At 38.0% G+C, this 55,000-nt stretch overlaps 2 protein-coding genes across 4 annotated transcripts; both read left to right on the forward strand.

The window, feature by feature from the left end:
* The first annotated feature begins 14,272 nt into the window (after positions 1-14,272).
* Serpinb2 (serpin family B member 2) lies at positions 14,273-30,683 on the forward strand. The gene is made up of 8 exons (XM_050119777.1): positions 14,273-14,386; positions 18,105-18,281; positions 20,978-21,097; positions 25,910-26,038; positions 26,848-26,965; positions 27,235-27,377; positions 28,006-28,170; positions 29,638-30,683. The coding sequence occupies exons 2-8, from the start codon at positions 18,114-18,116 to the stop codon at positions 30,040-30,042; spliced, it is 1,248 nt and encodes a 415-aa protein (XP_049975734.1). The 5' UTR covers positions 14,273-14,386; positions 18,105-18,113; the 3' UTR covers positions 30,043-30,683.
* A 3,390-nt stretch (positions 30,684-34,073) lies between these two features.
* On the forward strand, positions 34,074-52,858 carry Serpinb10 (serpin family B member 10). Of its 3 annotated transcripts, none has more exons than XM_050119782.1 (8): positions 34,074-34,159; positions 37,616-37,790; positions 41,770-41,835; positions 42,260-42,397; positions 44,287-44,404; positions 46,804-46,946; positions 49,251-49,406; positions 52,307-52,858. In XM_050119782.1, exons 2-8 carry the CDS (start codon positions 37,623-37,625, stop codon positions 52,709-52,711), a joined length of 1,194 nt encoding a protein of 397 aa, XP_049975739.1. In that variant the 5' UTR covers positions 34,074-34,159; positions 37,616-37,622; the 3' UTR covers positions 52,712-52,858. The 3 variants fall into 3 exon arrangements, with proteins under 3 accessions (XP_049975739.1, XP_049975741.1, XP_049975740.1); XM_050119783.1 differs by having other exon boundaries at positions 34,140-34,159; positions 37,616-37,695; XM_050119784.1 differs by lacking the exon at positions 37,616-37,790 and having other exon boundaries at positions 34,122-34,159.
* The last annotated feature ends 2,142 nt before the right edge of the window (positions 52,859-55,000 follow it).

The raw sequence follows: 55,000 nt of genomic DNA on the forward strand, positions 1-55,000 counted from the left end.
GCTCTGGGTTGGAAGCCTTAGTGTAGGAGCAGAAAACTATTCCTGAGCAAAGGACCTTGCAGAGAATGCAGGCTTGGGGGGGGGGGTCGTGTATAAGAAAGACAGCCCTGCAGAAGGAGCTGGGGGAGGGGGGTTTGTGCTCTCTTCCGGTACTATAGCCCCTGGATAGCACACACTCACCCGTCCAGATGGTACTCCTCAGCACTTAAACAGGGCCGCCTGGTAGCCCAATGATCCAGGGACAGAAGGAAGGATGGGGCAGGGAGTGCAGGATCCAGGAGAGCACAGGAGCCCCTGGAGCCCAGGCTGAGGGTGCCGGGCTCGCTTACTGAGGACCTTGAGGCTCACTGCTCTGTACCCCCAACTTTTTAATTGAATTATATGTTTTTTGATATATAGTTCCTTGGGTCCTTTATATATTTTCAATTATTAGTCCTCTATTGGATGTGTAGTTGGAAAAAAAAATCTCTTACCATTCTGTAGGCTGCTGCTTTGTCTGAATGATGGTTCTTGCTGTCTCATAGAAGCTTTTCAGTTTCATGAGGTCTCATTTATTAATTGTTGATCTTAGTGCCTGTGCTTTTGGTTTCTGCTCATGAAGTTTACTACATGCAAATAGATTCAAGGCTTTTCTTCACTTTCTTTTCTATCAGACTCAGTGTATCTGTTTTTATAATCAGGTCTTTAATACATTTTGACTTGATTTTTTTACATGCTGTTACATATGGAACTGTTGGCATTCTTTTATATGCCAACATCCAGTTTGTTCAGCAACATTTGTTGAAAATGTTCTCTTTTTTCAGTTTATTTATCAAAAATCAGGTGTCCATAGGTGTATAAATTTATTTCTGAGTTTTCAATTTGATTCAATTGATCAATGTGTCTGTTTTTAGGCAAATGTCATGCTTTTATTATTACTATTACTACTAAAACTCTGCAGTACAATTTGAAATCTTGAAATACGGAATGGTGACACATCCAGCGGTTCTTTTATTGTTCAGGATTGTTTTAACTATCTTAGATTTTTCTGTTTCCATAGGAAGTTGAAAATTGTCTCTTTAAAGTCTGTGAAGGCTTTCAGCAACAGCAGGCAAGTGTATCCACTACTTTAGTGATTAGATAAAAGAGTGGGGAGACAGAGACAGAAAGATGCACAAATAGTGTAGGGTAGTAGGCATGGATTGGGGGTGGTTGGGCACAGGGGAATGAATTAAGAAAATAATGTTTTAAAGAGAATTTATAAAAATGAAGAAAACATTATATAACAGACAAGACATGAGCACCACGAATTAAGGAGAAAGATAAGCACATAAAATGTTGAATTAGAAAAAAGAAATCACAACAGATACTATTTTAGAATATAAAAGGAAAGAGTGATTTCCTGAGAAAATAAAAGATTTCATAATTGGCTCAGGTTGAAGTAGATAGTATAAATAGTCCATTAGTTAAGGAGGAAAAAATTAAAATCTGTATATTTATGTCTTTAAATAAAATTAAGACATATTGAAAAAGTCCTCATAAGAACAAAATCATGTGCGTTTAATATGATCATCCTCCCCAACCAACCAGCCAAACAAACAATAAGACAACTGGGAAACCACATAGTTTAAAATTTAGAGCTGCCTCTTCTACTAAAATGATGAAACAAGTGAGCAAGTGAGCCAGAGCATTTCTGTTGTAACTCTTCAGCATGTTATGCAATTCTTGAGTACATACTGTTTGTCACTGAAGAAAGAGTTGCTGCCTGCCCATTAGAGTGGAGGTCGAGGGAGACTCATTACCTTGTCATTCTGAAACTGGGTTATTTTCAAATCTAAGCAATGTTCTTCTCTTATTGGATATGAAGCATGTCACAGAATACATAACTTAACAAAATTACTCTAGGATCACAATAAACTGACACACAACAAGGTTATTTCATAATCTTGTCTAAACAAAGGTTACTGTCTTCTTGTAACACAGCCCAAAGCAATTTTCTCACTGGAAAACTACTAATTTCTAGTTTTTAGAACTATTTGCAAATTTATCTTCATTTTACTCATCTTCCCTGTATATAATGGTTTTTAAAATTTGTTTATTTTTATTTTATGTGCATTGATGTTTTGCCTACATGTGTGTCTGTGTGTGGGTGTTGGGTTCTCTAGAACAGGGTTTACATACAGGTGTAAGCTGTCATGTAGATCCTGGGAATTGAACCAGGGTCCTGTGGAAGAGCAGAAAGTGCTTTTAACTGCTGAGCCATCTCTCTAGCTCTGAGAATATTTGTTTAATTACCTTGAACTTTTTTATAGTTCCCAATCTAGAACATCAGTAACTATGACTATAGATAAGATGCCAGGAAGGCCTGGTCTGTGGAAGGAAAGACGTGTGTTGAGCCAATTTACCATTTTTTTTTAAGGATTTCATAATCTTTAACTTCCATTGCATATAACTGGGAAGTCATTTATTTTTTTTAGGGGGGGGTCATTGAGAATATAACAGCTTCTTAGGCAATCACAGAACTCAAAACAACCACTTCCAAACTGGATAAAAACATAGAAGTTATCAGTGAGAAGATCACTAACCTTTGGGTTTAACTTAATCCTTCACCACTTATTAACAATAAGCCAAATCCTTTGACTTTTTTCTCAGCTATAAAACAATCATTTAACTTTCTTGTGTGTTCACCTTTATGTGTATGTTGCACACATATATGTGCAGTGTGTGTGCATAAGTCATATAGCAAATTCATCTGACATTAAGGCCTCCCATTTTAGAGGGAAGCTCACTAAGACACAGGGATGGGAATGTGAAACAGTCCATCATTTAGGGACATAAACTCAAGATATAGACAATCGACAGGTGCAAGAATTCCCTGAAACTGAGCAGATTCAGTAGTACCTGTATCCCCAAACATACATATGCAGGATGGACTGCTAAGAGACACTGTCAAACAAGCTTAGCTGCCTAGAAGAAACAGAGACTATCTGTGTTGTGTGGAAGAAATGAAGACCTACTAAACTACCAGCAAGGAACACTCCCCAACCTATTAAGCTGTCTGAAAAGTCTGTAGTATGCTATAGGTTCCCAGCATTCATGAGCTGTCACCCAAGTTGGACTGGGCTTCAGAATTACAGCTGTTTTTGAATCATTTTTGCTCTGATAAATAAGCCCAGTACAGCACACCGGTTCTCAAGTTAGACTTTGGTCCTTACTTTGATCTGTCACTAACTCTCTATCTGAAGTGAGAAGTTATTTGTTCATATTGTCCCAGGAACAGTGTCACACAGCAGATTCCTATGTAGGTCAAGGTAGATGACGACCACAGGTGTCATCCTCAGAGTGCTGTCCACCTTTGCTTTTAGACAAGAGCTCTCCTTCTGACCTGGAGCTCGATTAGGCAAGACTGACTGGCAAGCAAGTCCCAAAGATTTGTTTCTTTCTATGTCTTCAGCTTTGAGATTACAAGCACATACCACAATTTTTTTTTCTTTAGTATCGATGCAGGTGATCAAACTAGGTCCTCTTGCCTATGTGGTAAGTACTTTTTCAAATGAACTATCTTCTCAGCTCATACATCATTGTTCTTAAATAATTGTTGAAAGTAATAAATTAGAAAGAATATATCGAAGCTTTGTAAGTTGTATGAACCCTGTGACAGTTAATCTTGGCTAGAAATTTGACTCATAGCAGAAAGGAAACATGATCTGAGGCAAAAGGTGTCTCCCTTTTCCTTGTGGTCGGTTGGCCACGAGTTGGCGAGGCCCAAGCGGGCAGAGGAGGCATTTAGGGCTTTGTAAGGCCTGTGAGTACAATGGAAATAGCCTTCCTGGAGTTAGCTTCAGTGTTACAGCTCAATGTTATTCGAGAGTAAGGGGAATATATAGGAAGGGTACAGTGGCTGGGGCATCTCCTAATTAATGTTTGGCAGCATGGTCCTAGCATACAGCTATAGCACAATACCTAATCATCATATGGACAGCAGTGGGGGAGCATTTGTGGGGAACTGAATCCAAAGTCACACTTAAGTCAGATATCCAAGCTCAGGGACAGCTTCTAAATAAGGTCAGGCTGAGCCTTGGTGTAAATCAGTGAGCAGCATTCTCTTATGAATCTTGTCTCTGTTCCTGGCCTGGCTTCCCTCAATGAGGAAGCAGAAGCTAAAGAAACTTTCTTCTTCCCAAAGTGATTTTTTTTTTACAACACAAACAAAACATAAAAAATTGACGTCAAAACCAATATAATGTTATTGTTTCACTATACAAAGGAAAATTCAAAGAAATGTCCTATATAAGATCTATTATTATTAGATTATAGTGTAACACCTTTGAAATGCAGAACATGTATATATGTTTCCACATTGATAAAATTAGAAGAAAGAGCATCTTGCCTCAAGATTATAATGACATATTAAAAAACCATGCAACATAATTTCAATGTGAGTCACAGATACAGGGAAAGGGGTCATAACTCTTCAGAAAAAAAATGTGATTGCCAAAGTTTTGCTTGCTTGTTTTTGTTTTTAACTAATGTTGAAGTCTTTTTTTTTTTTCATTTGAAATGGGTTTGTACACTCAGATTCAGGCACACCCCAATTTGTTGTAGAGTAAGAGCAGTTAAACACTCCCAGCTCTAAGAGATAGTCTCAGGGATTTATGTACTTGAACACAGGAAAGAATGACTATATCTTCAGCAAATGAGAGAGCTTTGCCTTCATCTCTGCAACTCTGCTTCATGGTTATGAGATCTGAGACTGATAGACTTTATAGTCAGTTCTACTGAGCCAAAGGCCTCCAAACATGAAGACGTCTCAAGTCACCACACTCAGTGTCTTGCCTTGACTGAAAAAAAAAATCCATTTACACCAAAGCAACTGTTTATGCGTGTGAACTCTGAAATCACCAACCAACCGAATACCATTGCAACTGCAGTAAAAGCAAAACTCAGTGAGAAAAATAATATACTTTTATATTATTTTCCTTAACTCAGACTTTAAGTCAATAAGCACCTTGATATCTAGACTATAACAACAGGAAAAAATAGGTCACAACAAGTTCTGACCTGGCAGAAATCTGGGATGTTCTGATCTTTGCATAATTGCATTAGCTAACCATGTGAATGCCAAGAACATAAACCATTTCAGTAATTTTTTTCTCTAAAGCTTATGTTTATAAAACTCCTGTGTAATCTATTGCCCAGAATATGATGTTTTTCAGAATCTTCATGGATTTTTTTTTCTGTATTTTTTATTTTCTGTGTGTATGGTCAAATGTTCAAAACCATAGAAAGGCTAACGGGGCAGTCTTCCTCTGGGATTCCGTTCTCTCCATATCACTGTCTGATATTTTAATACATTTATATAATAAATTTGATGCTTTCCTCCTCATCTCCTTCTCTCACTTTTTCTCCTTCATACATTTTCTTCTCAACAAGCCCCTTCGTACCTCCCTGCCTTTCTTCTGTGTTTTGTAATTAATAATTTAATTAACTAAAAGTTCTTGTCTGAGAGTGGGAAGGGCATCTTATCAGTGAAAAGAAGAAAACCCCACCCACCCACCACCAGTAGTGCCGCGGGGAAGAGTGAGGCCTCCTAGTTACTTACTCATTCATGATTAAATGTTAGGGGCCCAATGTTAAACAAGTCTTGTTCAGATAAACCCAGCTGCAATGAGGCAAATGAGTACAATACTTCCCTTATATCTAAAGACATCTTTTGTCCTGCACTTCTCCCCATCCCCTGGATCTTATGCTCTTTCTGCTACATCTTCTTTGAAGTATCCGAAGCCTTACAAGAGGTGAAAGGTGATTTATTTGGCCCATTTAGGGCAGAGAACTCCACCATGACTTATTCCTAGGAATTTGGCCAGTTATAGACTTCTCCATTAACCACTGTCCACTGCAGTAAGAAGTTTCTCAAATGTATAATGCTCAGTATAGCATTAATTTATATATTTAAGCATGAGTATTTAGAAGGTAGCTTACAGTATGGCCATTTAGAAAAAAAAAAAAACAAAGAAATGGAAAAAAAACAAAACAAACAGAAAACCCTAGCGGATTTCATTCAAATACTATAATCTAGTCACAGGCTCTTGATCAGATTTACAGAACCAGACATGAGTTCCCCCCTGTTGATGTGGCCTCAAATCCAATAAGAAAGTGGTTAGCTATCTCCATACTGGTAATGATACTATTCATATTAGAGGGTACTTATGTGGGTGGACTTTTTCATCTGCCAGTTTCCAAATAACACAATAGTTAGCTCAGGCTTATTACTAACTAGCTCTTACAACTTAAATTAACCCATTTCTATTAATCTTGTATTGCCACATGGCTTGAGGCTTACCTGTCCTTCAGCATGTTTTACCCCCTCTGCATCTCCTGGAGACTCCTCTTGACTCTGCCCTCCTTCCCAGTCTCCTCTGTGTCTGGCTGTTCTGCCTTTGTTTTTTGCCTACCTAATGCCCAGTTAATTTTTTTTATTAAACCAATCCAAGTGGCAAATATTAACAGCATACAAAAGGGTTATTCCACAACATACCCCATTCCTGCTATGCCTTTATTTTATCTTACAAAATTCAGAACTGTGTAATACTATTGATGAGTTTTCCCCCTCATCAGCATCACACTGAGAAAGCTAGACAGTGCAGATGGAGCTTCCAGCTCAGATGTAGCTTGATATCTTCTAGCCCTGTGACCGAAGTGTGGACTCCTCCTCTTTTATTTTCTATGGTTTATTATCGTTATTCTTGCTCGGTACTTTATCACTGCTTAGAACTCTTGTGACCCTGAGTCTAGGAGACTCTCATATAACTGTGTAGCAGAGGATATATTTCTCTGATGCTACCCACAGTCTTGGTGCACACTATGACCAGTGAATATCATGGCTTCTGTTCCTTTGTTGATGAACTCCTATGAGAAGCTGACCTAAAGTTACCAGGGTTTCTGGATTTAGGTTCTCTTGGGAGCTACTTCCTAGGATGCAATCTGGACTAGGGTTTTTTTCTATTTGCATAAAAGAAGGGAAACAAATGGTCCATACTTCAGGTTTTCAGTAGAGGTATGGAAGATCCTTGTGAGCCACAGAAGTTTGCTTTTATTTTAGTTCAAAAACATTAAATTAACATGCTCCACAACACATAGTGTATTAAGTCTATTTGTATAAAATTGAAATGCAGAACTTTTCTCAGAAGTTTTATAGAGAAATAGATTCTTTTAGGCAAAACTTAGATACAATTTAGGTATATTAATAGGAGTCAAGTGATCGTGATCATTAATGCTGCATATGCCAGATACTATGGTAAATACACTATAACATTTAATTTAATGTGATTAGATGTTCTAATCACATTAAATTAGTTAGTCTCTAGATGACCTCCAACTCATACAACTCCGGCTAGACTTTATCATATTTTTATTGACACATGTAAAGAAATTCAGAAGAGCCATGGTGAGTCAGATTTATGCTGTAAATAGATCAAACTTATTGATTAAGGGTTCTTACAGTAAATATGAGTACAAGACTGGGTAAGTAATTTTAAAAAGAGAGAAAGGAAATGTGTATGCATGTGTGTGATAAAGAGAGAGAGAAAGAACAGACTCAAAAATTATTTGATATTAAAAATAGTAGTACTCAAAATTAAATGATAGATAAAATGAATTGATTTGTGCTTTGAGGCATATGCCTGTTATATCAATGCTCAGGAGGAAGAGGGAGGAGAACCAGAAGTCCAAGTTCATTCTTGGCTACATAAAATAACTCAAGGCTAGCTTTGAGTGCATGAGAGACCCTATTTCAAAACACATGAAAAGAATGGGCGAGAGGGAGGGAGGGAGGGACAGGTTTCAAACAAGTAAAGGGTGTTGCTTTGAACTTATCTTGGTGATTGCTAGGCAAAGCGAAGTAAATGAGAAGAAATAGGTCTGGGACAAAGGGACTTATGTTTTATATTGGGCAGCTATCTTAGTTAGGACCTCCATTGCTGTGAAGAAACACTATGACAATGGCAACTTTTAAAAAGGAATTTATAATTTGGGTGGCTTACAGTTCAAAGGTTCAGTCCATTATCATCATGGTGAAACATGTTAATATGAAGGCATACATGGTGCTAGAGAAGGAACTGAGAGTCCTCTATCTTGATATCTTGATAGGCAATGAGAAGTAAACTGTCTCACTGGGTGTAGCTTGAGCACAGGCGACCTCAAAGCTTCCCACCACAGTGACACACTTTTTCCAACAAGGTCACACCAACTCCAACAATGCCATTCTCTTAGAAACCATTTTCTTTCAAACCACCACAGCAAGTGAACCTGAGAAAGCTATCAAAAAATGCCAAAAAAAAAAAAAAGAAAGATGGTCAAGTGGAGATATCAATGAGGAATCTAAAGTTTCAGTTCTTGAAATGAGTAGAAAAGTAAAGACTGAAGAAACTTCTGGAGATGTCAGGGTCCCTATCTTTTCTTCTCCTACCCATCAAACATCTTCCTGGTTGTGATCTAAGCTCTTTATGACCAATGAACAGGAATAATTTCTCTTCTCTTCGCCTCGCTTTTACCCAATTCTAAATAAGAATGTTAAGATTGGAAGTGAAAGGATTCTAGCCAGCCTGAGCATGGCGAACATGATTCTGGCAGGTCTTTCCCTTCTTGCTTCTCTCTGCCTTGCTAAAAACTGTTAAGCTGCACTTCTAAAGCTGGCCACCAAGATCCATTCTTTATATGGCCACTTCCTTCTCCTGAGTCAGGTCCAGTTATCAAAGTATTGAAGTCCAGCAATCAAAAGCCTCCTTTGACTCACCAAATTAACACGCACAATTAAAATTAAACATTTCATCCTAACACAGGGCCCTCCCCTTTTAATTTTTATAAACTGTCATTTGCCTGTGGGACACATCTGTCTCCTTTCTATCCAGAGGCCTACTCTTTTGTCCCAGCTCCCCACTACCTTGTTCCCTTCCTGGTCTCCCTTGTCCTCTATATACTGTCTAGTCTTTTATTTACTGATCCTTGTCTCTTTGAGGCGAGTACATTTCCTTTATGCTAAGAACTTGGTCTTGGGGTGTCCTGATCCAATACAAGTCCCTGTAAGAAGGAGATAAAAATTCCAGCCTCGAGGCAATACACATGATTGTTTTGAAACTCATTTAAAATCAAGGGATTTGATCCTGTTATTTTACAGGGGATGAAATCCAAAAACCTTGTGTACATCATCTTTATACTTTAGTACAAATTCACACTATTGACCAGTCTGATATTTTTTCTAATCTTAAAAAAAGATACATAAAACCTATAACAGAATAAAAACAAAGTAATTGATGTCAAGTCATGCAAACACTGATTACTTGCTATATTCTAAATGTATTTTATAAAATTTACCATTAAAATGTATTCCTTTCTTTTTGCATACAACAATGACTGTGGTAGAGTGGAATTATGCAAGAGGAACAGAAACTAAATTAGGATTTAAATATAAATATAAATATAAATAACATTTGCTCATAAATTATCCATGAGGGTAAGGTAGGTTGGATGATGAATGCAGTTAAGTCTATATGAGTCTAATATTATATCATTCACCCCTCTAAAGAAACATTTGATTGTAAGCATCCAGTTTCATCGATTGTGCGATGCATGAGTCACAGAGGTTCTAAGGCTGTTCTGAAAGTGTCCTTGCATGCTTTTGACATGACAAGTCTTTGGGCCTCTATTGGTTTTTCTCATGTAACATCTATTGTGTGATGCATGAGTCACAGAGGTTCTAAGGCTGTTCTGAAAGGTGTCCTTGCATGCTTTTGACATGACAAGTCTTTGGGCCTCTATTGGTTTGCTCCTGTGGCTGAATCATAGAATACTGGATCTTTCTTTCAACAGCTTCTCAGCCAAGGAATCTGTGTTTTGGTTTTTACTTGGTAACAAGATAAATACTCTGCCAGAGGTGCTACACTCCTTGACAAAGCTTGTTTCTTATGAAAATATTCTCACACTCAGGCTGGCCCTGGGATTATCTTAAAATCTGTGAGGTTTTCTGCTGTTGTTCTAGATTTAGACAACTTCCTTTCTCTGGTCAGGCCACTGTCACTCCCCCTCAAAGCCAACTCAGTCCGTTGCTTATCTTCTTCACACACCCCGAAACTCCTTTCCTGCCTGCTCTCCTTTCACTGGCCTGCTACACAGGGACTTAGAGATCTGACACATTTCTTCCTGAGTCATTGATGTGCGTGGTTTATTGTTAATAGTAAGTATACTGAAAGTGATCAGTAAAATAAGAACATCATATAGAATTTTGCATAGTTTTTTCTAAATGACAACTGTTGCAGCATTTTAATGGTAGTTCTGTTAATGTGAAGATAATGAATGTTTCTAATTGGTATATTTCCTCACCATCAGAAGATAATTTTGGTAACTATTGAAGTATTGGTGATGGTCTATTTAAAATGGAGAACAAATGCATTGCTGTTTCCCATGCTTGCCATAACTAAGCCATTGAACAGACAACTAGAGAACACCTCCTAGGAGACGTGTATCTGTCTTAACCATTAAATCTCATGGCTGAGGAACTCAAGGTCATTTCCAAATCCATCAGGGAAGACAGACACTAGATAGTTTGTTCCATCCACGGGGACTAGGCAGCATTAAAACATTAGAACTCGGCCCCCATATTATTTTTTTTAACATACAATTGTTTGGATATTGCTCATAGAGGAGAAGGCGATCAGAATAGGCTTTTTGATAATGTAGTTCTGATTTTAAGCAGTGCCTGTGGGACGGGAGACAGAGTTCAACAGTAGAGCATTTTCATGGCATGAATGAGGCTCTAAATTATCTTCCCATTGCTACAGAAAACAAAGAAACAAAAAGCTCTCAACAACTGAAAAAAGAAGCAATAACAAACAAGTAAAAAAATTACCAAGAGTACAATTCCCCAAATAAAAGTAATGTCTATGTATGAAGGAGTACATAGAAATAATTTTTGAGTATAAAAAGTGATAGATTTCTAGAGTAGGATATTCACTTATATTTTGACATATTTCATTCAAGTTGTATTTCTACACGTTTTATTTATATAGTTGAGTCCTATTATGTATGACTATATTTTTCTCTACTTTTGATTATTGTGTATACATTTTCCTAGACCACCGTTCTACCATGCTCAGCTTTCATAAGAACGATCTGTCCTAGAATATAGCATGTGTGAGTATAGGTTAGAGCAACTTATCTCATTCCTTTAGCAGTGGAAAGGGACTCTGCGATGGGTGGACTTTTGCTACCAGGACACACTAGCCAGCTCCACAGTTGTGTTTTTGAAGATCTCCTATCCTTTGAATTTCCTTCACATCTTCAACTTTCCCATTGTGATTTTTTTTTTACCAGTCTGTCTGTCCTCTGGAATTCAGAATGGGCTGTCTTTAGTCAGGGCCCACTTCTGCCTGAGTCCAAGGCTCCTCTGTAAGATCTTTTCCCTTTATAGTTTCTCTTTCTGCCTCACAATAGCAATGCTTCTTCCGGAAGATTATAGGAAACTCAGCAATGCTTTGTACCTATTTCTGTAATTTTAACATCTTTCCCTTTCTACCCGTATGGTGTGTGTGTGTGTGTTGTTTTCTTTACCTTCATGTCAACTTTTTTCTCAAGACATATATTACCCATCCCATTTTATCTTCCCTAGGGCAGTATTGGTAGTAGTTCATTTAATTTCTATTTCTATTTTTTTTTTGTATTTTTCTAATTGTGTGTTATGTGATAATTTGCTTTATTATACAAAGTTTGTGAGATTTGGTATAATAAACATGAGATGGTAACTTGTAAGCCTAGCCAACAGTCACACTGTTATGCTGGCTCATGCTCATACAATAAAGTCCTTGCTATACAGCAAATACTGAGAAAGCATCGTCTCATCTGTTTTTCCATCAAAGATTGTTATTCTCACACACACACACACACACACATATATGCACATATGTGTGTACATGCATATATACACATATATGTATGTATGTAACAATGCTTAACATATGTGCATTTTTTCATCTCATGAAAATAAGAACAGAAACTGGAGGTTTAGTGGTTTGGGCACTGGCTTGGAGGATCTCTGATACTAGTGGTATGGTTTGACAGCTATAAAGAAAAATCAGCCTCGCTCTCTGGATACAACATTGCTGCAGCTTCTCCTGTCATCACACAGTCACACAACTAAAGTAGCTGACATGGCCTGGGTTGGCTGTGAGCAGTACGGGCATTTCTCTTGCATCTTCCCTTCTCATCAAGAACATTCTCCTCATAAAATTTTCCCAGGACTCATAGATCAGAACTGAGTTTATCCCTTGAGAACAAGGAGTATCTGTGTAACGCACAAATGAAATGAAGAGAAATGTTGCAGAAGAGGATTGCCTTGGTCCTTCCCCGCTGGGTAGTGGTACTAGGAAAGTAATGCTTAGAAAAGGCGAGAAATAGGTCCAAGATTATACAGCCTGAAAGTGGAGAAAGGAGAACTTGAGCTAGATCTTTCTAAATCTTTCAAAATCCCCATCCTTAATCCTCACCACACTATAAGGCCTCTCTAGAGAAGTTTACTATTTTATTCACTTCACCAAAAAATGATTTAGTAAGAAGCCACTTTTTGGTTCGTATTGTTCTTGCTGATGTGATAATCACAATTCCCCCTAAGGGATGGGATCCTAAGTCTGAGGAAGCAGCTGCATGGAACCGATTATTATACTGTAGACTCAACTCTAATGGTGCATTTCTGACTAGAAGGAGCTCATTGAGCCTTACAGGAGTCCAAATGGGATTCAGGAAGTGACAGGGTAAAAAAGCCACAGACAGGGCCAACAGGGAGTAGAGTGATGGAAGGTGAGAGTGAGGCAAAGTGTGGACAAAGTCTAGGCACACTGATCCATGCAGAGAACAACGCTGACGTGTGGATAAAGGATGGCTGAAAAACTGCTTAACTTGGGGGCGCCATCTCGGGGACCAAGACTAAAAGGGGAAAGAGCCCATCAAGCAGTAATGTCAACTGAGTGCTTACAGGGAGAAAAAACAGAATACAGGGGTGACACATATCAATCCAAAGTGTTCCTTTGATTTAATGGAGTAATTTAAGGAGTTTAAAGTTCATCTGTGATGGAAGGCATGTTTTTTTTTTTTTTGTTTTTGCTTTTTTTTTTTTTTAACTAATGCTGAAGTCTTCTTTTTTAATTTGAAATGGGGTTTGTACACTCGGATTCAGGCAAACACCAATTTTTTTTTCTCCCAGAGGTCTTCTATCATTTAAAAAGTGATGCTGTCCTTGACTTCCAGGCAGATACAGAAGAACCTGCCATTTGTAGTTCTCCAACAATCAGGGTTTAAGATACTCTGTTCTTCTGCAACCAGAGGCTGGTCGGGTCAGGGTGAAGTCTCACTACCTGGACACAGGTGTACAGAGGAACTCAGGGCGACTCCATCTCTGGTCTCACTCTCCCTGACTGTGAGATCATCATTTCAAAGCCAGAGAAAGTCATGGAGTCCTCGAAGCTTGCTGAGGAGAAGCAGGGAGCATTTCTGTGTCCTGTGTCTGCTCTCTTTTACAGAAATGCACAGTGAAGATCTGAGAAGTGATTTGGAAGATGTTTCCAGCTTTTTCTGATAAATTCTAATAATATGAACATTTTTTGATTCATGATTACAATTAGTTATGTGAATTTTATCTTTTTTCTCCAACAATTTTGGTTATAATTTTTAGTTATCATGATGTGTGAATTTCTGTCAATTATAAGTCAACATAAGCAGTAGGTTGTTATGGTTTATAATAGCATAAAATCCATGATGTAACTGAGGCCATATACAAAGTTCTTTGGGTGTGTCCTGAGACAGTAGGTTAGAGTTGAACACAGAATTATTAAGGTTATTATTCCTAAGAAAATCAGAGTTTAAAATAGAGAATTATTGACTGATAAAAACAATGTTTCTCTTATTCTGTGTAGAGGGTCCTTCGCGTCTTCCTCAACTCAACAGGAAGAAATGATCACATCTTTTACTGCGAAGACCCCCGCAGATGGTGCCTGTCCAAAGGTGGATTGAGTATCATGGAATTTAATTACTATCATTGAGTACCTGTGAGAAACAATAAAGACCCAAGAGTGAATGGTGCAGATTGCTGCTAATAGGTTTAAATTGGAAATTGCTAAATTCTTGAATTTCTAAATGATGTCATACTTCTCAAGTTCTTTCTTAAACTGAAAATCAGCATTCCTTTCCTACTGATGTCTTTATGAGTAAAATGTTGAATCATACAAAGAACACAAATTAAAAAGTTAAAAAAAAAAAACTGTGGGAGGAGCATGGCCATATAAAACCAGTCATTACCTTGTCCTTGCTATTCTGGCTTTCCAAGGAGCTTTTCCTGGCTGCCAGCTGCTCACAGGATTAGAAGGTAATAAAGTGCTTCAGGAAGCCCCTGGTCATCTCTAATGAATCCAGGCTTCCCTTTTCTCTTCCTTCATAGTAACTTTTTAATATATTGACTTGTGTAGAGGGTGAGTAAAAGATGTAACCATGTTTTCTTTTTCACTTGTTTAACTAAAGATATTTTGGGTTAAGACTTGAATTAAACTTATGACTGCTTAACTTTGAATCTCAGAAGACAGCAAATGGCTATGAATCAAAATTGAAATATATCTTTATTGTAATTTCAATTTTAATATTATTGAACAGGTTACAATATGTATGTTTTATATTAACTATTATTTTGATATAGAATTAGACATAAATAGCTACAAATATTAAAATGTTTATATTTAAGCAATTGAAATTAATTATTACATTGGATATAAATAAGTGACATTCAATTGTCATCTAAATTTAATAGTCAGAAACTATAAAAATTAAGCAGTGATTTGGGCCAGGAAGATCCAGTATCAGAACATCATTATTTAACTTAGTTCAGTAATGAACCAATTCTGTGAAAGATAAATATCAAATAAATTAGTTGATTGGTTGACCAAGCTAGCAATTTAGTCTCTAGTAAGCAGATAATTATTCATTATGAAAACTATCAACTAAAATACTACCCCCTCGTTTCTGAAAAGCTTGTTCTATTTTTGATGGGCTGTTTCCTTGCCACTGTTGTTTTATCTTAATTTTCACTGATTTTTGAAATCAATTAAAACATTTTCATTATTATGATCATACAAAGAAATGTTTGAAATGGCATAGCAAAATCTAATTTGTCAGCTCGGGCTATTGTGGAGAGGGAGTGTGGCAGGTGGTGAGCCTATGGCACCTCCCAGATTTATCACTTCTGCCAAGTTTCACTAGTGCTTTTGCCAACTTGTATTTCAGGAACTGACAGATGAGGAGAGAGCCCAACCCAGCACATCATTCCCATTCATTCTTACTAATGTTAGTAATAGTCTCATATTTGGAAGCATATGATTAGTCCTGAAATACCTACATCTTCACATTTTCATTACTCCAGCAGTAAAGGAGTTAGGGTATGTGATCATTTCCATTAAAAAGGAGATAGGGTATGTGATCATTTCCATGAAACAAAATGTGCAGATTTAATAGGTGACTGAAATAAAGACATCAACTATTATTTTTATGCAAATATAGTTAAGAAGACATCATTAGAAACTATAACTCCAGGACAAGGGATGTTGCTCAGATGGTGGATTGCTGTCCTAGCAAACATGAACCCCTGGGTTCAATTACTGGCATTTTATAAATCAGGCTTGGTTGCTCACACGTGTAATCTAAGCACATGGGTGCAGACAAAGGAGGACTAGAAACTCTACAGAATCCTTGACTACCTGTTGAGTTCAAGGCTGGCCTCTCTAATACAAAATAATTCAGGTTGTTTAGTTCATTTTTTTTTCTTTTTTGGTAGAACTGGTGTTCTGAACACAGGTCGCTGCATACCTGGTACTGAGTTATGTCCTCAGACAGAGATGAGTTTTAAAGAAGTAAACATATCTGGAACAATTTTACTCTGCTTAGTACCATCTTGTTCTCTGTCAAATCACCCAGCGTCCTACTTTAATATTAACTGTCTTGGCTGATAACGGCCTTGATCATTGCATCCTGTTAATGCCTAAGTGACCGACTGGCTTAGACTGTGGCACAGGCCGAGAAGCAGGAGAGATCATGATATGCTCCCCTGGCTGGATCACTTATTTGAATTTTTATTCAGGGGCAGAGAAACATTTTATTCATAATTTTAAAATATTTATTAAGGAAACCTATGCATGGAGTCTAATTAATTGTAGTATTAAGTCACTGAAGAAGAAGTTATTTTCTGAACTATCTATTTTAATCAGAAATCTGCGATGAAATGAGACGGAAAGCAATACTGTTTTCTTTTCAACTAATAAGCTTTCTAGGAGCAATATGAACTTGCTACTTCTTTTTCTGGTTCCCCATTGTAATATTCTCAGTATAGAAAGAACTTCCTTAACTGAGAGTTAGAGTGAAGCGGTGCCATCAACCTGTGAGATCTGAAGATCAGGGAACTTTCTTTGGCAGATCCCAGCCTGCATATCACAGTAACTGTGGGACCACACAGAAGTTGCTTAACCTCCAAGAGCTTTAGGAAGGCCTCTGTGACCCTCCAAGGGTCAGTGAAAGGCTTAACCTGGTGACCTAAATTCAATCCCTGGAACCCATTGAGAGGTGGAAGGAGAAAACTTCCATAAAGTTGCCGTCTGACCTCCACAGACATGTCCTGTGACATGGGCGCCCGTGCTCACACTCATGTGCCCACTGCCCCACACTAGTAAGTTAAATACAGAGGCAAGAACTGGAAAAGAATTCTAAAAATACATTTTAATTTACTATTTTGTCTTTTGTACAAAATGCAATTGCCTTATGTTACAAATGACAAATTTTAGTGCAAATTCTTCTCTCTCCTACAATACGTCTGTAAACAGTCAAGACAGTTTGCTTCATCCAGGGGTCTCTCCACTACTCCCCAGTTCTGGAAAATCTTTGTTCCAGAAGGTTTACAAAGAGATGAGTGCTGTCATTGTTTGGTGTATTTGTATATTTTGGTAATTATAGGTTATTTTAGACTATGATGAAAGAAAAATAGAGAAGTAGGAAGATGGTGGTTGGCAGCCCTTCCCACACACCACCCTTGGGTGTGTCCAAGGATCCAGCTGCACAGAGATCCTTAAGTTGTGGAAGGCAGCCTGACCTTTTTTAGATAACTATAAATTAAACATATTGTGTGGGTCCTACATTCTTGAATTGCCCCTGAATTCCTATGGGCATGTAGATTTGTATGACGGAAGAAGAGGGTACTAAAGTGAACTCCCCAGTCCATAGGAAATCCTTTTAGACCAAGGCTGAGGCATATGAGGAGAGAATATGCTGGGAATGGTAGTATCTGGACACAGATAGCAACCCTAAAGTATGTTATACACCTCAAAATGGAGAGGTTGAAAGATTGTCTCACCTGAACCCAGCAAGTCTGTGTACATGTGGCACCCATTTGGGTAAGCGTATTATATTCTGCATATGAACATAGGTGTATGTGGTGTGGGTGTATGTAGTGTGAATATGGACGAAACACGGAGGTCACTGTCCTGCCTTCAATTTCCCCTCCCACTCTCTGTTACTGAGTGGCATGGTCAGCTGGCTTTTGTGCAGTAGCACACTTTCTGTGCACAGAGGTAGCTTTCCTTCTCCTCACAGGATTTCAGGAGGATTAAATGATTACACAAGAAAGGTGTTTAGTAGTTAGTGTCTACAGTCTGGGTGTCTAACATGTAGAGAATAGAACTCAGATGAGTATTACGGTTGTTACTATCCTTATTATAATCTGGATTTCACAAAGTGTCATTCCTCATATCTGTCATCATATCCCAGGATTGGCTACATAGTTTACAGAGGCTGGGGAAAATTGAAATCGCAGGGTTTCGTGTTTAAAATGACTCAAATTTCAGAATGGAGTCAAAGAATGTTGCACCTGCACACTGTGAGGAGCACATGGCTTGTGACTCTAAGCAATTTTCGCCGTCCTCATTTTGTCTCATGGAGGGAAGACAGGAAGGGAACTGTAGGCAGGACACTGCCTATATTCCTCTGCCAACTTCACTCCCAGTGCCGAACAGTCATTCAGAGCTCTTTCTCTCTCTTCACCTTCGTTCTAGACCGAAACAATGGAAGAGCTTTCCATGGCAAACACCGTGTTTGCCCTCAATATCCTCAAGCATATAGAACAAACGAACTCTGCCCAGAATATCTTTTTCTCTCCGTGGAGCATCTCGTCCACCTTGGCTATGGTTTTCCTTGGTGCCAGGGGCAACACTGAACACCAGATGGCCAAAGTAAGTTGCTTTAAACCTCACCTCAGAATCCAGTGTTTTCTGAATTGAACTGTAGGCTTGCTCTCGCTTGTGCTAAGGTCATTTTGACTCTAAGAAAGCAGGGATGGTGGCATGACTGTCATCACCAGCCATCGCAACACAGATTCTGTAAGTGTAAATCTAGAAAATGTCCAAATCAGGAAACTCCTCTAATGCAGATAGCAGAAGGATGTTAGCGTTTCTATAAGGATGAAAATAGCAACTGGCAAATCTTCCATTTAAACCAGATCATGCTCATAGTTTGCACAGCAGGGGTTTTGAGCGCATCATTTCACATGGCTTTAAGTCAAATATCACTATGCAGATAAGAACACTGGCAACCTGTTCCCAAAAGCACCTGTGACCTTTAGTTTCCAGCTGAAGCTCCCTATTAACAATACCACTGTGGGTAGTGTTTGTTTCTCCTTTCTTATAAAAAATGTCTCCTGATGGTTTTAAGCCAGGGTCACAAAGAAAAAAAAAAAAAGCACCATGGCTTTGGTTAGCATTCTCACAGAAATATATATATATATATTTAATAGACTTCTTCACATTATTTACTGTGAAACTATGTTTACAAGTGTGGCTGGATATTGTAGATACCAAGTCCTCAAAGTCAATGAGAACAGCATGTAAAACATCTTATTTATGTGTCAAGGTTTTTTCTTCTTTCCTTGATGAATGGACAGAGATTCACACAGGAGATCTTTCTCCAGACTTTAGAACTACTTAAATTATAATCTGCAGTATACCTAAAGATTCATACAATGTATTATAATTTCTCATGATCATGTTACTTGCTAGGTCAAAGACCTGAATGTGGAAATCATATAATTAAAATTTCATTGTATCCACATGCATGCAAATATTAAGAATGTGTGTTCTGAGTACAAGCACTCATTGTGTTTGCAGTCACACCAAAATGCCAGGGGCTCCTACCCACGTTCCCATGAGAACTGTTTCTGAGCATAAATACATTCTTCTTGAGAACATGTTGACCCACTTCAGGTGAGCCTCTTTTCAAGTACAGAGTTTCACAGAGACAACATGAACCAACAGGTCAAGAAGTAGATTCCTGTCTAAACTGGAGTCAGTGTAAACAGCATGTCTTACAACAAGACTCAATTGTTCAACCCTGATGATAGCAGAGTTGTGTCACACTTCTTCCTCCTTTGTCTTGAGAAAGCATAGTAAACCACGGTTTGCAAAACCTTAGAAAGAGTTTGTGTTTTTAACTTTTAAGTGTTAAGGCCAGGAGCAGCACAGCTCGAGTGTGAGTCTCAGATGAAATGCTCTGAGTTAAAGTGATTTTGATACTGAAGGAAAAATTCTCCTCGTGGTCACTCTAGGCAGAGAGATTTCCTAACTCAAGAAAGTTCTTTCAGTCTGTGGGACCATGCAGTTTTCTTACAACTCTGCTGCATGGAGAGATTTTAAAATTCAAGTGCTAACTTGATTGGTTTCTAAGTAAAAAGGGTATTTCCTTAGATTAGGGAAGAAGGGCAGGCTATGCAGCACCAGCTCCATGCTTCCTGCCTCACTCCCAGATTAAACAATGGAAGACTTGCAGAGAAAGGTACCCAAATACCCATCCTTTTCTGGTCTAGAATGTATTCAACTAGCTAGATATAACTGCCCACCTCATTACAAGACACCAATTACCAGCCTGTTTACAATTTTGTTTCCTCTTTACCATGGGCCAAAAGGAGAAGTGTTTCAGGGTCAGAGGTTTTCAAAGACTTTAGACATGGCTGGCTGTGGGAATCTGAGTCTGGAAGACTAGGCTGGGCTGGTGGAACTTTGTGGAGAAGGGACTTGAGATAGCCTTACAGAGACCAGTCTTTCCTTACCGCCTCTATTAGCTGTATGAAACCACTTACAGTGAGAGAGATGCATTGTATCAAATGCTGCGAATTGCCCCGACACAGTGAGAGAGATGCAGTATATCAAATGCTGTGAATTGTCCCCAACACAGGTATTAGTTTCTATGTGTACATAGTATGTGTGAATATCTTATCTAGGTGATACTTCTTAATATTTGGTGATTGATGTTCATGTTAAAGCCCACAACGGCTTCTAACTTTCCTAACCTTAAAAAATGTATTTAGTAGGAAAGTCCACTTCAGAGAAGAGGAGATGAGTTAATTCTATTAATTTCTTTAAAATTTTTAAAAAATACAGTATTAAAATATTGGTGTTTGTAAAAACAATTTGTAGACTGGATGAAATTTAGATAATTCAGGGTAGATTTTATAAATCATCTCATAATAACATTGTTTTTTAAATTTTCAGTAAAGGAGTTAGTATCAAGTACTTCATGGATTTTTGAGACCCAGAAAGAATGCCTATGCTTATTTTCCACATACAAATACAGAGTCCGCAGTGCCATCTAGAGTAGTGCTTCTTAGCCTTCCTAATGCTTTGACCTTTAGTGTGTTGTGCTGACTCCCAACCATAAATTATTTTCTTTGCTTCTTCATAATTGTAATTTTGCTAGTTATGAATCATAATGTAAATATCTATTTTCTGATAGTCTTAGGTGAGCCTTGAAAAGGTTTATTCTCCCCCCAAATGGTTTCACGACACAGAAATGCTGATCTAGAGATTCCTGAGTCATTGGTTCAAAGTGAAGTAATTTTGCATGGCCACGTCATCACTCCTCCTGATTCTGACTGCAGGTGCTGCAATTTAACAAAGTTAATGGCAATGACATCACTATGGGAACCCCAGCGAACGTCAGAGGCTTTGATTGCACACAGCAAATACAGAAGGGAAATTATCCTGATGCTATTTTACAGGTACTGGACTTGGTTTTGCTATATTCTTTTATATTCTGTCTCTAGCAGCTTATTGTCTCAGAGTCACAGTGTTGAACTGAGAAGAAAAATAGCAGAGTTCTACTATCTAGGAAGAACACCCAGACTAAGTACTGTGATGAATATCCCAAGGGCATCTGTAGTGATAAGAGCGGCAGGGCTGAGTCCCCGGCACCCGGCCGCCTGCATGGCTAGCTTATGCCCGAAATAATTACACGGAAACTTTTAAACACTGGCAGACCCGTTATCTGTAGCCCCTTACTGGCTAGCTCTTACATATTAATCTAACCCATTTCTAATAATCTGTGTAGCCCATGAGGTGGCTTACCAGAGAAGATCTTAACCTGTGTCTGTCTGGAGTGGGAGAATCATGGCGACTCCCTGACTCAGCTTCTTTCTCCCAGCATTCTCTTCTGTTTACTCCACCCACCTATGTTCTAACCAATAAAATGGGCCAAGGCAGTTTCTTTATTATAATTAACCAATGTCCTTCCTCCATTACTTCCCCTTTTTCTGTTTAAACAAAAAAAAGAAGGCTTTAACTTAACATAGCAAAATTACATATAACAAAACAGTTATCAAGCAAGAATTACATTTACAATATTTATATCTATTTTATCTTTTATCATAACAAAGGAAAACAACTATAACTATCTATCTATTCTTCAACTGCATCAAAGACTCCAGAAGTATATAATATTACCTAAGTAAACAAGAAATCTAAAACTCTAGAAATGACAGAGACATCTCGCTGTCTGGACAGTCACCCAAAGTTCCTCTGTACCGTTGGGGCATCCATCTTTGGCCTTCAGGCCCTAGTACCCACCAGACATTTCCGTGAAGCAAGAAATTTCAGAGACAGTTCAGTCACTTTCTTTTGTATCCTGCAGAATGTCTCACAGACTCTTTCATGAATCAGGAACCCCGAAAGACCATCTCACCTTTAGGCAAGTTCAGCAGTCCTCTCTCTGAGGGTTCTCTGTGTTCAGTTTATGCAACAGTCCAGGCAAGAGCAGTTTCTTGCCCAAATGGCTATCCAACTCCATAAGGAACCTCTTTGATGCCCATCTTCCTCTCGAAGTAGCTGGTGCTGCCAGGAGCAGACATGTCTCATTGTCATGAAAAGTCCTAAGTTATTAAAATACTTTAAATGCCATATTCTGCAGCCTTTGAGAGATATGAAGAATGTCTATCTGAAATATATCTCTATATATCTAGAAAATCTAACTAACATGACTACAAACTTGACTATTATTTATGATTATCCATCAACAACCTATATTTCCTAATTATACATTACATTTTAAAAATGAACTACACAATCACAATACCTTAATCAAGATCAGAAATACATATACATATAACAAAATTGACCTTAAAATCCATACCAATGTAAATTATTCATACCTATATCATTTCCCCCTTTAAATGTAAAAGAACATTTATAAACAATATTTGGGAACATGGGCGTAGTTTTTTCTCTCCAAACTGCTTCCTGCTGAATGGGGGTGTTGTTAATTAGGTCTTTCATTGTATAACCTGTGTGCCAGGCTCATCTCAGTTGGCAGTTGAGTGAAGTAATTTTTTGAGGGTGTTCACAGTAACCTTTCAGGAGGGCGTGGTCTATCATACCAAATTGGAATAGAAGAAATCCATAGGGTCTCATCCTCTGCAAAAACAAAAGAAGGACTTTTCTAAAGCACCATAACCTTAGATCCAAATTTTGAAATCGTAATACCCTTATATCCATTTTGGTTTAGCTTGGCAGCCCATGTAATGAAACGTCTCTCTGTACTTAGCTCCTTCACAGTCAAAAATTTTAAAGAAAACACAATGTACATAATCTAAACTCTCTGTGAATTTTCCATTTTTCGTGGCTTATTTTTCTTTATTTCTTTTAATCTCATAACTATCTGTACTCTGCTTCTTTAAAGACTTTACCCTTTTTAAAAGACATTAACTTTATTCTTTATATTCTTTTTCTTCTCTCTCCCAAGCCTACGTACATTCATCCAACAGTATCCGAATCTGTTTTATTGTGAATCTGTAATTTTTTTTTTTTACTATCCAGGAGAATTTTTTAAAATGTTAAGCACTTCTTAAAAACTTAAGTTGCACCATGTACAGGTAATACGGTACTACCTGTGTCCTGCCCAGTCTAAACCTTAACTGTGCTGTTATTTAACAAGGTCAGAGCCAGGGCAGCATCCATGCTTATTAATGTTTCAGCAATGGTTGCTCCTCAATCCTATTACATTATTCTGACATAAGTATATATAATATGTATAGTACTGTTTATGTATCATATTATTTATATTTATAATAAACTATTTATTCTGAAAGTGCTCTATGTTATGTTACAAGAATGTTTGGATGCACAAGTCCATAGATGTTTATGGGAATTTCACGAGGAAAAGAGGGTGATCATAATAGGGGTTGGTGAAGCATAAACTTGGTTGCTGCAGGGGAATCTAATGAATATACTATCTGCTTATAATATACCACCTACCTATAAATAACTTGTCATCTGTCTAGCTATCTATCACTTATTATCTACCTATTATGCATATGCATCTATCTACTCTATACCTATTATCTATCTTTCATCAACCTACTAATTATCACCTATTTGTCTATATCTACCTGTCAGCTCTGTCATCTATCTGTCTGTTATCTATCTCCCATCTATTAACAACTTATCATATGTCCATCCATTTATCTATATCTATTGCAGGTAATAATTCTTTTTTTCCAATTTTTTTAAATTATTTTTATTTATTTATTTATTAAATATTTCTGTCTCTTCCCCACCTCCGCCTCCCCTTTCCCTCCCCCTCCCCCAGTCAAGTCCCCCTCCCTCGTCAGCCCAAAGAGCAATCAGGGCTCTCCGTCCCGTGGGAAGTCCAAGGAAAACCCTCCTCCGTCCAGGTCTCATAAGGTGAGCATCCAAACAGCCTAGGCTCCCACAAAGCCAATACATGCAATAGGATCAAACACCTATTGCCATTGTTCTTGATGTCTCAGTAGTCCTCATTGTCCGCTATGTTCAGTGAGACCTGTTTTAACCCAGGCTTTTTCAGACCCAGGTCAGCTGGCCTTGGTGAGTTCCCGATAGAGCATCTCCATTGTCTCAGTGTGTGGGTGCACCCCTCGCGGTCCTGAGTTCCTTGCTCATGTTCGCTCTCCTTCTGCTCCTGATTTGGACCTTGAGATTTCAGTCCGGTGCTCCAATGTGGGTCTCTGTCTCTGTCTTCTTTCATCGCCTGATGAAGGTTAATATTCAGGAGGATGCCTATATGTTTTTCTTTGGGTTCTCCTTCTTATTTAGCTTCTCTAAGAACCCGAATTATAGGCTCAATGTCCTTTATTTATGGCTAGAAGCCAAATATGAGTGAGTACATCGCATGTTCCTCTTTTTGGGTCTGGCTTACCTCACTCAGGATAGTGTTTTCTATTTCCATCCATTTGCCTGCAAACTTCAAGAAGTCCTTGTTTTTTACTGCTGAGTAGTACTCTAATATGTATATATTCCATACTTTCTTCATCCATTCTTCAATTGAAGGGCATCTAGGTTGTTTCCAGGTTCTGGCTATTTGCAGGTAGTAATTCTATTCATCCATCTGTTATACAAATTAATACCTTTATCCCATAGGCTATATCCTTAAAAACTGGCTGCCTAGTTACATTAACAAAACTATGAAGGGATAATCTATTGGTAACTAACTTACATGGTTATGCCCATGATTAGATTATGGGGACATGTCTCCTGATTCTTCTTTCCTGAATATACTAGTGGTCCACCCCCCTATCACTTGGTGTGATGTGGGGTACTGAAGGTAGATAATGCCTCCCGATACTTTTTAAAGCACTGGAGAGCTCTGTCTTGTACTCGAGCCCAGTTGTGACTGAGTCTGTCTGTCACACTGCTTAGCATTTGATCTCTCATCAATTTTGTCAACTTTTAAAGCTCTGTTTTTTTTTTTTTTTTTTACTACAAAGGTCACCTTTTAAAATGGGAACCTATTAAGGCTATATAAAGTGTGGTAACATTTCACTATAGTTTCATTGAGAACTTCACAACTGACAAGTAAAATTGCATATATGCTGGGTACATGAGGTAATATATCTATACCTTGTGAAATAATTACCACAATCAAAGTAATACTTTGACCACATATGCAGTCATTGTGTGTGTGTGTGTGCGCGCGTGCACATGGGGGGTGGGTGGGAATCTATTTAAATATGTCTTTGTCACAAATTTCAGAAACAGTCCAGACTCACTAACTGTACTCCTAATGTTATACTTTAGAACCTCTGGGTTTATTCATTCTGTAATATAATAAAATTTCATCAGAAACACAAGAGTTTAGAAATATCAAAAGAAACTGTCTTTCATTCAGGCTGTGGGGTTTCTTATTTTTAATGAATCTAATCTACAGATACAGCAGAAGTCTATAATTATTAAAGTGTACCTTTATAGTCTTCCTATACTACATTTCTATATTTGTTTCTGCTTTTACCCTCGTGGGGTGTTGAAACAAGCTTGCCTCAAATTCATTATGTTGCCATGATGAGTCTTGAACTTATTCTTTGTGCCTCTGTCTCTCTTGGGATCATAGGCGGGAGACATTACTCCAATCTTTTTGAATGACATTTTTACAGATCTTTTTCCTCTAATGGACTAGAAAAAGATGCATGCATACAATATTTTATCGTTGTTTTGAGAAAATGTTATTGCTTCAGGAGTCTTTAGTTAGTATTTCTGTGTTATAAGTGAAAATTTCTTCTGTTTAGGCACAAGCAAGAGATAAAGTCCATTCATCCTTCAACTTGCTCAGCTCGGCAATCAACACTTGCTCAGGAGATTACTTACTGGAAAGCGCCAATAAGCTGTTTGGAGAGAAATCTGCTAGTTTCAAGGAAGTAAGTAAAGTTGACACTATAAGAGTTGTTCCAACACAAGCAGTGAGGTAGTTTGGAAACACTTCTCCACAATTCTCAGGAGCAGACTCAGAATTGCAGGTGGGCTTTTAAAGGCTGGCTTTACTGTCTCTCCTGTTCCTGCTGAAGATGTCCCATGCAAAGATCAACAAATTACAACAGTGATATAACTGCTTTTCCCAATGATGTAACTGCTGTTCTCCTCTATTTTCCCAAGCTATACCTCTGTGTCTTTTCTTAAATTTTAATTAATTTTTAAAAACCATCTTTTTTCAATTTACATACCTATCCCAGTTCCCACTTCCTCCTGTTCCTCCCACTCTCCCCCACTGTCCCTTCACTCCACTGCCATCCACTCTTCAGAGAGGGTAACACTTCCCATGGGGAGTCAACAAAGTCAGTCAAATCACTTTGAAGCAGGACTAAGGCCCTCTGCCCTAAATTTAGGCTGAACAAGGTATCTCTCCAAAAAGAATGGACTCCAGAAAGCCAGTTCAAGTACTTGGGATAAATCCTGGTTCTACTGCCAGTGGCTTCACAGACTGCCCAACCACACAGCTGTCACCCATACTCAGAGAGTCTAATATCTTTAGTGCAAAGATAGAATTGGAGCTGGAGCATAGAACTGGGCATTATCAGTGAAAGTGGAACTGTCCTGGATCTACACCCTCCCCAGTCATCTCACCTCCCACTGCCTTATGTCTCCTTGTATTTGTTGGAGCCTGTAATTCATCATGCCTCTCTTATTCAACATATGCCGTGTGTAATTGTGTTTTTTTTTTGTTTTAAAGGAATATATACAACTCTGTAAGAAATATTACTCTACAGAACCAGAGGCAGTAGACTTCCTTAAATATGCTGAAGAAGCTAGAAAAAAGATAAATTCCTGGGTCAAGACCCAAACCAAAGGTAAAACTTTGGATTTTTTCTTCTTTTTTTTTTTTTCTTTTGAAATCAAACATCCTTGAATATCACCCTCATTCCCTCAAAATTGTACAGTCAATTCTCTTTTACCTCCTTCCGAGTTGAGTAAGTCTCAGACTACTGAAAAACTGGAAAACAATATACAAGAAAGTGATTCCTCCAAATATCATAAAAAGTTATTCTTTATATGTAGCATTATACAGTTTCTTTCATGTTTTATTATAAAACCTAAACATGTATTGTGTTCTCTATAGGTGAAATCTCAAACCTGTTACCAGAAAGTTCTGTAGATGAAGACACCAAGATGGTACTGGTGAATGCTGTTTATTTCAAAGGAAAGTGGAAAACTCCATTTGCGAAGAAACTTAATGAGCTTTATCCTTTCCGTGTGAACTTGGTATGAAACAAGAAGCATTTTTCTAGCATTATTTTAGAGCTTGGAAAATAATACAGAAAACTTAGAGACTATTCATTGATTTTCCCGTAACTTGCTAGTTATAGCTTGGGTGGGCATTGGCTCTTTCAAGCTACTGAGTATCATTCAAAAATTCCTAAGAGTCAATGGACAGTGAAGACCATGGTTTTATAATTTATAATTATGTGACATAATTCCTCTTGCCTGGACTTAAATGTTGGTTTTACATTTACACTATGACTTCATGTATTATCCATTTGTTCTGGTTTTGATCTTTAAAGCTTGAATAAGATCTAGTTCAAAAGGTTGATGTGAATGTTTGACGGAGTTTGCCTAACTTCCTGGATCATTTTAGGCTTACAAATTTATTATAATTTTATTAGCTGTAGAAGTATTATTACTATTATTATCTATCTTACTAAGTATTGGCTATAAGATAAAAAAAGCCATTAAGTTTGAGGACCTTCTCTAAACACTATACAAATAATTTGCTTTTTTGATGGAAGAAAACACTTCTTCCTAGCTTTGGCCCAGAAATCATTTAGTCTTACTGCAAATTTCTTAAACATCTGAGAACTGACTTTCATATTTCACATTTTAACAATATTAGCGTGAGAGCATACCTGTTCAGATGATGCACCTATGTGAAAAGCTGAACATTGGATACATAACGGACCTAAAGACTCAGATTCTAGAGCTTCCATATATTGGAAATATCAGTATGTTCCTGTTGCTTCCTGATGAGATTGAGGATGCGTCCACTGGCTTGGAGTTGGTAATGCATTCCAGTTTCAATTATTTTCAAATTTGGCAGCAAAATCTCCTTTGCTCAAAATGAGTATTGATGTCTTGAAAATAGTGTGTAATTTGTAACAAATGAATGATTAAGTTGATTTACATGTATTAATTTCGCAAAATCTCAAAGTCTGAAACTTATGTAGTTTATACTACCAAATTACAAAATTTGTCCAGCTCATTAAGTTTTAAACATAGTAAAGTCATTTAATTGCTTATTTTATTTTTTAAGATTATAATTATTCCCTTCTTTCCTCCTTTCAAAGCTCTTTTATACCCTTTCTTGCTGTCTTTCAAACTTTATGGCCTACTTTTCATTGCTTATTGTCACATGCTTATATACATACACATATAAATATGCAGTCTTAAATACAGACTTCTCAGTCTGCATAACGTTATGTGTATGTGTGTTTTCAGGACTGACTATTTGATATTAGACGACCATTTGATTTGTTCTTCCCTCAAGAAGATCATTCCTGCCACTCTCACAATTCTTCAGTTGTCTGTAGTTCTTTGTGTGGGGTTGTGGCCTCATTTTCTTTTGTATTCTTTAATGCTTTATTAATAGGTTGAGGATTCTATACACTTATGTAATGTGCCTTGATATGATTCAGTCCTTGCTCTCTCCCCTGCTTTTCCAAAAAAAGTAAACCCTCTCACCACTTTTCCAACCAACTTCACATTTTCTTTTTTCAACCTCACTGAAGTCATTATGTGTTGACAGAATGTGTCCAGATGTAAGAGTATCCACTGGAACAAGGACACTTATTAGGAGCTTTACCCATGAAGAAAATGACCTCTCCCCCCATAGTAGCCATCAGTGTTTTTTGGACATGACAGAGCCATTGCATACATGAATTCAGAGAATCATACACAAAACCTACAAAAGATCAAGCCAGCCAAATAAGAGTTTCTATAGAAGAGGCACTCATGCAGTCCCACCTCTAACTGAGGAGTAATTGGCAACTAATATGAATACATATATTGAGTTCAGGCCTTACTATATAGCCCTGGCTGGCCTAGAATTCACTTATGTGGTCCAGGATAGCCTTGAACTCATAGAGATCCACCTACTTCTGCCTTCTGGGTGCAATAATTAAACCCACACACAAGTGCACTTAGCTTTGCAATTGATTTTTTAGAAGTGTTATTTGCTATTATTTTTATATTTATGGCTATATTCACTGCATGAAGTTTGTATATCACATGTATGCAATGTTCATGGGGACCAGAAGAAGACATTGGATCCCCTGGGGCTGGATCTACTTATGGTTGTGAGCTGCCATTCGGTTCTTAGACACAATCCTGGGTCCCCTGGAAAAGTAACCAATGCTTATAACCACTGAGTCATCTATCCAGCCACTTGGCAATTGATGTTTAACATTAGGCTTTGAGTTATTTTTTGTCCTTTCTCAAATTCACTTTTTATTGTTCTTTATTCTTACAGCTGGAAAGTGAAATAAACTTTGATAAATTCAAGCAATGGATGAGCAAAGACACCATGGCTGAAGACAATGTTGAGGTCTATCTCCCGCAGTTCAAGCTAGAGCAACATTATGAACTCAAGCCTATTCTGAGAAGCATGGGCATGGAGGATGCCTTCAGTAAGAGCAAGGCCAACTTCTCAGGAATGTCCCAGAGGAATGACCTTTTTCTTTCTGAGGTGTTCCATCAAGCCACAGTGGAAGTCAATGAGGAGGGCACTGTAGCAGCTGGTGGCACAGGGGCAGTTATGACAGGGAGAACTGGTCACGGAGGCCCACAGTTTGTGGCAGACCATCCCTTTCTTTTCTTTATCATTAACAAAACTACCAATACAATACTATTTTGTGGTAGATTCTCCTTACCCTAAAAAGAGAAGACCTTATTTATACATTATATTTTTATAGCATTCGCTATAAGCCACAGAATTGCTTCTGTAAGTGCCAACTGAAGACTTTTCTACATACACATTTTTGTACTTCTGATTGATATACACTAAATATAAACTCAGAAACAATTACACAACTCTCAACAATACTTACAGAAAAAAGTCTACTAATTATTGTTTTCTAAAGCTGCATGATATCTATTTAGTTCATTCTCATTATTTCTTTGTCTTTATACCTTTCTTTTTTACAGTATTATTTATTATTTATATAATGGTCATTTTACAAATGATTGTCCTCTGTATAACAAAACTGTAACACTGAAGAAGTAGGTAACCAGAGAATTTCTCTATCTAAAAAAGCAAGCATTTGATCTAATAATGAAAGAACAATTATATGCTCTCCCATAATAATCACCCAATCAAAAACACAATAAAAGGCAAAGCATGTTACATTTCTATCACTGTATGTCACATGTATGTTTCTGTAACTCATGTGTAATTGGAAATATGCAGTAACTTAAGCAAGCTTGCTCACTTACAAGTATTTACTGTTCTCTATTAGGTATGTACAACACAGCTATCAGTCCCTGTTTGTTAGTCTTCGTTCCATTACTGTAAGAAAATACCAGAGATAATAAAGTTGAAATTTTTTTTCTGTCTTATTGTTTTAGAAGTTTTACTCCAAGGTTGGTAGGATGGTTGCTTTTGTTCCTGTGGTCAAACAGTAGAAGAATGTGGTAGAAGGTGTGTAGAATATTGCTGTTCATTTCAAGAATGTCAAAGAGAGGAGAAAAAGAGACTAGTCCCCCTCATCCCCTTAAAAAGCATGTGGCCAAAGATTTGGACTTTTCATCAGGCTCTGTTTTTTTTTTTTTTTTTTTTTTTTTTAGAATTTTGGTGCCTGTCATGGAACTACCTCTTATAGACCAGCTTGGCCGTGAACTCACAGAGATCCACCTGCCTCTACCTCCCAAGTGCTGGGATTAAAGGTGTGCACCCCCACCACCCAGCAGGCTCTACCTCTTACATGTTTCCACTACCTTCTAGTAGCTTCAGTCAGGGGACCAAACCTCTAAAGCATGGAACTTTCAAAGACATTCCACATCCAAGCTATAACACCTTGATTCCTAAGAGCTAACCACAATCTGTCATTTGTGGGAACATAGAATAATAGACACAAAAAGGAGCAGAGAGCATAACTACTTCTCTTGCATGAGCCAACACTGAGGGTGATTGGGATGGTGGACAGTTGGGCTTTTCTCTGCTAACTTGGCATAAGGTAGAGTTACTTGGGAAGAAGAATCTGATTTGAGAAATGCTTCCATTAGGTTGCCTATAGGAAAGTCTATAGGGCATTTCCTTGATTAGTGTTTGATGTGGAAGGACTTAAACCATCATGGAGGATGCCACGCCTTAGCAGGTGGGCCTTGCTTCTCTAAGAATGCAGGTCAAGCAAACCAGGAAGCAGCCCTCCTCCATGACTAGGTTCTTGCAGTGCAGGAGTTTCTGTCCTGGACTATGATATCCAATTGTAAGCTAAATTACTTTCTTCTCCAAGTTGCTTTTGTTCATAGTGTTTTATCACAGCAATAGAACAGTGTCTTAGTCCCTGCTCTATTGCTGTGAAGACATACCACAACCAAGGAAACTTTTATAAAAGAAAACTTTTTTTTTTTGCAGAGTGAGGTTGAATATTTATTCAGGGGGTTGTGGAGGGGAAAGGGTGAAGGGGGGACAGAGAGAGAGAAAGAGAACATGAGAAAGAGACAGAGAAGGGGGGAGGCGGAGAAGTGGGGAGAGAGGCAGAAGCGAAGCTGCCTTTGTGAGAGGAAGATGAAAAAGAGCAAAAGAAAACTTTTAATTGGAGCTGGCTTACAGTTTCATCCTGAGGGAGCATAGTGGCATGAAGGCAGACTTGGTGCTTGGGTGGTAGGTGAGATCTTTACCTCCTGATCTACATGCAGAGAGGGAGAAAGTCACAGGGCCTCAAAGCCCACCCTCAGTCCCATACCTCCTCCAGCAAGGTCACACCTTCTAATCCTCCCCTGACAGCTGAAGCATGATTAATAAAACTCAGAGACAAAAATTGGAGCTCACACTGGTCAGAAAAGCAAAGCAGCCAACCACTGGCTCTTACCTTTACCTTAGTCCTGCCTCCAGGAATCTCAGAATGAGACTGACTGACAGCTGTCTCCTCCCTTTTTAGTTCTGTGATTAAAGGTATGCACCACTGGGATTAAAGGCATGTATTCCTTGGCAACTAGTGTGGCTACTGGAATTAAAAGTGTGTGTTACCACTGCCTGGTGTGTAAGGCTGGCCATTGGGGCTGTTTTACTCTCTGATCTTCAGGCAAGCTTTATTTATTAAAAGACAAATAAAAAGCCACTACAGACAGCTCATCAACTGGGGACTAGGCTTGCAAATATATTAGCCTATGGACCAGTCTCATTCAAACCATCACAGACTGGTTGTAGAAAATGGATCAGAGCCCCTTTCTCATAGCAACAAAGACATAACAATTCATAACAGTTTATGACTGAGGTGTCCTTTGAAGGAATCAACATTTTTCGAAGATACTCAATGTAATGTTGGTGAGCATTTATTCTTTCCATGTGGTACAAGTGATTGAGCCTGTCACCTTACACATGCTACTCAAATGCTCTACCACTGAGCTTCCATCTAGTCTGTGTATTCTGAGACAAGGGCTTATTAAGTTATTCAGGCTGGCCTTGAACTTGTTAGTAATCCTTCTACCTTGGCCCCCTGAAGAGCTAACATTAGACGCCTGTATCACCAGGTTCCACTAGTAATTTTCATTTTTCTATTAGGAAACAAAATAACACAAAGTATGATTTTATTGATAGAGATAGTACATTTTTAGATAGGGATTTTAATTAAGTAGGAAATAAATATAGAGACTTAGGGAGGAAAGTGAAAACAGCTTTGCCTCGTGACTGTTACAAAGATGAAACCACTTGGTGCATCCAGCAGAATCTAGATATAAATGTGTTCACTGTAAACAGCATAAACAACTAGAAAAAGTCTTCCAGCTGAGCAATGATGTAGCCCAAGTCACCCCACTGAAATACTGTCAGTCAAAGCCAGTGGTCTGTCTTTGTGGAGCCTTGGCATGATGCGTTCAGCTAAGATACTAGTATCTGTTCTTCACAGGCCCAGTGGACAGCATTTAATTTCCTACCACAAATGTCATTTACTTGTGCAATCCAGAGCAGCTCTCCACAGTGTGTTCTCTCCTGGTCTTCAGTTCACTGGAAGAGACATATATGCACAAGAAAATGGACACAGCACCCAGTGCATGCTAGGCCCCTCAGTTCCTCTGAGCTATTTTTGGTGTTCTCATACTTCCTTTCACTGTTACCCTCATTCCTCCATGCTCCTGAAAATGACACTGGTGCCTTATTGTTTTTTCCTGCTATAGAAACGAGGGACCATATGAAGTCTACTGGGGGACAAAAAGGAGAAATTTATGGAAAATGTCCCACATAACAATGGCATCCAAAACATTAACTGACCCAAGTCTCACTCTGGGTTCTGTTCTAGCATTCCAAGGAAGAGCAGAACAAGGCCTGTGTGATTCTCACAGAACACTAAGAGAAACCTTAACAGACCAGCATCAAAAGATGCAGTAATAATGTCTTCTGTTTCAGGTCCATTATCATTGCACTTGAAACTGTTCATTTTAAAAAGAGACAAACCAGTGGAGACCATGCTGGTTGCTGTCAGTTAGCAACCCATAGAAGGAATTTAGCTTGGAATGTATGAGTTACAGTTTGTCAGAATTCATGTCTCTACGTGCAGTCCCATGTGGAAAATGTACTTCATTAATTATTCAGGAAAGAACTCTGTTGTCTGCCACTTGTACTTATTTGAACTCTTGGCCAAGATAAGCCTGAAAGGAAGAGTGTGCTGCTTGTGAAAGGGAACCAAGGGTGGGGCTCAGAAGAAGGAGGGGCTGTGTGGGTTTTTTTTTTTATTTTTTTACATTTCTTCAGTTAAAAGTTACCTCACTCTTCAGCCAGCCACAGTCTCTCACTAAAGGAACAGTTTGCCAAGTCTGCTCCCAGAAAGAGAAATAAGGTATTGTAAATATTTCTTTGGTTAAAAATGCTTGTGTTTTCCTTATTGTAGTGCCTAGTAAATTGCCAAGACCTCTACTTGAAACTAAGAATAACAGATGAGGCTCCCTTTCCTCAGTGCTTTTCGGTACAATTCAGCTACTTTGAACCTGTTTGAAGTCTGACTGACTAAGAGGAAGATGAACTAATTTTAAGGACACTTCAGCTGTTCCACTTGCAATTGTGAGAAACATGAGTGGATTTCTTTCCTCTAGTCATGTCTGGACTTTCCATGTATTGAGTTGCATTTGCCATCTTAACAAGGGGAAATAGAACATTCTTAGAATAATTGAATCCCAATCTTTCTAGCCCTTCTGATGGGGTGTCTTCACAGTATGAACTTTGGTGTATGAAATTAATGGTTGGCTCATGCCATCTATAGGAACCATTTTCCCACCTATCAGCATTCCACGTGTCTTTAGCTTCTTTCATTACTGTGGACCATCTGAATGCCTGGCACACCTTATTCTTCAGAAGCACTCCAACTTAACAACTGCCCCAGAAAAGGGCTCTGGGAAATAAAGTGGTGCTGGGAGGCAATTAAGATGCTGTGTTCTGTTATTTATGGTTTCATAAAGATTAAAGCATTATCACCAGTAAAGCAAGAGATCTTGAGTATTCTTTCATGGGACAAAGAAGAAGCGCATCCCTGTTGTCACTTCCTCTACTTCTTTTAAACTTCTTTTGCTCCTTGTTGGTCCTACATCACTCCCTCTGGCTTTTACCATCCAAAGCCTGCAGACCACTAGCTGCACTGACCACAAGTTCTGTCTTTATAGCAAAGAGAATGGTACTGCACTTTTCACTGTTCCGTAGCTATGCACCATCAGTCAATATATCTAACTCCTCTGTTCCTGAGTGTCTTAGGTATTAAATGGAAGCATTGGACTAGGGTGGTTCTAAGGTTCTGTCCAAGGTCTTGTGTTAGAAGTTTATTTGTTTATAATGGTGTTGTTTTGATAGATGTTATGATCGTTCTTCCTTTCTTAATGTCCTCTTTAGTGTGTATAGTGATTATATGTATATAAATATACATATATATCATAGCAATGCAGCAATGAAAGACGCTAAAGGCACATGGAATGCTGAAAGGTGGGGAAATCATTTATGTAGATGGCATGAGCCAACCATTAGTCCCATATATCAAAGTTCATACTGTGAAGCCACTCTACCAATTTGTGACTTCTAAAAATTGCAAAAGAGCAATTCATTTTGTAAATAATACAGTAGGGAATGGGCAGATAGTTAATTCAATACATTACTTGCCTCACAAGCATGAGAACCTGAGGTTGATCCCATAACTCATGTAAAAAGCCAGGCACGGTAATTACCATTTGTAACCCCAGTGCTAGGGGCGTGCTTATGGTTGGCTGCTCAGCCAGTCTATCTTACTTGGCAAATCTCAAGCTAGTGATTATCCTGTCTCAAAACAACATGGTGAAGATCTCCTGAGAAACAACAGAAGATTGTCTTATGTCTTTTATGACTCTACATGTAAATGTACCCACAAGTGCGTCTGTGTATACACACACACACACACACACACACACACACACACACACACACACACACAAGGGGGAAGAGACAGACAAGCAAGCAAGCCAGAGAAAGACACAGAGAGAAAGAGACAAAGTTTCTGATTGTTCAACACTTATTTTCTAAATTATTTTAAATAAAATCTCATCTTGGAATTTGGTATCTTTCAGAAATTATTTCTTGGGTTAGATGACCAGTTCCTTATGGTTGTTTCTAAAGATGGGAGTGATCAGAGTTTTCTCACTTGTATATTTTAGACTATGCTTAATACATTACGGGTTACTGGTGAGAGTTAAGATAACTCTTAACTCTTAAGTTAAGTTAAGTGGATAGTAACTGTTTACACCAGGCTATCTCTTTTGTTAGAGAAAAGCATGATTTTCAGGAAGTTCATGTGCACGAATAAGTACTATATTGAGGTGATCTGCACATTGAAATATAAAATTCCCAGGCACTGAGATGTTGCTTGCTTTCTTCCCTTGCTGGTTAATATGATTTGCAACAGAAACAAACATTTTTCTTCTAAATATATTTCATGAATTTTAAAACTATAATTTGTATAACCAAAATATGACCTGAATGGACATGATCTTTCAGGAAGCAGTTGTTTCTAAGATGGTATTTTTATGGGGGAAGGAATACTGGCAACTTCCCAAAGATTTGTTGGAGTGTAGAGTAACTACAAGACAGGAAGGGGTTTTGTTTCTTCAAAGAGTATTTTCCCTGAGCCCATCTGGAAATTTCATAGTGGGTAGAAACCACACCTTGGGTGTGACCCTGAGTCTGGGAATCTGTTTAGTCAAGTGTAGCTTTATGCGTGGGAGAGATTTCAAAAGAATTGCTGTAGAATAAATCACATAAAGTTATGATGTAACCAAAATCTACACACACTTGTCCTTGATTCTAGTTTTTAACCCAGAGAGTAAACTCCTGACTTTTCCAAAGCCAGTGTTGCAGATTTCTCAGCAGAAATGTGCTACTGGGGCAAGACCCAGCCCAGTCCCCGTGGAAGGCCCCAGGCGTAGGGATTGGGAATCAGTCATTTAGTCAATTTGAGAATTATTTGACTTTAGAGAAACAGTAGGATAATATATATGTGTGTATATATATATATAATCCCACTGTTATCCTATAAGTCATACATGTGTATATATATTTGACTTATATATTTGACTCAGTTTTAAATGGCATTTTAATTTAAAATGCCAGAGCAATTAGAAGTGACACTTAGAAGATGAATGCTATATATGTAAGTGTAATATGGTAGAATATGAACTTAGAAGATTAATGTCATCCATGGAATGCAATTAATACAATAATATAAACATTATGAAACTTTGAGTTCTTTTGTTAAAGAGAAGTGAATAAGAAAAAAAGGGAAACTACTTTCAATTTCTGTATTAAGAATGTCCAACTTAATTGTGCATAAAATCAAGTTAAAGTAAGTAATTTTTAGTGCATGACAAACAGAAAAGACTATTTGGTGCAAAGTGTTCAACTATATGCTGTTGGATATACAAGGCAATATAAGAAGAAAATATTGTCCCCACGGAGCTTTGGCAGACTACACAGAGGGATAAAGGTAATAAATGTCAAGGAAATGGAAAAACTGTTTTGGCACTCAGCTGTCAATTGGTCATAATACAGCTATTCTCTGGGACACATAAGCCCAATACTTTGAGGTAAGCCTCTTACATTCTGTGTTTTTAAGTGTTGGGATATATAAGACAAAAGCGGTATATGGTTAGAAGTTCGATAAAATTAGCTCAGTTCTTATAGATAATTGTATATAGCTATCCCTACTTGGAGAGATACTTTAAAAAAATAAATTAAATGGAAAAAATTTAACATTTGTATGATCTCTGTCTTACGCTTTTTATAGGAACCCCATGGCTTCTCTAGCAGTGTCCATCAACCAGTTTGCCTTGGAGTTTAGCAAAAAGCTAGCTGAATCTGCTGAGGGTAAAAATATCTTCTTTTCTCCTTGGGGCATCTCAACTTCATTGGCTATGGTATATTTTGGTACCAGAGGTACCACTGCAGCCCAGATGTCCCAGGTGAGTGGCAAAAAACAGCCATACTCCACTATCTGAATGTGAAAAGGTTTTTAAAATGCCAGTTGGTTCACATTTTACAATACCACTCAAAACACTTTGAAAGTGATTTACAGTGAAAGAAATCCATTTGAATTTGTTGTTTGTTGCCAAGTTTGTTGCATATTACTTTAATCCCAGCAGGAACATCTTTGGAGTTCAAAGCAAGCCTGGTCTAAAGAGCAAGTTCCAGGCTAGTCAGAGGTACATGCTAGCATTGTGTCTCAAAAACAAGAAAGTTGTTCTTTGGAAAATTCTTTAAGAACTTGTATTTATCAGAAAATAGATAAATGATAAATGGTGAGGTCATACATTTTAGTTTAGAACCAAACAGAGTTCTATTTTGATGATAAACCTGTCTTTAAAACTAATATCCAAATTTTAAATTATAGAACTTTTTAGCATCCCTCTGAAAGAGAAAATTAGAGAAGTCTAGCTGTGTGTAATCTCAGCACTTAAGATGCTGAGACAGAAAAATAGCTGTGAGTTCTAACCCAGCCTACAGAACATAGTGAATTATATGCCAACTTAGAACTACAAAGTGAGAGGCTATCTTAAACAAAACAACAACAAAGGAATTCTGCTTTCAAGCTTTGTTTGGTCACATCATTGTTTAAACCTCAGGGATATGTCTAAATCTGAAGATCCCAGAGATAGTATTTAAATATAAAGTTAGTATTGTGTAAAATAAAAAGTAATTATATATAATATACATGTAGTAAAATATATGGTAAAAGTCATATGTATGTATATGTGATATCAGGCATGAGAATCCAACTGACTATAGTTAACTGGTTAATAAGCTTTCCTACAGATTTGTTTTTAGAAGGACTCCATCTCCGCAGAATATATTCCAGGGTAATGTTTGTCCATGATGAAATTATAAATAACTTTGTTGCAATGAGTCTAGTGTACTTGCTATGCACCTCATTATCCTAGGGCAGGTGATCCTTACTCCCATCCATCATCTTCTGGTACACTGTGGCACACTTGAGGAAAACAGGAGAATAGCATCCTTCCTGCTATTCCAAGAGAAATGCTAGGGTGAAAGTGAAGGTTACGTCTGTATATATTGAGTTGTGTTAATGAAAAATAAAGCAATCAACTAGAAAAAGAACTAAAAGCCCTGAATTTTAATAGCTGTTTTGATTAAAGTATCTAAATGATGGTATCAGTTGAATACTGTGCTTTTCATTTTCCCTATTTAATTTATTTACTCGTACAGTATTATGACACATGTATACAGTGCATAATGATCATAGTCTCCTCCCCTCAAATATTTACATTCCTGTTTCAGGGAGCTCTGAAGTTCTGTCTTCTAATTCTTTTTACAATATAGAATAGATTATTGTGAATTATTCACCTTCCTGTGAGGCAAAACACTCAACCTTATTGCTGCTGTCTAATTGTACTTTGGTACCCGATCATCCTCCTTCCATCTTTCTCCCTGTTTCTGTTGAGGTTATGGAGACAAAATAAACTGAAACTTACTTTATTGTAAACAGTTTTTATAGCACACCCCACTTCTGACACTAGATGCTAGAGGTCTTCTCCATAGTCTGTACTCAAAGTCACAAATTCTTATATATTGTACCCACAGATATCACTATATCCCACAGCTGAAGGTTTGGTCCCTAAGGTTTCTTTCCAATTCAGATGCAGTCAGAGCTCTGGGCTATTTTACCCATATGTCTTCTGATCCAAAAGCCAGCTATAAACCAAAGCTCCCAAGACATTCTCATTAATCTCAGTTACTTTGCAAGTGTGGCTCACAGGATTTAGGAAAATGCTTGTTTATTGGCTTATTTTAAAGAATGCTACAAAGAATGAAGATGAAGAAATGAGAGGGGTAATGTATGAAGAACAAAAGCTGACAGTTTCCAGGGCACAAATCTTTGGGGGTCTGCAGATGCTCACCTACTTTCTGAACCCTGTCTTCTGGGGTTCTGGGGAGACTTGATTATGTTTTTGAACAATGACAGTCACATACAATGAAACTGGGCAAGAGTGTATTCTGATGCGGAAAGACTGACACTGAGGAAACCCAGCTCTCCCAGGTTTCCTTGGTTCCCTATGCAGTGTTTCTTCTCTAAGTTTGGAACAAGTGGTCTTTTTTACTTGTTTGTTTATTTGTTGTGTTTTGTTTTCCTAAGAACCTCTACCAAACAGAGAATGTCAGAGGATGTCTTGAAGGCATTGTTAAAGACAGAAGGATGGAGGAAGGTTACATTTTTAGTTTCTATAATGATCTTGAGGAAGAGAAACTAGTATTTGCAGCTTGGGTTTCAGAAGGGAGCAGGTGAAAAGAGGCCAAGAGAAAGCTGATGAATGAGGCACGAACATTTTTCCATTCTATCCCAATGGTGTTCTAGTTACCTGGAAAATAATAAAGGTTATGGGAATTAGGTGCCAGGAATCCAAAAAAAATGTGAATTAGAGACAAAAATTATATGTCCCATATCATACCACTTCTAATTTTTTTATGAAATAAACTTTATGTGTCCATATATGAAATCCTAATTCTATCTTTATTTCCACAAAAAACAGGATTTTCTTCTTTATGTATAAATGATAACCCACTGTTCAAAACACATTTCCTTGTATATACTTACCTCTCTTTTTAAAACATATGAAAAGCAAGAGAATTTTACTTCAGAATATTTCCAACATTGTTACAAATATCCCAAAGTGTATGACAATAAAGACATGAGTAACTTATTTTGTTTGTTTTCTTGCCAAGTGTTTACATCAAACTTTTGTTAATTTATATTTTTCATTAATTGTAAAATTTTATCTTGCATACCAACCAGTTTCCCCTCCCTCCTCTCCTCCCATCCCCTCATCCAATCCCCTATCTACACCCATCCCCATCCCCATCCCCATCCACTCCTCAGAAAGGGTAAGGCCTCCCATGAAAGTCAACTAGCATTTGAAGAAGTTGAGGCAGGACCAAGCTCCTCCCCCTGCATCAAAGCTAAGAGAACCCATCATAAGGAATGGGTTCTTAAAAGCCAGCTCACGTGCCAGGGGCAGATCCTGGTCCCACTGTTGGGGTCCAACAAACAGATCGAGTTATGCAATTGTCACCCATATCCCTAACTGTCATTCTCCAGTGTGTGAGCTCCCAAGAGCTCGGGTCAGCTGTCTTTGTGAATTTCCCAATCATGATGTTGACCCTTGTTGCTCTTATAATCCCCCTCGCTCTTTTCAAATTGACTCCCAGAGCCCCGCCCAAGACCTGGCTGTGGATCTCTGCTTCTACTCCCATCAACTATAGGATGAAGGTTCTATGATGGCAATTAGGGCAGTCACCAATCTTACTTCAGGAAATGGCCAGTTAGGCCTCTCCACTATTGCTAGGAGTAATAGCTGTGGTTACCCTTGGGAATTCCTGGGAGGTTCTCTGGTACCAGGTTTCTCCCCAACCCCATAATGGTCCCCTTTATCAGATATTGCTCCCTCTCTGTCCCTACTCCAACTTGATCATCCAGATTCCTTATATTCCCATTTTCTGTCCCCTCTCTTCTACCCACCCTGCCCACAGTTTTCTCAGAAGATTTCACCTATTTCCCCTTCCCAGGGAAATCTGTGGATTTCTATTTTTTTTTTTTTTTTTTTTTTTTGAGACGTGATTTCTCTGTGTAGCCCTTGCTGTCCTGGAACTCACTTTGTAGGCCAGGCTTAAAGGAATCCTCTAGACCAGGATTAAAGGTGTGTACAAGCACACCCTGCCATGAGAAACTTAAGAGTTTTTTTTTTTTTTTTTTTAAATTTCACTTAAAGAAATTTGAGGCACTCAATTGAAACTCATTTGGAGGCTCTGTGTTCAGTTATTTATATATTCTGTGGTCATAAGAACTGCTAATTCTTATTTACAAATGCATTATTTTATATGGGTACTTATCTGCAAAGTGTATTGATTCACTTTTTATTGAAATCACAGGTACTTCAATTAGACAAAGGACGGCTCTTTAAATCTGACCCTGCTTGTGAAAAGAAGAGAAAAATGGTATTTATATATTTAATAATCAGTGGACAGTTGTGGGTGGATTGCTTCTAATTTATGTGTTTGTGGTCAGTTTAATCAATCCCTTTCTTAGATTAAATATATCAGAATATCTTTCAGATTCCAGAGTGACTGTGCTTTGTAACAATGTTCTTTCCTTCTTGTCTTATTGCTCTTTTCATCCCTTTCAAGTTTTTGTTTTACTTTTGAAATCATTCCTGTCTGTCTTTGCAAGCTAATAGTGAAGGATATGTGCCTTCATTAAGATTTTATACTAGAAATATCAAAGAAAATACTTTTATCTATTTTAAATAAATTGCTTTTACCTTATGCTTGTAGTACACCAAATAATTTCATTTAACTATATATTAATCATATATTATTTGACTTTTGTCCAATATTTTTTCTAATCCTCTTTCTTATAAAGGAATTGAACTCAGACAAGGTTGAGGAAATGTACTCTGATTTCCAGACCCTTGCTGCGGAAATACTCAAGCCTGGCAATTCCTACATACTCAAAACAGCCAATAGGATATATGGGGAGAAAACATATCCATTTCATAATGTGAGTGTAAATGTCTTTTTATTCATTAATAAAAATAGAAGGAGTAAGCAAAAACCAGCAATAAAATACACATTTTCTCTAGGGGCCCCAGAAAAAAATCTTAATGTGGATAGCATCTCCTGGCAAGCAATCATTTTGCAATGATCATGCATACCAAGTTTTGAAGTAAACCAGTGTTGGATCTGAGACAGGAGTGACTCATGGACACATAGACATTGGTTTCTTTAGCTAACATTTGTTTCACAAGAAAATATAATGGGCAAACATAGAGTCATGTAATAATAGGGTAGAACTGAAGGAGACAAAAATGGTGTCCCTCACAGGACTGTGGCTAGAAGCTGTCCCTGGAAAACAAAGAGGACTTTGAGATGAGAGTAGAGGAAATTCCCACAACAGGATTCTAGAGATACTGTCAATATGGAACATGAAATAATGCCAAGTTCTTTCTTTTGTTAATGGTTAAAATCCCACCAACAGAAATCTTGGTGACCTTGTTGCGCTAAGACTCAAATGGTCCTCAGACTACAGTACGCCATTTTTCTCTTAAGTTTGTGCATCACACCATTTGAAAGAGATCAACAAGAGTCTAGACTAAATCATCTAGGGGCAAAAAGCAAGGGGTTAGATAGGACAGAAGAGAAGCAGGTACTCTGTGGTTTCAAGCATGTGATGGGTGCCCACTTCCGTGCGTTCTTCTGGATTTAGAGCCTTGGGCGTTGTTAATTCTGGATCTACAACATATCTAGGCAGAGCCTTAAAGACGGCTTTATTACTGTCAGGCTTTTGGACTTCTATTTGACTCATTATCAATAGAGTTGAGCTCAGTAGCATTGGACTCCAAACAAAAGGGATATAGGCATCTGCACATCTTTTTATGAGTGAATTAACAGGGTGAATTAACAGGGTGTAGTGCCTCATATTTGTGTTTTATTTTTGCTGGATTATAAATCCCAATGCAGATCTCCCAACGTTTAAACCATTTCTTGGGGATGGGATTAATTTGTAGCTATTTACTTCCAAATAAGCAAACTAAACGAACCAACACTGTACCTCCCCAAGAAAACAAGTTATGTTCCCATAGCAACTTCAAGCTCAGTTAAAGTCAGCTGTGTTGAGTGCAGTGGGGTGGATCATCAAAACTCTGTAGACAGAGGTTTTTCTCACTCCCTCAAAGAGACCAGTAAGGTCTTTTGCCTCACTTCCAGGTCACATTGCTCAGCAGAATATAGTTATTTTCAGTTCCTGGGGATTTGGAGACCTCAAGCAGCCAAGTTGCAGACTCACAGGCCTTGCTGTGTTCTTATTCCTCGCACAGAAAGCCATGTCCAACTCTAAATACCATTTGGCCACAAGATAACTTGACATATAGTCTTCTGTTTTCACTCTATTCTCAATTCCAGGTCTGAATAAAACACAAGTAAACATACATGCAAGTAGCATTATGTAGACAGGTTGTGTTTATGTATTAAGGAATATATATGTAAATACATATACCTACGTGAATGTAACAACAATTAATGAAAAGCAGAGGCCATGAATTTGAAAGAGATCAAAAGCAGGTATACAGAAAGAATTAAAGGTGGGAAAATAATGCAATTATAATACCAAAAAATAAAATAAATAATATCTAAAAATAGTCAAAAAGGGATTGCCAAACTCAGACCCGCAGGCTGGCAGATTTTCCTTCTCTACCTGGAGTTCTGTATAGCTAGCTAAGGTGAGGAAGATTACATTTACACTTTGACAGAGACAGGAATGATGAAGTAGAGATGGAGTTGTGGAGGGAGAGTAGTTGACCTCAATTGATTTTTGTTTTAAATAATGTACACAGGTTTGAGTTCTCAGTTTTGGACAGCTGTACAGAAGTGTATTTTATCTATATCTTTCAGAAATACTTGAAGGACATGCAAACATATTTTGGTGCAGAACCACAGTCTGTTAACTTTGTTGGAGCTTCTGGCCAGATCAGAACAGAGATCAACTCCTGGGTGGAAAGTCAGACTGAGGGTAAGTTGTCATCCATGGCATAGCTGAGGGCTTGCACCAAGCTTCTTCATATTTATATGAAATTGTGCCATATATGCCTATGTATTTCTTTAGTGGAACTGTGGGATATATACTAAGTATTCAGAATTTTTATTTCTATTTATATCTGTAAGTTTTAGGTCGGTAGCCTCCCCAGGAAATCCTATTTAAAATATAGAAGGCAAACCTCCACTTTTCCAGGTAGACAGGAAAAAGAGATACAGTTTACAGATTTCAAAGAGGAGTCAAGGATAAAATAAAAGAAATGAAAAAAGGGAACTAGGAATGACTGCTGCACTTGTAATTTTAAAGAAAAGTGGCTATTAATAACAAAAATAGAGCAAAGTTTTACTGGTGCATGATTATAGTTCTCTTGGAAATTAAAATTATTTGCTAGAGTTTGGGGTACAAAAATTTTTTTGCTACGTTCCTCCCTGGGCTTGATATGTTTGCTGGACTTCCAGAACAGTCCTTGAGAGAGGATGTGTCCTTCTTGTCTTTGTCTTCGTTGCCACAAGATTTCCCTATGTCTCTTTTGCATTCTTCTGTGCTTGCATTGTTTCTCGTTTAATGTCTGTGTTTTTTAAATATTGGAATCCAGGACCAACCCAGACCTAAATCATTTCTCATACCAGAGTAGGGGTGTGGGAATGAAAACACAAATCACATGACTATATCGGGAGGGGGTTTTCAGTGATCCTTCAAGAAATTCTAAATTCACATCCTGAAAAATCACCTGTGTTTATTACCCAAATAGCTTTTATATCTATATGTAAACTAAGGGGGAAATTCATTAGCATTATATTTCCTAGGTAATGGGGAGAATGATTTGGGTCATGTCCACACATATCTATGTTCATTTGGTCAATATTTTCCAAAAACAGTGAACTATTCAAAATAAAAAAAAAAAACTACCAAAAAAAAAAATCACAGATAAGTGTGCTTGAGATGCTGGTCTGCTTCCTGTTCAGGGGAAGGAACAGTTGACGGTTTTGAATCCAACTTGTTAAGAGCAGTTCACTGAAGCTAATTTTATGTTTTAGTTCCTTGCAAGAGGCCTGATTTTGTTGTTTAATGCTGTTTTAGTAATCTGTCCTAGGTGTCACATGCTTATAAGTTTATCCCACTGAGGTCCAGTCAGCAAGATTATGTCTTAGGGGCCTGCTCAGGCTACCTGATGATTTCTCCACACTAGCCTTGGACTACATAGAAAGATGTTTTGTCAAACATACAGACAAATAAACTAACCATCTAACTAAACCAATAGTTATTATCAACTGTTTTATAAATGTGATATAGTACCAACATGCAACTATGTCTTTTCCAGTATCTATTGCTAGGAGAAAAATACATTGCTTGTGAAGTAGTGTAAGTCAATATTTATAAAAAATTTTCATTTGTTTTTTTATGTTCCTGTTAACCATATTATCTGCAAACAAAAACATTGTGTCTTCCTTCTATGCAACTAATACCACATTTCATTTTCTTTTTTAATATATTTTAATTTATTATTATTATTTTTATTGAGCTCTACATTTTTCTCTGTTCCCTTTAACCCTCTCCCAAGGTCCCCATGCTCTCAATTTACTCAGAAGATGTCTTTTTCTACTTCCCTTGTATGATCCATGTATGTCTCTCTTAGGGTCCTCATTGTTGTCTAGGTTCTCTGGGATTGTGATTTGTAGGCTGGTTTTCTTTGCTTTATGTTTAAAAACCACTTATGACTGAGTACATGTGATAATTGTTTTTCTATATCTGGGTTACCTAACTCAAAATGATGTTTTCTATCTCTGTTCATTTGCCTGAAAAATTGAAGATGTCATTATTTTTTCTGCTGTATAGTACTCCATTGCGTAAATCTACCACATTTTCCTTATCCATTCTTAGGTCGAAGGGCATTTAGGTTGTTTCCAGTTTCTGGCTATGACAAACAATGCTGCTATGAACATAGTTGAGCACATGTCTTTGTGGCACAATTGAGCATCCTTTGGATATATACTTAAAAGTGGTATGATTGAATCTTGAGGAAGGTTGTTTCTGCTGGATTTTATTTTCTTACATTGATTCATGAATTAGCATTTTGGGGAAAACTTTAAGTGACAGTAGTCCTCAACGACTGGACAGTGATATGTATTTGTTTACTATGGCTGTAAAATGATGATTATTGGAGGAGTCAACATATTATTTTTTTCCACTATTTCTCTCCTTCATCATAGCTCTTGAGAAAAAGTATACTACTTAATCTTAAATTGTTCTATTTCTGGAATATCTAAAAATATTTTTAAAAGAAAACTTTGTTTCTAGAAAAATTGGAAATTTGGCTATCTAATTAAAATATTCATATCCCAGAAGCCATTTTGAAATCTGTTCTGTTTTTATAGGTAAAATTCCAAATCTCCTTCCTGATGACTCGGTGGACTCCATGACTAAGATGGTGCTGGTGAATGCCCTTTACTTTAAAGGGACCTGGGAGCATCAGTTCTCAGTGCAGAACACCACTGAAAGGCCTTTCAGAATAAACAAGGTAAGAGCCAGCTAAAAGACATAGAATTGTCACATGACCCTATAAAAATAGATCCTACAGTAAATTGGTTTCTTACCTAATGGTATCTTCCTGTATCCTGGCTCATATTATGGAAGGAAAGGCTGGTCTGGGAGTTTTTTGTTCCATCTACTAAAGTATTATGTTTCATTGTTTTTCTCTGAATACAAACTATTTGCAGAATTTATCATTTCATGGTTTTGAGCACATGGGAGCTGGGTAGAGTGGGGTTTATATTTATTTTTTCAGTTGAGAAATACAAGTAGTTAAGGAAGTAGAGGTGTGTCTGAGTTAAACTTTCCAGAACCAAAGATTGTCCCACTATAAGTTCTGCTATTTCTATTAAGCCCATTATAGTAGTGTGTGTGTGTGTGTGTGTGTGTGTGTGTGTGTGTGTGTGTGTGTGTGTGTAAGCTGGGTAGAGATGAAACAAAGTTAAAGATAGACATGAGGGATTCCAAGGGCTATCGGCTTGCCATCACCACAATAAAATGCAGCTTGAAAGAAGGAAAAAATGGAAGCTCATGATTTTCTAGCTCTAGTCTGTGGTCACCTGTCCCAGAGAACATTAATGTAGAAAGTCAGCCATGAAGCAGTTACTCACTGTATGGAAGGGAGGGGAAGACAGAGACTGAGGGAGAAAAAGGAAGGGAGAGAGGGGGAGGAGGGAAAGAGAAACTAGGGTCCCAATAGTTGAGGGTGCTGAGGGATAATCCTTCTGTATGTGGTGAATGTGTAGTATCCTCATTGGTTAATAATAAAGCTGATTTGGCCTATAGCATGGCAGAATAAGGTTAGGCAGAAATGCCAAACTTAAAATGCAGAAAGAAAGGAGGACAGAGTCGGGGGCAGTCCTGTGACCAACCAGCCACAGAAAGACGTGCTGGAAGACAGGTAAAGCCTCTAACCATGTGTGTTATTGTAGATTAATAGAAATGGGTTAATTTAAATCTGAGAGCTAGTTAGTAATAAGCCTGAGCTGTTGACTGAGCATTTTGTAATTAATATAAGCGTCTGTGTGTTTATTTGGGACCAGGCTGTCTGGACAGAAAAACTCTGCCTACCTCCGTTTACACCAGTGATCCAACCTTCTTACTAAGCACCAACTCCTGTAGATCACACCATCACTGCAACATTACCAGCTGGCAACAAGGACTTCCAAGACTTTCACACTTAAGACCCAAAGTTCAGCAGTTTAGAATGTGTCCCAATCAAAATATTGTCAGGAAAATTTTTTCTTCCTTTTTTCTCCACTAAATTTCTACCATAATTTTTTCTGCTGGATGAATTCAGAATTTTTCCTGTTTTTAATCCACAATGATCAAACATAGCTACTCACAGCACCTCTTTGAAAACAGGCTGATAAACCCCATTTTAAGTTCCTAGAGGGAGAATCTTGTAGCACTGCAAAGCCAGCTGACATAGACTGTCTTAGTGGTTGGTTTTAGCAGTGAGATCTGAAAAGGACACTAGTTGGTGCTATTATATGCACACTCTGGAAACCATCCCTGTATTCCAAGCAATGGCCTGGCTACAAGATATCGCAGCTTACGGCGAAGGCCTTCTGAATGACCTCTCTTCCACATTCAATGGATAAATAATATGTCTGTAACAATGAATTGCAGAAAGTTCCTTGTGGTTTCATCTACAGCTAATTTTGTTTAAAATTACATCATGTGGGGCTAAAATTACATCATGGCTCAGCAGTTAAGAGCTCTTGTTGCTCTTCCAGAGCATCAGGGTTTGATTCATAGCAACCATGTGGGGAAACTCCTGTCTGTAAATTGAGCTCCTGGGGATCTGATGCCCTCTTCTGATCTCTGAAGGTACTTGGACACATTTTAACAGAAGCCCTGATAATATTTTGCAAGAATTTCCCTCTAATCTATTGCTAGTTTTTCATTTATTTTATGAATTCCAGGGTTTTTTTTTGATACTAAAGTATATTCTAAGGCTCTCAAGTATTTGCATGTAAAATGACCCTTAATTTCTTGGTTATTTACATTTACATATGTACACGGTTTTCCTGCATGTCTGCTTTTAAGTTTGGTAGAATCTACCTATTGTGGCATAAACAGATTGCCCAGTAGATGTTAGATACAGGAGCTCCCTTGTTTGCTATCACTGGTATTGTTAGCAGAATTTTCCAGAAGCTATATCAGGAAAACTTCCGTATCTCCTGTAAGGTCACAGCTTTACTATTGTCTAAGACAAAGGGAAACTGATGGTGATAGGATAAGAATATGGAGAAAGCTTCCTCTGTGACTCTGTTGTTCATTTTTACAGACCACCACCAAACCAGTGCAAATGATGTCAATGGAAAAGGATCTTCAGGTCTTCCACATTGAGGAGCTGCAAACCATAGGCCTTCAACTCCATTATAAGAACCGTGACCTTAGTTTGTTTCTTCTGCTGCCGGAAGAAGTAAATGGCCTGGAACAGGTAGATACATCAGTCTCTCTGACAAAATGGAATCTGTGCTTTCCCCTATGCTTTCATGAGAAAAACATGAGGACTTCACCTCCCTGCTTTTAAGTTTCTGCATAGGAAGGCAATCAACTAATATATTTTGAGTCCTGATTATTTTGTCTTCAAACATTGTTCATAGTTTAGAAAATTCTATAAAGCTAATATTACTATATTTTAGCAATACAGTCATAGGCAGCTCTAGTGCAAGGTGGGCATACACATAGCCTCATATACACAGATACAGTGGTTCTTATCACAATCGGGATTACAGTGAGTTGCCTTGGACCTTCTCAGCCTAATTCAAGAATAACTTCTAGGTGAAAGTTGCCTCATACTCTCATCTGGCATTTCAGCAGATGAAAGTTTGTAGGCTAGAGTGCTTACAGCTTGATCTGACTTTTGGAACCCCAATATTTCATTGCTAACCAGTACCTGATTTGTAGCTGAGGGACTCTAGGGGGCAGCAGCACAGTAGAAATAGAAAAATTACCTGGATGGCCTCTGCTTGTGGAAACCCATAGAGGAAATGGCTTGTTGGACCTGGGAGCCATTCTACCTGCATAAAAGACTTTCATGTTTTTCATGTTTAATAACCGTTGTTGTGCCAGAGGTCAGAACTATATCTAAGCACGGAAGTCATCTGCAGACCCACTTCAAATTGTTGTACACAGAAACTCTTGGCAAGGATTGGCTTCTTTTGTAGTGTCTCTGATCAAACCCAGGACCTCTAATCAGTGGTAATCAGACTTTCTAGGATAGAATTGCATCTCAGCCTCAAGTAAATCTTTTAAAAAGTTTTTATATTATTATTTTGTGTGTATGTGTGTGTGTGAGGGGGGGTGTTTTGCTTACTTGTATGCCTATGTACTATGTGTGTGCAGTGTTTGTGGTGACCAGAAGACAATATTGGATGTCTTGGAGCTGCATATGTAAATATGCCACCATGGAGGTGCTGGGCTAAGAATTTGAGTCCTCTGGAAGAGCAGCTAGTACTCTTAAGTACTGCCGCATTTCTAGCCCCAAAATCAATCTTTTAATCACTTATATTTATATATGAGTATAAATAAGTATGTATATTTATATGTATAGTGAGCTTCCCATTTTTATTTATTTATTTATTTGTTTGTTTNTATACAGTGTTCAGCCTCCTTGTATGCCTACAGGCCAGAAGAGGGCACCAGACCCCATTACAGATGGCTGTGAGCCACTATGTGGTTGCTGGGAATTGAACTCAGGACCTTTGGAAGAGCAGGCAATGCTCTTAACCTCTGAGCCATCTCTCCAGCCCCAAGCTTCACATTTTTTAAACTTATTTTTTTTATCAAATAAACAATTTTAAGCTGTTCACCCTTTTAAGCCTGACCACACCCTGTGTCTAAGCAAATACATGCTGAAATGGAACATTAGCCTCTTCTGAAACACATATCCTGAATTTCTTTGCCTAGAGTCTAGTTTTTCATTTATTTCTTAGTGTTGGTAGCTTTCCTTGATTCTGCTAATATGAAAAAATATTTCTATATTGCTTTTGAATCTGTATGAAACTGTGGAAGATGGTAGCAATGAGACCTGTGTAGATGGAAAACATTACAGTCACAATGGGCTGCTTCTCAGGAAACCAGTCTCCTGAGATGAAGACATTGTCACATCATTAATTTGTACCCTTCACAAACGTGTCACTGACACCCAATGCTTGGGTCTATGAAGCTCCAAAATAAGCAAAAGTTTATGCTTTGAAACAAACTTATCAATAAAAAGTAAAATCTATTTGCTGATACAGTTAGATATATACACACATTCATACATTATTCTTAGAAATTTTAAATTATAAAGAGAAGTAAAGAATCATATGCTCACTATGTACTCAGATGAGCTGGAGGGTTTCTCCCTTTTTTATTCTTTATTGACATAGCTTATAATACTGTGACTATAAAGCATAGGCATTTTCTTTTATCTGAGATTTTGTTTTCAGTCAACTCTTTTTTCTGTTAAGAAAAGGAACAGTTTGTGCCCTGTGTTAGTCAGTTTATTGTTGCTTGTGATTTACATCTAAAAGAAACCTCTTATGGGAGAAAAGACTGATTTAATTCTTGATTTCAGCCCATCCTGGCAAAGAGGTTGTGGCAGGCAGAAGTGAACAGAAGAAGCCAGAGCAAGAGAGAGCCATCCAGGACACATGTTCTTTGTCCAGCCAGGCACCACCTTCCCCAATGCAGTTACCTCTTACTAGACTAGTCAGAGTTTGGGTTAACATGTTTAGTATGTGAGACTTCTCATAATCTAATTTTCTGATAAATGCTCTCACTGATACAATCAGAGGCATGTTTAACCAGTCTGTTAGTGGCTAATTATCTAATAAAGTTGACAGTAAGGACTCATTTATGTTCTAACAATGTACACAACAGTAGATGTTTTGTGTATGAAACCGCCAAATGCTTGGTTATATTAGGATATTTTAGTATAATTGATAATTTATATACTGTGTTAGAAGAATTTCCCTTTCAAAATCAAGTCTAATACTTCTATTTTATTTTCTTTTCTGTCTTTTTTTTTTTTGTCAAAGTATATCTCTGGCTGTCCTGGAACTCACTCTGTAGACCAGGCTGGCCTCAAACTCACAGAAATCTGCCTGCCTCTGCCTCCTGAGTGATGGAATTAAAGGCATGTGGCACCACCACACACTTAATTCTTCTATTTTCTGAGAACTACTATCTATAAAATGAAGACTCTGTAGGTCAGTGGCAGAAAGTTCTCATCATTAACTGGTGGAGTTCCAAATGTGTCTTTTGCTGCCCCAAGTAGAGGGAGTAATAGTATTCTCCTCTATGTCTTTCTCTCTCTGATTTACTCACTCTTCTTGGATTCCAATCCCGCAGCTAGAAAGAGCTATCACTTACGAGAAACTGCAGGAGTGGACCAGTGCAGACATGTTGGATACCTTTGAAGTGCAGCTGTACCTCCCCAAGTTCAAACTGGAAGAGAGTTATGATCTGAAGTCAGTCCTAAGCAGTATGGGGATGACTGATGCTTTCAGCCAGAGCAAAGCCGATTTCTCAAACATGTCTTCAGACAGAAATCTATTTTTGTCCAATGTTTTCCACAAGACTTTTGTGGAAATAAATGAAGAAGGCACAGAGGCCACAGCTGGCACTGGAAGTGAGGTCGATCTTCGAATTAAGACACCTTCCATCGAGTTCAATGCCGATCATCCATTCCTTTTCTTCATTAGGCACAACAAAACCAATAGCATTCTCTTTTATGGGAGATATTGCTCACCCTAACCTCTTCATCTCTCATTAAATACAAGCATCTTGACGGTATCAAATAAGCAATCAGAAACCAGGATCATGAGATGGAAAAGCAATCATCGCGAAATCATCCCACAGTCTATAAGCATTTCACACTCTAATAATAATAAATGATTCTTGAAGGAACATGTTCTGGTGATTCTGTCTAGTCTATATAGAGAGAATAGCATTTAATTTGTTTTACCACCACATTTGTCTTACTGTGACCTTTATTAATGTTGCAGAAATGCTGCTCATAAGCGCCAACATTTACTTACCAAACCAGGGTCTGCTAACATGTTTGGCAGGAATGAAAACCAGGCTGGGTTGGAGGGGTCTCAGTAAGACTGAGTCTGAGACAAGTTTAATGCAAGCAAACAGACTTTTATATCCTCATCAGAAACAGAATACAACGATGGTTGCCAGGATCAATACAGTTGTAGTTACCAGGATACAATGGTGCATGCAAGCTGTACAGGGTACACCAGACTAATGTCTAAGACCAACTGCCAAGCCAAACTTGTATATGTTTTGCTGATGTCTAGGGAACTCAGTGAAGCACAGGAAGCCGGAATGTTTCATTGCCTGAGGGAGTGCCTCAGCTTCTAGAGAACTGATAGGCACCCAGTGCCCCTGGAGGCAAGCGCTCTTACTTGAAATGCCCACAGTGCCTGCTTCTGACAGTGGCTGGACCAGGCCACCTCCACAATTCCCTGCAGCTCTCACTCTTTTATTGCTTAATTTCAGATGATATATGTCATCTTTCAAAGCAGACCTGGAGTAGCAAATCAGTCAGTGGGCTATAATGCTTCCCAATATACCCAAATTAACAAAATTCCTGCAGATATTCCTATGGACCGTATTTTAGAAGACTAGGTTGCTAGGTTTTTCACAGGGAGGGAGAGGTTAATTCATTTAACTTTGAACACTGAATAGTTTATGTTTCACCATGCAAAGCCTGAATGTCAATACTTAAATTGTCATGTGATCATCATTGCCTGGGAAAGAATATGATTAGTGGTGGGGAACCCCGGGCCCTGAGAATAATTAACATGAATTTGGATACTATTCTCTTCCTATCTAACAAAGAGAAGCACTAGAGGATTAGGAACATGAGCTCACTCTGTCACAGAAGGAATAGGTGCATTCCACAGAGATAGCATACCAAGGAGCAGCGGTCACCAACTCTTTTCTCTCAGCCAGCAGTAAATAAGTTCCAGTGTGTCTGCCGTTCCTTGGTATGACAATAATCATTGTGGAATTAAAGTATAAGGAGTGAAGAAGTATGATATTTATTTTTATGCATGAAGAGAATTGCTTAACTATCAAGCAAGCCTGCTCTTTAGTCAGTGAAAGTCATTTTGTTCTTTTTTTTTTTTAAAAAATACTAAAGTATTTTGATGAAAGCATGTATGAAATTCTTGTTCTTCCTTTAGGTGGTTAGTTCGTAGAAAAAGAGACACTATTAAAAGGCAGTCTGCAAGGAGAGCCATCTGCCCTTGAACACTACCACACCCTCCTTTCAAATCCAAAAGACCCAAGCCACTGACATGCCTTTCTACCCTCCACCCATCACCACCACCACCTGCTTGCTACCATGCCAGGCCCCAACATAGGCAGATATCTTCTGCTCAGTTCCAGGTTGAGCCAGTTAGAAGAACAGGTGCAGGCCACTCCATGACGAACAACAGAGACTGTCTGCTGGAATAGAGGTCACACTGGCTTCCAGAAATACACACTACAAAGACCAGAATCCCAGAGGAGAAACACAAACCTAGGAACAAAATACCTATACAACAAAGAAAAAAAAAACAAAAAACAAAAACAGAAATCAGCAACCTAGACCTGTATTCATTCCAGACTTAGGTGCAGAGCTACCTGTGTTAGAACACAATCAACAGCAGCCAAGGCAGTATGGCACCGCCAGAGTTCAGCTATCCTACTGCAGCCACCGCTGAATATTCCAACACAGTTGAAGCACAAGAAAACTTCCTTAAATCGACTTTATGAAGATGATAGATATTCTTCAAAAGGAAATGAATAAACCTATTAGAGAAATTCAGGAAAACACCGGATAAGATATACTTAAAGAAATGCTTAACATCCTTAGCCATCATGGAAATGCACATCAAAACGACTCTGGATTTATTCATAATAGCCAGAACCTGGAAACAACCTCGATGCCCCTCAATGAAGAATGGATAAAGAAAATATGGTTCATTTACACAATGACATATTACTCAGATGTTAAAAACAATGACATTATGAAATTTGCAGGCAAAT

This window comes from Alexandromys fortis, unplaced genomic scaffold (assembly GCF_014885135.2).
Source record: "Alexandromys fortis isolate MF-2015 unplaced genomic scaffold, M_Fortis_MF-2015_v1.1 scaffold_96, whole genome shotgun sequence".
Taxonomy (NCBI): Eukaryota; Metazoa; Chordata; class Mammalia; order Rodentia; family Cricetidae; genus Alexandromys; species Alexandromys fortis.

What these genes read in the sequence shown, in the direction of transcription:
- Serpinb2 (XM_050119777.1), top strand. Translation starts at nt 18,114, where the DNA reads ATGGAAGAGCTTTCCATGGCAAACACCGTGTTTGCCCTCAATATCCTC. An exon ending in ATCCTGATGCTATTTTACAG is followed by an intron (nt 21,098 to 25,909) that starts GTACTGGACTTG and finishes TCTTCTGTTTAG; the next exon opens with GCACAAGCAAGAGATAAAGT. An exon ending in GGTCAAGACCCAAACCAAAG is followed by an intron (nt 26,966 to 27,234) that starts GTAAAACTTTGG and finishes TGTTCTCTATAG; the next exon opens with GTGAAATCTCAAACCTGTTA.
- Serpinb10 (XM_050119782.1), top strand. Translation starts at nt 37,623, where the DNA reads ATGGCTTCTCTAGCAGTGTCCATCAACCAGTTTGCCTTGGAGTTTAGC. An exon ending in GGTGGAAAGTCAGACTGAGG is followed by an intron (nt 44,405 to 46,803) that starts GTAAGTTGTCAT and finishes CTGTTTTTATAG; the next exon opens with GTAAAATTCCAAATCTCCTT. An exon ending in AAGTAAATGGCCTGGAACAG is followed by an intron (nt 49,407 to 52,306) that starts GTAGATACATCA and finishes CCAATCCCGCAG; the next exon opens with CTAGAAAGAGCTATCACTTA.